Raw genomic sequence first — 59,664 nt, 5'->3', positions numbered from 1 at the left:
TGAGCAAGGCTTTCTTATCTCTCCTTGCTGTTCTTTGGAACTCTGCATTCAGATGCTTATATCTTTCCTTTTCTTCTTTGCTTTTCGCTTCTCTTCTTTCCACAGCTGTTTGTAAGGCCTCCCCAGACAGCCAAGGAGAGATAAGAAAGCCTTCCTCAGCGATCAATGCAAAGAAATAGAGGAAAACAACAGAATGGGAATGACTAGAGATCTCTTCAAGAAAATTAGAGATACCAAGGAAACATTTCATGCAAAGATGGGCTCGATAAAGGACAGAAATGGTATGACCTAAGAGAAGCAGTAGGTATTAAGAAGAGGTGGCAAGAATACACAGAAGAACTGTACAAAAAAGATCTTCATGACCCAGATAATCACAATGGTGTGATTGCTCACCTAGAGCCAGACATCCTGGAATGTGAAGTCAAGTGGGCCTTAGAAAGCATCACTACGAACAAAGTTAGTGGAGGTGATGGAATTCCAGTTGAGCTATTTCAAATCCTGAAAGATGATGCTGTGAAAGTGCTGCACTCAATATGCCAGCACATTTGGAAAACTCAGCAGTGGCCACAGGACTGAAAAAGGTCAGTTTTCGTTCCAGTCCCAAAGAAAGGCAATGCCAAAGAATGCTCAAACTACCGCACAATTGCACTCATCTCACATGCTAGTAAAGTGATGCTCAAAATTCTCCAAGCCAGGCTTCAGCAATACATGAACCATGAACTTCCAGATGTTCAAGCTGGTTTTAGAAAACGCAGAGGAACCAGAGATCAAATTGCCAATATCTGCTGGATCATCAAAAAAGGAAGAGAGTTCCAGAAAAACATCTATTTCTGCTTTATTGACTATGCCAAAGCCTTTGACTGTGTGGATCACAAGAAACTGTGGAAAATTCTGAAAGAGATGGGAATACCAGACCACCTGACCTGCCTCTTGAGAAACCTATATGCAGGTCAGGAAGCAACAGTTAGAACTGGACAACAGACTGGTTCCAAATAGGAAAAGGAGTACGTCAAGTCTGTATATTGTCACCCTGCTTATTTAACTTATATGCAGAGTACATCTTGAGAAATGCTGGGCTAGAAGAAGCACAAGTTGGAATCAAGACTGCCGGGAGAAATATCAATAACCTCAGATATGCAGACGACACCACCCTTATAGCAGAAAGTGAAGAGGAACTAAAAAGCCTCTTCAAGAAAGTGAAAGAGGATAGTGAAAAAGTTGGCTTAAAGCTCAACATTCAGAAAACGAAGATCATAGCCTCTGGTCCCATCACTTCATGGAAATAGATGGGGAAACAGTGGAAACAGTGTCAGACTTTGTTTTGGGGGGCTCCAAAACCACTACAGATGGTGATTGCAGCCATGAAATTAAAGACGCTTCCTCCTTGGAAGGAAAGTTATGACCAACCTATATAGCATATTCAAAATCAGAGACATTGCTTTGCCAACAAAGGTCCGTCTAATCAAGGCTATGGTTTTTCCAGTGGTCATGTATGGATGTGAGAGTTGGACTGTGAAGACAGCTGAGCACCAAAGAATTAATGTTTTTGAACTGTGGTGTTGGAGAAGACTCTTGAGAGTCCCCTGGACTGCAAGGAGATCCAACCAGTCCATTCTGAAGGAGATCAGCCCTGGGATTTCTTTGGAAGGAATGATGCTAAAGCTGAAACTCCAGTACTTTGGCCACCTCATGCGATGAGTTAACTTATTGGAAAAGACTCTGATGCTGGGAGGGATTGGGGCAGGAGGAGAAGGGGACGACAGGGGATGAGATGGCTGGATGGCATCACCAACTCGATGGACATGGGTTTGGGTGAACTCTGAGAGCTGGTGATAGACAGGGAGGCCTGGCCTGCTGCAATGGGGTTACAAAGAGTCAGACACGACTGAGAGACTGAACTGAACTGACTGAAGTGGTTTCTGATGGGAAGGGAGTTAGGGGGAGAATGGATACATGTATGTGTATGGCTGAGTCCCTTCACTGTTCACCTGAAACTATCACAGCACTGTTAATCAACTAATCCTCAATACAAATAGAAAGTTCATAGTGTGAAAAAAGTGCCTTCCACTACAGGATAGCTAAGGACCCCGAGTGAGGATCAAGCTGGGTGAGGTAGGTGTCCCGGGACTCACCTCCTGGCCAGGTAGCCCCAGCAGCAGGCCTGGAAGCCGATGATGACATCCGTGATCTTCAGGTCCCGCTCCTCCTCCAGGTGGGCCATCACACCGGCCCGGAAGAAGACCTTGCTCTGACCCATTCGGTACAGGTTGCTCTCGAGCTCCAGGGCTTCGATCCAGAGGAGGAAAGCCGGCTGCTGACCACGGGGCACCCCATCCACCACAGAGACCTGGAGCAAGGTCAAGGCCAGGGAAGGGGACTGGAGCCTGGGTTGGCCCTGCTGCTCTGTGGGCAGCCTCCTCCTGGTGCAGGGAGAGTGGGGCTGAGGGGTCGCAGGAGGGGGAGGTAGGGGTTAGAACGGGACAGGTAACGAGTAAAACTACAGAGAAATACAGAACCTCGGCCCTGTAGGGACCTTACCTTCTGGAGTCTCTGCCCACATGCATTTCTAACAAAGATGGCAATAGATACTGGGACTTAGGAGGCATTACCTTAGGTAACTAGGGAAACAGTGTCCTTGTTTGTTTACTTGACTGCCCTGAGTCCTCACTGCTGTGGGGGCAGGGGCTGCTTTCTCTAGCTGCAGCGAGTGTGCTACTCTTCGTCGAGTACATGGGCTTCTCATTGCAGTGGCTTCTCTTTTTGCAGAGCATGGGCTCTAGGGAGCGGGCTCAGTGGTTGCGGTGCACGGGCTTAGTTGCTCCCAGCATGTCGGATCTTCCCGGACCAGGGATCAAAGCCTTGTCCCCTGCATTGGCAGGCGGCTTCTTTACCACTGGACCACCAGGGAAGTCCCAAAAGGTTTCTTTTGAAAAAGGTACTTTAAAGTCAAGACTGGCTTCAACATCCTTCAGAAGCACAGGGGCTAAGCAGGGGTGGCTGAGCAGTGTGGGGCCATATGCAGGGTGACGGGCAACACCACAGGTGGCTTGAGAGCCTCACTGGGACAGTGTAAGATGCTCCTCACCAATTGTCCTTCTCGCAGAGGCTGGATCCAGACTAGCTTCACAGGCATCTGAGTGTAACCAGTTGTTAGATATTCTGTGTCAGCAGCACAACTTCCTGAGAAAACCCGTGGATTCTAAGTACAGACCTCTGCAGACTCAAGACAACACTGTTCTCTTAGGTCTAAGCTCCGGGAACAAGGCAGCTGGAGGCTGTGTGCCGGTTGGTATGAAGGCAGCTCTGTGAAATTCAAGGCCTTTGTGAGAACTAGGAGCTGCAGCTTAAAACCAGCAAACTTGGGGCCAAGCGAGGAGCTAGAAGCCTCCAAAACAGGCCCTGCCAGAAGGGACTCAGGTCCTGGGTGGCGGGACAGACCTGTGCCCACCTCTCCCCACATTGAGAAGCACAGCAAGTGGCGACAGATAGCCCCGTGGTCTGGGCTCCAAGGAGGTGGGTCCAACACCCTGGGCCCAGGATGAGCTGTGTTACAGAAACACCACATGCTTGCTTCACTTCCTCCTGAAACAGGACACCCTGTATCCTCCTGGCCAATCAGCTCAACATGGATCCAGGGAAGAGGCTCCAGCTCCCGGAGGCCCCACCCAGGATGGCCCTTCCAGGTGGGGGCTGTGGCCACACTCCTGGACCCTGGGCCCAGCTTCCTCCTGTTCTCCATTGGGGTGACAAGCACGTGCTCTCAGAGAGTCAGTGAGGTCTTGATTAGGACCCAGGTGACAGTGCTGACACAGCAATGGCCCACTCCAGGCTCCACAGGGGTGAATTTCCCCTCAGGAAAGAGGGACTGGAAGTGGGATCGCAGTGAAGACTGGTATCAGGGGAGCAGTGCTCCTGAGGTCCTGGGGTTACTGCACCTCCCTGTTGCTGCACATGTTTAACATACATGAAGAGTACTGGGAAAGGAGCCCACAGAGCAGGAGAAGCACTGGCGTCGCGCTGGGGCCCTTCACCCCTGACATCCCTGCAACACGCAGCAGGGAGAGGAGGTTTGTGTTTGTCTCCAGCTGGGGAAGTGGCTGGTGCACTTACTGTTGTGTGTGGTATGTTGGACCCAGAACAGCGTGAGGAGAGTCGTTTCCATTGGTCTGAGAAGAGGGCACGTGTGCATCCAGGAAGCACTCAATCTGGAGTCTCTCTTCCTGAGCCTGTCCCCCCAGGGTTCCGGTCCCTGTTAACCATTCATCTTCCTCATCCTTCTGCCTGACCTATTGGTCCAAGAATATAGTCCTCAGACCCAAGCTCCTCTGTCTCCTGGGAACCTGACACTGAGATTCCAGGGCCTTGGACCTAAGCTTCCTGCTGGAAGGGGCCTCTGGGGACAGACTGTGAGCTCCTGCAGGGGGACCTGTCCTACTTTCTGTCTTTCCTGAACTGTGCAGCTTTGGGGGCTTCTTTCCATTCTCCGACCTGGCCTGCATCCCTCCAGTGCACGCTCTCTGTGCTCACTTAGCCAAACTCAGTTTCTGTATTCAGAACCACAGGGATCTCACCTGACACAGGGGTCACTGTAGAATTGCATCATCTGCACATTGAGCTGAATGGGGTCCAGCTCTAAGGGTTTGGGGGTCATGGCAATGGACACTGAATGGTTCTGTATCCAGTGCCTGGAACCCTGCCCAAGAGAAGTCTGTGTAGGATTTGAATTCCCCAGGAACTTACAAAGAATTAAAGAAGGAATGAAACTCATGATTCGGGGATCAGACAGATGCTGGCCATGACTGCTGACATCTTCAGGAAGGAATGGAAGGGCCGACTGAGGCCTCAGAAAAACACGGGCTGAGAGGGAGTCAGAGGCACTGAGGAAAGTCTTCCGAGGGAGATTTGGACAAAAATGTGGAGAAGGCTCTGCAGCACGTGGGGAGGGATTTAGGAGACGTCCTGGAATCATTTCCAGGTTCCAGGTCTCTGGCTTCATGCCCTGGGCTCCAGGTTTGGGAGACTGTTAGGTGCTCACATGCTCCACACATGGAAACACAGAGAGTTGGTGCCCCGTGGAGCAGGCCCGTGGTGGTAATAGCAACACCCAGATGCTCCCCTTTCCTCCCTGGAGATGAGGAGCATGAGGCATCCCATGATGGCTCCTCAGAAGGTCCAGGCAGGTGCAATCCCAAATGGGTGACCAGATCAGAACATGGCCTTGGATGGACTTTCCCTTCCTTCCTGCCCACTTTCCAAAGCCCTCAGTCCTGCCCCTCGTGATGGAGTCAGCCTGGTGACCATCTCTGCCCTTGGGGGACCACAGGCTACATCAGGCTGGGCTGCAGGGAGGCTTTGAGGGTCTGTGCTCAGAGTCATGGGCATCCGTGGAGGAGGTGAAGCAGGTAGGGCTAAGATAATATTCTTAAGAGTCATTCTAGCCCTGGTGGGGAATAGACAGGTGAGGCGGGGCACTGCCCCAAGGCAAACACAAGAACACGGTTCTGGAAGCTCCTGCAGGAGTCCTGGTGAAATGTGAAGGCAGCCTGGGAGAGGCATGTGCTGTCTCTCCCTGGCCCTCTGTTTATGGCTGATGCCCCCTCACACCTGCACACAAGCCCTCTGCTCTCAGTCACCCTCAGGTGCCCTGGTCCATCCTGGTCCCCGGGGCTGGAGGAGAAACATCCCCGTGCTCAGCCCAAGTCAGACGACACGGGCTCCCCCGGGCGTCCCATGGGGCCTGGGGGCTCCAGGGTCTGAGGGAAATGACTGGCTGCGAGCCCAGCGTGCAGGCAGGAGGAGCCATGGAGGACATGCTCCCTGAGACCCTGGGAGACAGGCTCACAGGGAAGGAGCTCAGGCATCTGGACCCAGGTGAGCCCATCAGTCAACACAAGGAAGCCTCAGTGAATCAGTGCTATTTATTGAAATAAAGTGTAGAGAACACAAGGTGAGGAGATCCGGTGTTAGTCGTCAGTCGTGTCAGGCTCTCATTGACTTTATGGACTGTAGCCTGCCAGACTCCTTTCTCCATTGACTATTTCCAGGCAAAAATATTGGAGTGGATTGCCATTTCCTTCTCCAGGGATCTTCCCAACCCAGGAATCGAACACACGTCTCTTGTATTGGCAGAAGGATTCTTTACCACTGAGTCACCTGGGAAGCCCGTGGAAAAGCATGGAGTTTCCTTAAAAAACTAAATAGAGAGTTAGTGTATGAGTCAGCACTTCTGGAAACGACAAAAGCTCTAATTCAAAAAGTAACACGCACTCCAATGTTCATAGCAGCACTATGTATAATAGCATGGAAGCAACCTAAGTGTCCATCAATAGAGAAAAAAGATGCGAAATAACTGGAATAGTATCCAGCCATAAAAGAATAAAACAATGTTGTTTTCAGCTGTTTGGATTGACATACAGATTATTATAAATGAAGTAAATCAGTCAGAGAAAGACAAATATTGTGTGATCTCAATTATGTGTGGAATCTAAAAAGTAGCACAAATGAACTTATTTACAAAACAGAAACAAACTCACAGACAAAGAAAACAAACTTTTGGTACAAAATAGGAAAGGGGAGGAAGGGTAAATAGGAATGTGTCATTAACAGATGCACATCACCCTACATAAAATAGATGAACAATAGGGATTTACTGTATAGCACACAAAACCGCATGTATAATCAATACATTTGGCTGTACACCAGAAACCCACACAATACTGTAAGTCAACTACACTTCGATAAAAACAAACAAACAAAAGAAGTCCCTGCTTAATTAATAAAAACCTGCTGGAATCGAAGGTGAGTTGATGCTGGAGACATAGGGCTAGAGAACACCACCAGGGGAGACTCTACTCGCTGGGAATTCACACCCTGAGGAGGGCAATAGAGGAGCCCTGGCTACTTCTCCTGGATCCCAACACTCCTCACTCTGACTTTCTCTCATTTTCAACCCTTTTGTATTCCTGGCCTTCCACAGCTAGTTCCACCTGCCTTTGCCTTTATTCTACCCTCAGTGTGTTCTTTAGTCCAAAATAAGTGGTTTCTCCCCTCCCCTCACTCTTTAGCCCCCCTTCTCCCTTAGTCCAGGCTCCAGGCTCTTTCTTTGCCCTCATCTGCCACCTGCATCCATCCCTCCCTTGCTGTGCTCAGCTTCAGAAATGCCAAATTCCTAACACCCAGGACCATCAATGCTGTCTCCCTCCTTTAATCCTCTAACAAGCTGCCTCTGAGATACCCAGCAAATGTTCCAGGTCCCTGCACTCCTCTTGGGGTGGGGGAACTGAGCCCTCCTCGAGATTCTCATGGATCTCAGTGAGTAAATCTAATATGTTTTCCAACTCCTGGGCCCGCTGCCTCAGCTTTTCACGTAACTCTGCCTTTGCTCCATCATGTAAATGTATTGACTCTTTGACCAGGAAGACCACATCTATTACGAGGCCGATACATGACATGACTATGCCAGTGATACGGGCTCCTTTTGCCTCTGTGAAAGCCATGCGGCCAAAAGTTTTCGACACCTGACCGCTGACATGGGTGAAGGTTTTCCCACTGGTCATGAAGAACTTGACTTTGGTTGCTGAGGCAGGGCTGACTTCTATCACCTTGATAAATTGGAAATTCTTCTCAGTGGTTCGTAGGCCACTGATGAATGACCTCGTTGCAGAAGTAATTTGAAGTTTCCTTTTAAGGAGTAAATCCTTGATTACCTTCCATCTCTTCCTGTCACAGGGCAGCAGTTGACTGGTTTTGGTTTCTGCTGATGACGTGTTTACTTGTTCCACGATGCTGGTGGACACGTTGGTCATAGCAGCCGCTATGCCCAGCCCTAACCCAGTGGCCAAGAGAGGCAGAGTGACCCCCATTGTCAGAGGTGCCAGAGCCAGGCCAACGATGCTGAGGACGCCAGACACAGCACCAGTGGAGTGGGCCACCACCTTGGAAATCATGCAGTCCTTTTGTACCTTGTCAACTTTGTCTGCAAAAGCATGGAGCTTTTCTGTGTTTTTCTTCAGGTCTTGTTTCATCACAGCAATCTCCTCCAAAAGCCTCTTTCTGTCCAGCTGGTCTTGTTGGACTGTGTTTGGGTCCTTTGCACTCAATTTTGTTTTCAGCCTGTTCAGATACTCATATAGTGCCTTTGCCTCCTCCCTGTAATAATGAAGGTCAAGGAATTAAGACAATTTGTTTGTCTGTAAAATAGGCTGGAGAGGATCTATTCTGCATAAATTACAGAAATTGTTTAATTAAGTGTTTATAAGTGTTTCTTTTTACATCAAGCACATATTTGGGTATTGTAGATGCTCTATAGACTTATTCAATGGTGGAAAACATAAGCAAAAGTCATATTAGGATATAATTAAGGTAGGCATTTGGTAAAGACACTCAGGGGCAGGTCAAAACCATCACTCGCCATGAGTTGGTGGGGTGGGAACTCCACAGAGAAACAAAGAGAAGTTTTATTGGAGCAGAAAACCCTTCACTCGTGGACCTTAATGTGCAGTGAGAAGCCAATCTGCTCTTAGCCCTTGATCCTGGGAAGCGGTCTCTAAGCCCCTAGAATATTCTGGCTGATAGGAGTGTCCTCATCTCCTCGGGTCTTTGGCCACTGGACAAACAGAAAAGGTGACTTTCGTGCAGGGGCCTCTGGATCACATGGTATCAGTTCTGACCTCTGGAGGAGCTGGACTCCAGGGCATTAGTCTGACCGCCGGGAGGAGCTGGAGACCACAAGTTAGGATAGTTTGTTTTTAAGTGGGTGAGATTCCCTGGCAGACAGAGCCCTGTGTGTCCTGCCACACACTGAATCCAAGGCTGGAAAGCATCCTGGGGACACGGAAGCTTTGTGTGTGGAACCCACCAGACTTTCCCCGTGGCTGAAACTGCATCCCTTCCCGTAATAAACCATAACCGGGATGACAACATCTTCAGTGAGCTCTGAGAATCCTTCTAGGGAATTCTCAAACCTGAGGGTGATTATGGGAACCTCCAAACATGCTAATGGTGTTAAATGTAAAGACAGTCTCTGCATGCTTAGAAAAAAAAAAAAAAAAAAAACACCAAAAGCAGAGGTAGAAGGCACCTTAAAGATCATTTTGCCTGGCATCTGCTCTCTTCCAAGGCTTGTGCCCTTGATCTTTCCATTGAATAGTCACTGGGTCCATCCACTTCCCCACCTGACAGGGAAGCAGGAGATGTGCTGTGAGTCCTGGTTCCCTTGGACTCTCCAGCTCACTTCACTGACTCCTGACCCATCACCCAGCATCCTTGGCCTCTCAGATGTTACATGTCAGCTGGTAAACGTGCCTGTACCCCAAGGCCATGTGCAACTTTATAGACCCTCTCCAAGACTCAAGAGACTTGAGGAATCACGCATCTGAATTGTTAGTCCTGAAGAGACTGGCATTTGCACAGCTAGTGGTGGAACTGTTCTCCTCCTCAGTGGGGATGCATGAGCCTCCTCAGAATCCCTCAAATGACACGCAATCGCAGCCACTCACTGTGACCCTGGAGGGCTCACTGAGCCACACTGCTTTCCCACTGTCAGGGCTGCTCCACATAGACTAGAAGAGGGTCCCAGATGGAGAGAGAACCCAGGTCCCAGGCAGGGTGTGGAGGACATGATCACCCAGGGCCCTCTAGCCCAGCATGAGGGGATCTCATCAAGGAAGAAAGAAATGTCCCTCCTCCCACTCCCGAAACCTCTGCTAGGGTCACAGCCCCTTCAGTTCTGTGTCCTCGGGGCCCACTCTCCTCACTCTAGTTCTGGTCCTGTTGCCCAAGCCTGCCTACTCATCCTCCAATCTGGACCCTCTGCTCTACCCTGACCCCTAGGTCCCACCCTGGTCCAGGCCTTCCTGGGCCCTTGGACTAGATGATTGCATTTGCTTCCCCACCTCTGACCTGCAGTTCACTCTGAGGCCATCACCATAGTCTATCAGATTGAATTGCTATTCCCACTGGACACAGGACAGATCTGGGGCTCCAAGACATAAGCCCAGAGCCCCACAGCTGGGCAGGACTAGAGCCAGGGCCCCACCAGCTCCACCCAGTTCCTCTCTAGCCTCTCTGCCATATGGACCAGCTGGATCTTGCAGGGTTGGTACAGTTCCTAAGTCGGGGAAGGAAAGGACTCTAGTCAGAATCCCCAGGAACACAAAAGGATGTTGGAAGGATTTACTGACTTGTTCAAAACTGAGCCCTGCTTTGTCCTCCTCTCTAGGAAAAAGATCTTTGGCCCCTGTCTCTTCCCAAGAAGTTTTTTTCAAAGTTAATATTAATTGAGCACCTACTTTGTGTCAGCCATCATGCAAAGCACTTTGCATGCATGATCTCAGTGTCTGCACAATAAAACTGAACAGATGAAGAAACTAAGGCAGAGAGTAGTTCAGTCACATGTCCAAGGTCACATAACCTGCCCCTGTAGCAGGTTTCATATCTTCACCACACAAGGCCATTCACTGCCACCAAATGCCATAAAGGAAACACTGCTATTGGGATCTTGAGAAGGAACATCCCTGACTCCAACTACAGGATGCTGCCTGGAGGAGGTGTACCTGCCAGGAGGAACCTAGCCTGGGGCAGAGGGATCTGAGTCACATTCTTGGTAAACCCATGCATGTTACCTGGGTATATTGGCCTTAACCACAAATATCTTCCAGTTTCGGAGTAAGACCGTCAGTTTCTTTTCTGTGACCTGGGAATGTTCAACAACAACTTGAAAAACAGTTTCACTCTCTAGATGGAAAAAGAAAAGAATAAAATTAGAAGAAAGTGTGGTGGAATATAAATGGCATTGAGTAGCTTGCTCCTTGGAAGAAAAGTTATGACCAACAGAGACAGCATATTCAAAAGCAGAGATATTACTTTGCCACCAAAGGTCTGTGTAGTCAAAGCCATGGTTTTCCAGTAGTCATGTATGGATGTGAGAGTTGGACTATAAAGAAAGCTGAGTGCCAAAGAATTGATGCTTTTGAACTATAGTATTGGAGAAGACTCTTGAGAGTCCCTTGGACAGCAAGGAGATCCGACCAGTCCATCCTAAAGGAAATCAGTCCTGATTATTCACTGGAAGGTCTGATGCTGAGGCTGAAACTCCAATACTTTGGCCACCTGATGCAAAGAACTGACTCATTTGAAAAGACCCTAATGGTGGGAAAGATTGAAGGTGGGAGGAGAAGGGGAAAACAGAGGATGAGATGGTTGGATGGCATCACTAACTCAATGGACATGAGTTTGAGTAAACTCTGTGAGTTGGTGATGGACAGTGAGGCCTGACATGCTACAGTCAATGGGTTGCAAAGAGTTGGACACAACTGAGCGCCTGAACTGAACTGAACTGAAAATGTGTTTAAGGTCCATCTTCCTGACCAAAGGTCCCTGGTATTATGGGCGGAACATATATGTCCCCTCTGCCCCAGTTCATATGTTAAAGCTCTGACCACCCCTCCCTGAGGACTGAGGAGGCACAGTCCTGACCTGAGTTCAATTCAGGGTCCCCTAACCATTGTGGAGTGGCTGAGGTGGAGGGGTGGCAGGGCGAGAACTGGAGGAAACAGCCTCTGTGGTGACACCCCAGGGTCTGGGAGCACAAGGAGGCTTGGAGCAAGGGAGAGGGCAGGAGAAGCTCCAGGGATGTTGGGTGACCTCCCCTCCCTCTCCCGCCTGACCTTGGGGATCCCCATCAGCTGTTCCCCTCACTGCGGGCTGTCTTGGCCTCACTTCTGAGTCCCTTGCTGGATGGCAGTGGAGGAGGAAGTAGACATCGTGCTCTGGTGCCCTGAGGAGAGGGTTGGGATTGAGGCTGTATGGATAGAACCCTGAATGCAGGGGGCTCCCCTGGCCTCTCTGGAGGACTCCAGAATGCTTAGCCACCCCCTTCTTGGTTTTTGATTCCTTTGTGGGTTGTCTCAGCCTGGAGGCACCACCCTCAATTCTGGATCACAAGTGGAAACCAGCCAGACAAGAGACAGCTGACTACCTGAGCAGTAAAAGAGGTCTATCGAGCTCATGATGGCAGCAGCAGGGTCTCGGAGATGTCCCTTCAGCTCACCCGTCCAAGTCAGGCTGAAAGAAGGTGTGGCTTCACCCTTGGGGAAGAGAAAACAGACTGTGGGCTAGATCACCAGTGAGCAGTGGCTGCAGGGAGCAGCGAGGAGGAGCCCTCTGGTGGGTTCCCCTGGGACGGCCACCAGTGCCACCAGGGACTTAAGCCTCTGCGTTTCCCTGTCCCCTGGGCTCTGCTGACTGTTAGTTAAGAAAAGTCACTCACCTACAGCTCCTTCCAAGCTGAGTCAGAGTCCTGCTCTCCTGTTGGGGCACAGGGAGAAGGTAGTCAGACAGGAGACAGCCATCTGTGAAGTTATAGGAGCAGTAAAACCAGAGACAGAAGAACACATAGAAAGGAGCATAGAAAGAAATACTCTGGGAACTATGTGATGTCAGGACACCTGTGTCATAATTGGTAATAACTACTATTGATTCAGTGTCTATGATGTGCAGGCTCCTGAAACTCACCTAAACATGGGTCAGCCCAAGACTTCATGCTGGTGCCAGAGTCTGGACTTGAACCCAAGTCTTTCTGATTCAAATAGCAGGTTAATGATAACTATGCTCTACTCTCAACAATATACAAAAATACTTACCTGGGGATATATGTTAATTGGTAAATGACTCTTTTTATTCCAAAATGATGCCTTGCTCCCTGTGCCTGAATCTCTGCCTTGATAAAGTTTCTGGTGCTGCAGCTCCCACAGCCCACACTCTCCTTCCTTCTGCAGGAGCCTTTCTCTCACAACCCCCTCCCTGCAGCCCTGCCCTGGGCAGCTGAGGACCTGGATGGCGCCCAATCCTCTCTGCGGTCCTCCTCTGACTGTTGCACTTTGGGGTGTTTCTAATTGTTTGTGTAAATAATAGTGTAAAGAACACTCTTCTTGTATGAAACTTTGCCTGTACTTGAGACCGTGTCCTTAAGCTGTTTCTGGAAGTAAATGATTTGGTCAGAGCTCTAAACATTTTAAATGTTTTCATACCTAGAGTCGCTCTGTTGTGCCAAAAAATTGCACCAATTTATTACAGTTATATTCATATATGAGGGTGTCAGTTCTTTTAATCTTGCCAATTCTCAGAAGTCTCTACTTTAAAACAGATCTTTATTGAGAGAGAATTTTTTAATTCTGTTTGAGATTACATTGCCTTGGTAGATGATGAAAGGAAGCAAATGTTGATTACATTCAGCAGTATTTAAGAAGACAAAAGTGCATTTATCAGCTCCTCCTCCTGAGACCTGACTGAAATGATAGGAAACATGCTTAAAGTGTAATAATGGCTACTGATAGGAGGCGTCTCTGTGCTTGTTGTCTTTGTTCTGTACTGATAGTTGATCTAAGACTTTACCGAATATAATTTGGATCATTCCAGTAACACTTGAGATATGTACCCCAACTCCTCTCCTTTTTTCATAGATGTTATGTGACTTGCCCAAGGTCAGAAATCTTGTCCATGACAGACGAGGTTTCAACCCACTTACTGGGCTCAAGAGCCCATACCTTGCCTCTCGGTGCTCTGCTGCTAATATAAAGCCAGGAATGTGGGCAACAGGAGCCCAGAGTCTTCAGCAATAGTTTGAAGACTGAGTGGATGAAGAAGTGACTGCTGAATAAAGAGGAGTGGAGGAAAGAAACTGAGAGAAGGTGTACAGGCGACAGGAATGCTTGCTTAGAGCAAAATGAGAGTGACACAGAGGAGAAAGCAGGGGATAGTCCCAGCATCCCACATCCCATCACATATTCACGCAAATCCACACCGGACAGAGGAAAAATCTTAATTCAGAGACTCCAGAAAAAATATTTCTGTATTCTGGAATTTAGGGGTCCTCAGGCAAGCACTCTCGGAGAAGGCAATGGCAACCCACACCAGTACTCTTGCCTGGAGAATCCCAGGGACGGGGGAGCCTGGTGGGCTGCCGTCTACGGGGAGGCACAGAGTCAGACACGACTGAAGTGACTTAGCACCAGCAGCAGCAGCAGGCAAGCACTCTACAGGGCAGCTTACCAGTCAACTTTACTCCCTCTTAAATATGAATGGGTCGTCCAGGATTATATACATGGAAACGATGACAATGTGGAAAAGGGTGACTAAGACAAACAGATGAGAAATGACACCAGAAGAGATGGATGGACAATTCTGAAGGAAGAAAATAATTTTTAAAACTTGAACCCAGGTCATTAAGTCATTAGAAAGGATTTTTATTCATAAAATGAGATACAATGAGAAGTGGGAAAAAATGAAACAGACAAAAAAAATCTTGGGAATTAATAAGTGTTTACCAAATAAGTCTAAAGAAAGATTGGAAAAGAAGGTCAAAAAAAGCTTCCAGAAGTTTTCTTTAAATGACAGAAGAAATGGAGCTAAGTGGAGAATAGAAACGTTGCTATTCACAGTCGTTCCTTAGCAAGTTACTTGAGAGTGAGGTGCAGAGGGAAAGAAAAGGTGTGTGTGTGTGATGATGCAAAGGATAACCAAGAGAAAGAAAGATTCCTGAATGTGATCCAGGAATCAGCAACATCAACCCAGAGAGAAGGGAATCCAAGGATCACAGCTGGGCACACAGCAGATGTAGAGAGAAACCAGTTCAGAATGGGGTAAAAAGTCCAGAGTCTGTGGGGACAGGGGACTTGGTATCATATGAGGCACAGGTGCAAAGAAATGGAGGAAATTTGAAGACAGACAGTGCACGGGGTGAAAACAAAGGCAATTCCAAACATCAGGAAAAACTGAAGCTGTGCCAAAATGTATGTGCAAATAGATAGTGTTAATACAAGTTACTCAAGAGAAACATTTAAACATCACAAAACTGTAAATTCTCTTCTTTGACTTTTAACTTCTAGAACAAAGCATTTAAATATGAGAACTAAATTTATTTGCTGTCAATCAATATGAATATTAAATCACACTTCTAGAAGTTGGAAGCTGAAGCACTGAAGGGAGAAAGAGAATTAGTCTCATTTTACAAAGTGGGGAATCAAGAAACACCAGTTGAACCTGAGGGCCTAAGAAACAATGGCACAAATAAAGTGCATATAACCACAAAGTTTTCTAATAGAAGATATAACATTAGTGATATAATGATATTAGGAGAAGATAGTGAGAGATATAAGAAAAAGTATAAGAATAACTGAAATCATTATCTTCCCTGGTAAGAAGTAAGTTAATAGTATCAAACTTTTTAAATTAGGAAAAGAAAAATATGATACTTAATGTTTATTAGCTATTGTGGTTGACGACTTCCCACTCTGCACCAGGCAGCATTCTAAGTGCTTCTCAAGCATTCATTTATTTTTACTTCTCTCAATGACCCTGTAAGTAAGGATGTTATCTAAGGATGTTGCTTAATTACCTAAAGAAAAAGCAAACAACTGAAAGTGCTTTTTACTACGAAGGGGTGTACAGAACCATCTGTATAAACTGGTTTGTTTTAAACATATGCATTTAGCATTTTGGATTTTTTTAATTTTATAAAAGCAGAAGTCACTTCATAGTAGTTAGTAACCCATAAGAATGGGTTGATTTCTGGCACCACCACATAAAGCTGGTGGAAGCAATTGGATTAAGAGACAATAAGAAGTAAGCTGACACCCGATGTGACAACTGTCAGTGTAGGAGACATGTTTGTGATGATGAAGCCAAGCTCTCTAGGAAAAAGAGGGATGATAATACACATAAACCAGGACAATCACAGTGACCTGTGGCCTTAAACAGAGCCATCATCTGGCAGCACCTTGCCCACAAACATGTGCACCCATGGGCTTCTGTCCACTCAAAGGAAGCAAGAGTCCTTGAAGGGGAGGTCAGTTCCACAGGTCGGCGTCTATATCCACAGGTTGGCAACTATACACCCCCAAAGGCAAAGATTCTCTTGGAAACGTTCAGAGCAGCATTTAGAAGGGGCACCCACATGAAATGAGCTTCCCTGGTGGCTCAGATGGTAAAGAATCTGCTTACAATGTGAGAGACCTGGGTTCGAGCCCTAGGAAGATCCCCTGGAGAAGGAATGGCTACCCACTCCAGTATTCCGGTCTAGAGAATTCCACGGACAGAGGAGCCAGGCTCCTCTGACAGGCCACGGATCACAAAGAGTCGGACCCGACTGAGCAACTTTAATGTAACTCACATATAATAATGTTGCTGACGATGGAAAGTGAATACTATGATCATGTTTCACTGGGCCAAGTTGAGTCTGAGAAAGGCCATGAGTTCATAACAATTCAATGACAAGAGTTTATATCAAGTGTGGCTAAGAAGGCAGACATAAAGCTTACAAAAGGTAGCTATGCTGCAAAGAGGAGTAAGTGTAGTGGGAAATATTTCACTGTTAATTGAATTTAATAATAAGAGGAGTCTTAAAATCGATGGACATATTCCCTTCTGTCTATTTATGAGACCATTATAAAGGACTGAGAAGGAAAGAATACCCCTGACATCCCAAGGCTGGCCTGGTATCACAATAGGGTGATGCTCTTCTCCCGTTGGATGTAAAGGCTCTCACAGAATTCCAGCCTCACACAGGGTCACCCTGAGAGCAGGAGCAAAGGAGACAGCAAACACTCATCACTGTGCCCCCATCAACACGACACCCTCTCCCTTGGCTGAAAAGCATGAGTGCTCCTTCTTTACCAGTCACACCTTTATGCTCACTCTGGTCTCCCCTCTCCATAGATGAGTTACCGAGACCCCCACTGATAGAAGTGCCCCTCATTTTCTGTGTCACCTAATCTAGAGTGGACCCATTTCCTTAGTGAGTGAGAGAAAGTCTCTCAGTCATGTCCAACTCTTTGCAACTCCATGGACTATAGAGTCCATGGCATTCTCTAGGCCAGAGTACTGCAGTGGGTAGCCTTTCCCTTCTCCAGGGGATCTTTCCGACCCAGGAATCAAACTGGGGTCTCCTGCATTGCAGGCAGATTCTTTACCAACTGAGCTATCAGGGAAGCCCCAATTTCCTTAGAGCCTCCCCCAAATCCCCTCACCTGAGCTCCCATCCTAGAATCTTTCTATCCCCTTCTTTCTGTGACGCCTGGGGTTGTCCCTCAGGAAGAGTAACTTGTTCACTAGGGAGTGTGTCTTGTGGTGGAGGCTGGAGGCACTGATTGTGTGATGGGAGAGAATTTGCACAGGCAGGTCTACCTTGAAGCAGGTGGGAGAAGAGCGCTGGCTGGTCCCGCGCCACCCTCTCTGCCTGGAAGCTGCATGACCCAGGAGCCAGGGCAGCCAAATGATATCATGAAACATGAGGACCAAGAGCCAAGGCAGAGAGAAGAGGAGGGCTTGGGCAGAAAGGGCTGGATCCTGGGTGATGCCAAAACTTTGCAAACACATCTGAACCCTCGACCTCATCCTTCCATCCTTTCGTCCCATTCTTGGCCTGGTCCTGATCCTTGTCTGGGGCCTCAGATGCATGTGGATCCTGATAGTGCTTCCTCTGCTGGATTCCTATCCAGGCTTCCTCCTCTGTTAGCCTCTGATTGGTCCCTTTCTGGAAAGGCTGTTGGTGGGAGAGGGGAGGACCCTGGAGAAGCCTGGTCCTGCCCAGCTGCATGGCCAGTCATGCATCCCTCCCCTCCTCGTGGGCAGACAGATTCTCCCCATCTCCCTCATGTGCCTGCAGGCACCCTCCCTGGGAAGGGAAAGGGGCGTTAAGAAAGTCCCTGGCCGAGCACCCGGACTCTCCCGACTGCCCCAGCTCCTGTCTTCCTCACACTCTCTGTCTCCACAGGGCCAGTTGCATGAGACTGACACCTCACTTGGCACAGGCAGCCCCCTGCCATGACATGCGCTTCCCCACTGGCCTCACCACGTGACGGGTTACTTGTGCCTGGAGGCCCAGCTCCAAGCCTCCCTCTGCCACCTTCCCCCAGTTGCTCTCCAGCTCCTCTTGAAGGTGGCACTTTCCTGGTCGTGCTCCCTTTTTTCTCTGTTTCTCCAGGTCTGAGAACCCTTCCCACATCATCAGGGGCCCTGTCTCTTCTCTGCTGCTCCTCCTGTCCAGGGCTTCTGGGCACCCTCTGCCCTTCTGGGCACAGCCGGTTCAAAATATGAGGGGTGGGACCCCTTATGGGGACATGAAACAAGCAGCCTCTCAGTGACACAGCACAACCCCAGTTTCCCCTGTTAAAATTAGAAAGGGAGGGAGGGCAGAAGGAGAGACAGAGGAAGAGAATGGAGAAGAAACTAAAGATCCTAATCAATCAATCACTCAAAGGATCCAACATAACCAGAGAGAAAAAACTGAAGGGACTGAAGGAAGCATTAAAAATAACATTGATTTGAGAAAGCCTTTCTAAATACACACATTCCACAAGATATAATGGTAATTCTGACCTACTGAACTCTTGGAAATTAAAATTGCCAAGGATCCCATAAACCAGGCCAGAAAAAAACATCTGCACCCACAGAGAAAATGGAAATCAGCTTTTAAAAACTTAGTAAGAGAATAGAACAAACAATTCCCCAGGAGGTAGCTTGCCCAGGGTCACACAGTTCTCTGTGGGCAGAGAGGAGGCCAGACCAGGACTTTGGGCACGGTGCAAGGGCTGGGTGGAAATGTGGTTTTAATAACCCAACATTTCTGGGGTTGTCTCTGCCAGTAAAAAACATAGATCTAAGCTCATGCCCCTCCTGTTATACTGATGTCTGTAGAGTTCGGCTTTTTATCTTAACATTGCAACACCGGGATGTATGTGGACCTTGTGCAGTGAGCCCTTCTCACTTCTTCCAGCAGGGCCACCTTCCCCACACAGGACCTCCCATCACCCACAGAGCAGAGGGCTTGGCAAGCACAGGAAGCCAACGCCCTTCGACTCCCCACTTGGTTTCCTGTCTATATCCAGGCCTCAGTGTCCCCAAGGGCCTGGCACTGAGCCTGGCTCTCAGAGGTAGGGTTTTTCAACAAACCTTGATTCCTTGTAACCGAAAAAAATCCCCTTTCCCCCATCAGCCCCAGCCTAGCACCCTGGGGACAGCATTAAGGTGGCCAGGCTATAGGAGGGGAGGCTCTGACTCCCCTGTCCTCCTCTACCCTGTCTGCTTCCTCCAATTTCCCAAAGTACTAAGCACACCCAACACCCACCTTCCTTCTGGGGTCGCCACTCATGTCTCAGGAGACCACATCCTGAGCTGAGCCCACCTGAGCAGCTGTGGCCCTCCCTCTGCTCTGTTTAGGGGCCCTCGGCTGGGAGGAAGCTCTCAGACACACCTGCCTCCACATCCAGGCTCTGCCCCTGCTTAACCTGCTGCCTTGGCCATGACCTCACCTCTCTGCGCTTCCACTTCCAATCTTCTGTCAACTAGTGACATCATCCTTTCTCAGACATTCATCCTGAGGATGGGGAGATGGGCAGGGTCCCTCCCCTCTGCTTACCCAGGGTTTTCCTCTGGCTGAGTGTGAACAAGATCCAGACGTTCTCAGCTGTGCAGAGGCAGCCGCCAGCTGTGCATCTCTGCAATGACCACACACACCCTCTGTGCCTAGATATACTCTGGGAAGCAAAAGTGAAAGCAAAACCCTCACTTCTGAGTGGTTCAAGTCAAACAAGCACCCTGCCCACCAGGCCCCACCCTGGGACTATTTCCACCTCCAGCTGACCTGCTTAGAGAAAGAAGCCCAGTCCTGACATTCCACATCCTTCTTGACACAGTCCACTCCGTCTCAGGCTCCATGAAGGAAGACCGGCCAGCAACACACCATGAGTCCCTTGGCAAATCACTCCCCACCACCCCCCCTCCATTCCATCTTCTCACCCCTCCAACCCCATACTCACCAGCCTGCCTGCCTCGTTCACCTTCGTGCCACCAGCATGAGGTACAGTCCTAGAACAGACCAGCTGCTCAGTGCATACTGGTCACACTCTACTGCTGAGGGCCACGTCCAGGTAGCTTCTAGGATTCACTCACACTTCTAGGTTCTTCTGCCAGGGACACCTGCTGCATCCAACTGGAAGAAATGCTTTCTGCAAAGCCCAAATCTGGCATCACCTCCTCTGAGAAGCCCTCCGTGACCTCGCCTTAGAGTCCACTGTTTCCTGTTCTTCTCCCATGGTACCTAGAAGAGGGGCCTAAGGCCACCCCTCAGCCACTCTGTCCATGTGCTTCCCCCCATCCCTTTTGATCAGATCCCTCTAGATTTAGCCCTGCTGGCAGGGACGGAACTAGTGCATTTAGTCCACATGAGCAAGGCTGGCCCTGGTGGTCACTGCCAGAAGGTGGATGCAGCAGTTCGTGGGAAGGGCTAAGAGCAAGTTGCCTTTTTCTATCTCGGCTTATCTCCACCTGACAACAGATTTTTTTCTCTCCAAAAGGAGAACTTTTATCAGAAAGCCAGTGTCCTGGCGACTCAGAGAAGTCGGCAACGGAGACCTGGCCCTGTTTCCGTTTGGTTCCTGAGCAAAGAGCCTCTGTGGACGGGGGCTGAGCATGTGGCAGGCGCTGTGCTCACACCGTCCACGCCTTTCCTGTTGAATCTCACATCAGCTCTAGGAGTGCTGGCTCCGTTTCACAGATGAAGAAATGGAGGTCGAGTTCCCACAGTCTGAGAGTCCTACAGCTGGACTGTTGGTGAACTTCTTGGTTTGCCTCAAGCAGAAGTGACTGCAGTGGACCTGGATGCCCCATGGAGGCCCGCCTGCCCTTCCCTCAGGGCTGCTTCACCCCTGGAAATGTCCCAGGGCCATTATGGTCCCCTCACCCCAGGTTTTGAGGGAGGGACAGGAGATTATTCCATGAGGATAGCCAACCATAGTTTGTTTGTAACAGCCAACTGTTATGTATCTGACGTGTTTTGCAGATAAGGGAGCTGAGAGGAGGGGAGAGGTGGGCACTTTGTTCCAGCAACTCAGGCACTTGTGTTTGGTGGGAGAATGTCAGCAGTTCACATCCTGCAAACATTCATTTGACACCCTGTTCCCAGAGCTCAGGGCTCAGGACAGGACACAAGCCCCAGAGCCCAGACACAGAGGAGTCAAGAGGCAAACAGGCAGCTGCCCTGCCCCCTGACCTGCGCAAGTCTGCCTCTGACCTTACAGGAGCTGCTGGAGTTCAAGGATGCCTCTTCCCCAGAGATCGGGGTCCTCTGGGGACAGCCAGATCTGGGTGTCACACCTACAGAAGGGACACAGGGAGGAAGAGAGGGAGGCAGGGGTTTTTCTGCAGGAAAATCGGAGCACAGTCACCACTCCCACCTGCTCACTTTAAACCTCAGGCAGAAATCCAGGAAGCAGGGGGCGGGAAAGCCATGTGGGCCTCCCCGGGGGACACCTGCCTGGGTGAGGGCGGCCAGGCCCTGCTTCCTCAGTGCCTCCACACAGGACAGCTGGGGGCCCTGAGCTGCTGGTGGGCGTCCCGGGACTCACTTCCCTGCCAGGTAGCCCCTGCATCAGGCCTGGAAGCCCATGATGACGTCGGTGATCTTCAGGTCCCACTCCTCCGCCAGGTGGGCCAGCACAGTAGCCCAAAGAAAACCTGTACCGCTCTGGCCCATGCGGTACAGGTTGCTCTCGATCTCCAGGACCCTGATGTAGAAGAGGAGAGCTGGCCGCTGACCACATGCCACCCCAGCCACCACGGAGTCCTAGAGAAAGACCAAGGCCCTGGATCGGTCTTAATGCTCTGAGCACAGACTTCTCCTGGTGCAGGGAAAGTGGGGTGGAAGGACACCAGGAGGGGGGCATGTGGGGGCCAGCACAGGACAGGTAAGGAGTCAGACTTGCAGAGAAACACAGAACCTGGGCCCTGAAGGGATTTTACCTGCTGGCATCTCTGTCCCCGTGCATTTCTAACCAAGGTGGCGGTGGATATCGGGGCTCTGGTACATTACCCTAGGTAATTAGAGAAAGAGTGTTTCTTTAAACAGGTAGTTTAAAGTCTAGAGGGGCTTCGACATACTTAGGAACCTAAGGAGCGAAGCAGGGGAAGCCAAGAAAGTGGGGCCAGGTGCAGGATGGCGTTCAAGGGCCACAAGTGGCTTGGGAGCAGCGCTGTGACAGGGCAAGTCTCTCATCAACAACTGTCATTGACGAGGAGGCTGGGCCCAGACTGGGTGTAATCCAGCATCCGAGTGAAACCAATTGTTAGCTTCTCTGTGCAAGCAACACAGTTTCTGAGAAGAACCAGCTTTCGTGTAAGCCAGGACCTCCACAGACTGAGGACACCCCTGTTCAATTAGGTCCACGCCCTGGGATCCAGCCACTGGAGGCTGTGCACCAGGTGGTGTGAACATGCCCTCATAGGTGGCCTTGGCCACACCTCGATGGCGAAGTCAGCCTGCAGGGACACCCGGGGAGGGGGCAGCAGGGGGGGATGGGTCAGACACATGGAGCCTTTAAAGCGCTCATTCCCTTTACCCCAACAATGTCATCTGCAGGGCCCACCCCCAGAAAAACAGCTTCAAAGATGAGGGGGAAACTTAATACACAAATATGTTCACTGCAGTGTTATTTAAATGGAAGGAAGTTGCAAGAGCCTAAATTCCAACAATATGGGCAGAGCCAACTTAGAAGTTTGCCAAGTGTTAGTCATTCAGTTGTGTTCAAGTGTTTGTGAAGCCATGGACTGTAGCTCGGCAGACTCCTCTGTCCATGAAATTCTCCAGGCAAGATTCCTGTAGTGGGTTGCCATTCTCTTCTCCAGGAAGTCTTCCCAACCCACGGATATGAACTCGGGTCTCCCGCATTGCGGGCAAATTCTTTAGGGTCTGGCCACCAGGCAAGTGAAGTGAAGTCGCCCAGTGGAGTCGGACTCTTTGGGACCCCTTGGACTGTAGCCTACCAGGCTCCTCCATCCATGAGATTCTCCAGGCAAGAATACTGGAGTGGGTTGCCATCTCCTTCTCCAGGGGATCTTCCCAACCCGGGGATCGAACCCCGGTCTCCCGAGTTGGAGGCAGACGCTTTAACATCTGAGCCACGAGAAAAGTTACCAGGCAAAGACCTTTTTAAAATATAGGGATGAACTGAAGTATGTACAGAAGAAATGACAAGATTTTTGAAGTTTGCTTCTAAAAACACAGCTGCACTGTAGGGAGATAGCCAATAATCTTACTGGGGGAATTATTTTACTTCTCTAGGTTTTACCCCATTTTCTGAATCTGAACCGTTAGTTGTAGTGTTTTCATAAGGAAATATACAGCTTTTTAATTATCAGGTTAAAGAATGGTTGGGCATAACACATCTGCTTTCTTTCAAAAACAATGTCCCTATCTTTGGAGGGAGGGCTCTGCCCAGACTCAGCAGTCATCACCGGTATGAGGTCCAGGACAGCACCCTTTGAAAAAGAACAACTTACTGTGAACTTCCAGGCATTTTTGAGAGATGGGAGCAGGATCTTAAAGATGCCCAGCACCAAGGCATGAGAGAAACATGAAATTGTCAGCAGAGGCTCTGCCCGGAGGCACACAGGCCCTGGGTGGCGGACACATGTGTGCAGCACACATCCCTGCCCACCTCTCCCCACAGAGGACAGGACAGCAGGTGGGGACAGACAGCTGCATGGTCTGGGCTCCCAGGGGGGTGGGTACTCTGCACTGGACCCAGGATGAGCTGTGTTACAGAAACATCACATGCTTGCTTCACTTCCTCCTGGAACGGAACACCCTGCGTTCTCCCGACCAATCAGCTCAACATGGATCAGGGAGGAGGCTCAAGGCACCCAGAGGGCCCACCCAGGATGGCCCTCCCCAGGCAGGGGCCTCAGCCACTCTCCTGGTCCCTGGGCCCAGCTTCCTCCTGCTCTTCAATGGGGTAACAAGCACCTGCTCTCAGAGGTGCAGTGAGGTCCTGATTAGGACCCAGGTGACAGTGCTGACACAGCGATGGCCCAGCCCAGGCTGCACAGGGGTGAATTTCCCCGCAGGAAAGAAGAACAGGAAGTGGGATCCCAGTGAAGACTGGAATCAGGAAAGCAATGTTCCTGGGGGTCGGGGTCTCACTGCACCTCCCTGTTGCCTGCACATATATAATATGCATGCAGAAGACTGAGAAAGGAGCCCGATGGACTAGGAGAAGCACTGGCATCGCGCTGGGGCCCTTCACCCTTGACATCACTGCAAGATGCAGCAGGGGGAGGGGATTCGTGTTTGTCTCCAGCTGGGGAAGTGGGCGGTGCACTTACTGTCGTGTGTGGGGTGCTTGGACCCAGAACAGCATGAGGAGAGTCATGTCTGTTGGTCTGGGCAGAGGGCATGTGTGCATCCAGGAAGCACTCAATCTGGAGCCTCTCTACCTGAGACTTTCCCCCAGGGATCAGGTCCTTGTTACTCATTCATCTTCCTCATCTTTCAGCCTGAAATATCAATCTAAGGATTCTGTCTCCAGGCCCAGTCTGTCTCTTGGGAACTTGACACTGAGATTCCAGGTGTTTGGACCTAAGCCTCCTGCTGACAGGACCTCAGGGGACAGACTGTGGGATCCTGGAGGGGGACATGTCCTGCTTCCTGTCCTCCCTGAACTGTACATGTTTGGGACTTCTTTCTATCCTCTGACCTGGACTTCTTCCCTCTCAGTGCACCCTCTTAGTGCTCACTTAGCCAGATGCAGTTTCTGTTGCTCAGAACTACAAGGATCTCACCTGACACGGGTCACCGTGGAGTTGCATCAGCCACACATTGAGCTCAATGGAGTCCAGCTCTAAGGGTTGGGGGGGAGATGGGGGTGGACACAGAATGGTTCTGTACCCAGTGCCTGAAACCCTGCCCAGAGAAGTCTGTGCAGGATGGGAATTCTCCAGGAACTGATGAAGAACCGATGAAGGAATGAACTCACATTTCTGAAGGTCAGGCAGGCGATGGCCAATGACTGCTGACATCTTCAAGAAGGAATGAGAGGACCGGTTGAAGCCTCAGGAAAACACGGGCTGAGAGGGAGTCCGAGGCAGTGAGGAAAGTCTTCTGAGGGAGGTTTGGACAAAAGTGTGGAGAAAGCTCTGCAGCACGTGGGGAGGGACTTAGGTGACATCCTGGGATCATTTCCAGGTCCCAGGTCTCTGGCTTCCTGCCCTGGGCTCCAGGTGTGGGAAACTGTTAGGTGCTCACATGCCCCACACGTGGAAACACAGAGAGTTGGTGCCCATGTGGAGCAGGCCCTTGGAGGTGAGAGCCACACCCAGATGCTCCCCTCTCCTCCCTGGAGAGGAGGAGCCTGAGGCGTCGCATGAAAGGCTCCTCAGAAGGTCCAGGCAGGTGCAATCCCAGATGGGTGGCCAGGTCAGAACATGGCCTTGGATGGATTTTCCCTCCTTCCTGCCCACTTTCCCAAGCCACTCAGTCCTGCTCCTGGGGATGGAGTGAGCCTGGCATCCAGCTCTGCCCTAGGGGGGACCACAGGCTCCAGCAGGCTAGGCTGCAGCGAGGCTTTGAGCGTCTGTGCTCAGAGTCATAGGCAGCTGTGGAGGAGGGGAAGCAGGTAGGGCTAAGATCAATATTCTTAAGAGTCATTCCAGCCCTATGTGGGGAATAGACAGGTGAGGCAGGGCAGTGCCCCAAGGTAAACACAGGAAGACCGTTCTGGAAGTTCCTACAGGAGTCCTGGTGAAACGTGAAGGCAGCCCGGGTGAGGCGTGTGCTCTCTCTCTGCCCCTCTGTTTACGGCTGACCCCCCTCCTCACACCTGCACACAAGCCCTCTGCTCTCAATTACCCTCGGGTGACCCGTGTCCTTCCTTGTCCCCGGGGCTGGAGGAGGGGCATCCCCGTGTTCAGCCCAAGTCAGATGACATGGGCTCCTCCTGGTGTCCCATGGGGCCTGCGGGGCTCCAGGGTCTGAGGGAAACAACTTTATGGGAGCCCAGCGGGCAGGCAGAGGAGCCATGGAGGACGTGCTTCCTGAGACCCTGGGAGACAGTCTCATGGGGAAGGAGGTCAGGCAGCTGAGCTCATCAATCAATGCAAGGAGCCTCAGTCAATCAATTCATATTTATTGGACTAAAGTCTGTAGAACACAATGTGGAGAGAGGCAGATGGTCCTAAATACCTTGTTCTGTTCATCCCCAACTGAGGAGGAAATTGAGGGTCAGAGAGGCCTTGTCTGTTGACCCCAGGCTGGTTGATCTCCTTGACACACCGCATAGTTCCTTGGCCTGATGATGTCTTCTGCTTCATCTTTCTTTCTCTTTTTCCCAAATCAATCTCTGTTCCTACACAACACTGGGAATTTCATGGGAACTTCACTGGTCTCTCGGTGCACCTGAACTCAAAGGGCACCTGGATACTTGTCAGATGCTCCATCCACTGAGTTGTCACCACTGCTGCCGCCACCATCATCACCACCACTGTCACCAAGAAGCCACTGCCTGAAGTTCTACATAGACCATCCTTCAAAGAAGATATACAGGTGGCTAGCCAGCATATGCAAAGAGGCTGAACACTGCTAATTATTCAGTTCAGTTCAGTTCAGGCGCTCAGTCGTGTCCGACTCTTCAAGACCCCATGGACCACAGCACGCCAGGCCTCCCTGTCCATCACCAACTCCCGGAGTCCACTCAAACTCATCTCCATTGAGTCAGTGATGCCATCCAACCATCTCATCCTCTGTGTATGCTAATCTAAACTACAATAAGAGATCACCCCCTACCAATCAGAAGGGCCATCAAGTAAAAGTCTACAGACAATCAATATTGGAGATGATGTGGAGAAAAGGCAAGCCTCCTACACTGTTGCTGGGAATATAATTTGGTGTAGCCGTTATGGAAAACAGTAAAGAAGTTCCTTAAAAACTAAAAATCAAGCTCTCAGGTGATCCAGCAACCCCACTTCAGGGCATACATTTGTAAAAGAAAAAGTTCCAATTCGAAAAGATACATGCACCCCATGTTCATAGCAGCACTATTTACAATAGACGAGACATGGAAGCAACCTAAATGTCCGTCAACAGATGAAGGGATAAAGACAATGTGGCACATACAAACAATGGAATATGACTCAGCCATAAAAAGAATGAAACAATGCCTTTTGTAGTAACATGTATGGATCTAGAGGTGATCATACTAAGTGAAGTTAAGTCTGGCAGAAAAGACAGATACATAATATCACTTATATGGAGAATCTAAGAAATAGTCTAGGTGGTTCCCTGGTGCTCTAGTGGTTAGCATTTGGTGGTTTTGCTGCTATGGCCACGTTTATCCCACATTGGGCATCTGAGATCCCACAAACTGCTTGGCATGGCCAAAAAAAAAAAAGAGTCCAAATGAACTTATGAACAAACCACTCATAGTCATAGAAAACATAACTTGTTGTTACTAAAGAGAGAGAGGGGTAAACTAGGAGTGTGGGATTAACAGATGCACACTACCATACATAAAATAGATTAAAAAACAAGGACTTCATGTATACCACAGGGAATAATAGTATCTTATAATAATCTGTAATGAAAAAATTAAAAAGAATATAGATATATACATAGATTATGTATAACTGAATCACTTCGATGTTCACCTGAACTAACAGAATATTGTGAATCAACTCTACTTCAATTAAAGAAGCAAGCAAACAAAAGAAGTCATAGCCTAATTAAGATAAAATGCTGGGATCAAAGATGAGTTGTTGGAGAAGTCGGGCTAGAGGCCACCACCAGGGGGAGACTCTACTTGCTGGGGCATCAGACCTCGGCAAGGGCGATAGAGCAGCTCCTGCTACTTCCCCTGGATCCCAATGATGCTGCCTCTCTGACTATCCCCCATTTTCAGCCCTTTTGTCTTTCTGTGTCTCGTTGCTAGTTCCCCTGCCTCTCCCTGTATTCTGCACCCAGTGTCGTCTTTAGTTCCAAGTAAGTGGTTTCTGAAGGGAAGGGAGTTAGGGGGAGAATGGATACATGTATGTGTATGGCTGAGTCCCTTCACTGTTCACCTGAAACTATCACAGCACTGTTAATCGACTATTCCTCAATACAAATAGAAAGTTCACAGTGTGAAAAAAATAAGAGGTTTCTCCCTCGGCCCCCGCCCATTCTCTAGTCCCCCTTCCTCCCTTAATCCAGGCTCCTTCTCTCTCCCCATCTATCACCTGCATTCACCCCTCCCCTCCTGTGCTCAGCTGCAGAAACACCAGTTTCCTAAATCTCAGCTCCAACAAGTTTGTCTCACTCTCCTTTTTTCCCTGACAATGTGCCTCTGCACCTTGGCCCTGAATGTGTCCCTGGACCCTCACTGCTCTGGGGGTGGTGGAGTTGGGTCCTCTTGCAGACGCTTGTAGATCTGGGTGAGCTCCTCCAGCTTCCTCTCCAGCTCCCTGGCCCGCTGCCGCAGGTTTTCAGCTGATACTGCCTTTGCACCGTCATGCAGGTGCATTGACTCCTTCACCAGGAAGCCCACATCCACCAGGAGGAAGAGCCCTGCAGTGGCTGCCCCCGCGATTCGGGCTCCTTTGGTAACTGCCACAGCCGTGCCTTTGAAACCTGCCTCTACCTGCTGGATGGCTGGGGCTGCGATTCTCCCAGGGCTCAGGTAGACGTTTGCATTGACTGCAGAGTCAGGGTTGGCTTCACCTGTCTCCATGGCATGTATATTTATTTCAAGGTGTTTCTCGGCTTTTGCCAATTTCTCTGTTGTGTCAACAATTTGGGGGTTGCTCTTGAGTACCTCTAGGAGCACCTTCCATTTCTTGATGCCAATTGACATCAATTGACTGGCTTTGTTTTCTGCTGATGACCTACTTACATGTTCCACAATGCTGGTGGACACAGCGGTCACAGCAGCCGCTGCTCCCAGCCCTATCCCAGTGGCTGAGAGTGCCACACTGGCCCCCGCTGTCACGGGTGCCAGAACCAGGCCAAGGATGGTCAGGGCACCAGATAAAGTGCCAGTGCTGTGGGTCACCACATTGGAGATGGTACAGTCCCTGTGGACTTTGTCAACATTGTCTGCAAGCTCCTGGAGCTTGTTTTTGAGCTCCACCAGCTGCTGTGTCACCCGAGGAAACTTCTTCAGAAACCTCTTCCTATCCAGCTGCTCTTTTGGGAGCGTTTCTTGCTCCTTCCCAGCCAAGTCTCTTTTCAGTTCATTCAGATATTCATGTAGTGCATTCATGTCTTCCCTGTAACAATGAAGGTCAAGTGGTTAGAAAGGCAGTTCGCTTGTCTGTAAAATAGGTTCAAAAATGTCTATTCTGCATAAATACAGAGATAGTACTATAAATCAATTAGAAAAGAAATTTACAAAAGTAAAATTTCCTCTTTCAACATTAAACACAGGTTTTATACCTTGTAGATGCTCCATATACTTCTTCAATCCTCTAACAGATAAAAAAAAAAGTCACCTTAGGATACTCATAACTTAAGAGAGATATTTGATGGAATTCCCTGGTGGTCCAGAGGTTATGACTCTGCACTCCCACTGCCTCGGGCATGACTCAGTCCCTGGTCAGGGACCAAGGATCCCACAAGCCATGTAGCTCAGCCAAAAAAAAAAAAAAACAACCACTTTTGGTAGAGATGTCTCAGAGATAGGGCAACACCAGCACTTTAAAAGAGTTGGTGAGTGGGAACTCCACAGAGAAACAAAGAGAAGTGGGATTAGAGCAGAAAGCCGGCATTCAAGGGCCTCAGTGTGTAGTGAGGGGTCAACCTGATCTTTGCCCTTGGCTACTGGGAAGTGGTCCCTAAGCCCCTAGAATATTCTGGCTGATATAAGTGTCCTTGTCTGCCTGGGCCTTTTGGCCACTGTTCAGTCTGACAACGAGACGTGTGATGGGGCCTCTGGAGGAGCTGGACTCTAAGACATTAGTCTGATCTCAGGGAGGGGCTGGAGACCACAAGTCAGGATAATTTTTTTTTAAATGGGTGAGTGTCCCTGGCAGGCAGTGTTCCGTGTGCCCTGCCACACACCAAGTTCCAGAACAGTAACGCATCATGGGGACAATCAAAGCTTCAGGTGTGAAATTCACCCAGACTCTGCCCTGTGACTGATGGAAACCCACAGGCTTCCTGTAATACACTGGGATCAGGATGGGTCTCAGTGAGTCCTGTCTGCTCTATAGGGAATTCTCAAACCTGAGGGTGGTTTGGGGGATCCCCTAAATTTGCCATTTGTTCAAATGAAAGCATAGTCCTGAGCACTGTGCCCTCATCCTTTGCAGATTGGCTGTCTCTGTGACTTAGAATTTGTAGAAAAAAAAAAAAAAAAACCCCAAAGTCAGAACTAAAGGCACCTTAACAGTCCTTTAGTCTGCCATCTGCTGTCTTCTAAGGCTTGTGTCCTTGGCTTTCCCAGAAGCAGGTCCCTGAGTCCATCCACTGCCCCAGCTGCCTGGAGATCAGGAGATGTGTTGCTGGTTCCTCTTGGACTCTCCAGCCCACCTCACTGACTCCTGACCCAGCACTCAGCACCACTGACCTCTTAGGTGTTACATGTTAATTTGTGACAGCTTCATGATCCTGCTCCCCAAGGTCATGTGGAACTTTGTGGATCCTCTAAAGGTTCAAGAGACTTGAGGAAACACCCATCTGAATGGCTGAGCCGGAAGAGACCAGCACTTGCACAGCTGGTGGAGGAAGTGTTTTCCTCTTTGGTGGGGATGAGTGAGGCTCCTCAGAATTCCCCAAATGACACACAATTGCAGCCACTCACTGTGACCCTGGAGGGCTCACTGAGCCACAAGGCCTTCCACTGTCAGGGTGGCTCCATGTAAATTAGAAGAGGGTCCCAGATGCAGTGAGAACCCAGGTCCCAGGCAGGGTGTACAGACAGGGTCACCCAGGGCCCTCTAGCCCAGCATGAGGAGATCCCATCAGGGAGGGAAGAAATGTCCCCCCTCCCACTCACGGGACCTCTGCCAGGGTCACAGCCCCTTCAGTTCTGTGTCCTCAGGGCCCACTCTCCTCACTCTAGTCCTGGTTCTGCTGCCCAAGCCTGCCTACTAGTCCTCCAACCTGGACCTTCTGCTCCACCCTGACCTGGGGTCTGACCCTGATCCAGGCCTCCCTGGGCTTTCGGATGAGATGATTGCACTTGGTTCCCCACCTCTGACCCTGCAGATCACTCTGAGGCCATCACCATAGTCCATCAGATTGAATTACTATTCCCATTGGACACATGCAAATCTGAAACTCTAACACATAAGCCCAGAACCCAGGAGCTGGGCAGGGCTAGATCCAGGATCCCATCAGCTCCACCGAGTTCCTCCCCAGCTTCTCTGCTTTATGGGCCAGCAGGATCCTGCAGGGTTGGTACAGTTCCTAAGATGGGGACTAGAAAGGCTTTATCTAGGTAGAAGCCCGAGTAATACAAATGAAGGCGTCAGGATTTTCTGACTTGCCCCAAAGGAAATTCTGCTTGGTTCTCATCACCAGAAAGAAAATTCTTTCCAGCAAGCTTTTTAAATGTTAATATTGATTGAGTACCTACTCTGTATCAGTCATTACGGGAAGATCGTTGCATGCATGATCTCAGTATCCTCACAATAAAACTGAACAGATGATGACGCTAAGGCAGAGAATAGCTCAGTAATTTGTCCAAGGTCACATAACCTGACCCTTCCTTGCAGGTTTCATCTTTTCTCAACCTGAGGTTGTTCAATGGCAGCAAATGACATGGAGGAAACATTCCTCATGAGATATTGAGAAGGAACATCCTCAACCCCCACCATAGGGTCCTGCTTGGAGGAGGTGTGCCTGCTAGCAAAAATCTAGTCTGGTGCTGTGGGATGTAGGTGACCTTCCTGACACACCAATACACCTGTACAAGTTACCTGGACAAACCAGCATTAGCCTCAATTTTCTTCAGGAATTCAGTCAGCAGGAGAAGCAGTTCCTCTCTGCTCAGTATGTCCCAGAGACACTCAGCAACATCCTCAAAAAAGATCTCAATATCTAGATGAAAGGAAAGAGAATGAGGTTAGAAGAATTTGTGAAGAGAAAAAGGGAAAGTGTTAGTCGCTCAGTCCTATTTGACTCTTTGTGACCCCGTGGGCCGTAGCCCACCAGGCTCCTCTGTCCATGGGGTTCTTCAAGCAAGAATACCGGAGTGAGTAGCCATTACCTCCTCCAGGGGATCTTCCCAACCTAGGGATAAAATCCAGATCTCCCACATTGCTGGCAGATTCTTTACTGTCTGAGTCACTGGGAAAGCGCAGAAGATTTTGTGGTGGATCGTAAATGGTATTGGGTAGCTTTTTTTTTTTTTTTTAACCCTGTGTAACCTGGGGGAGGGCTCACAGATTTTGACAATCCACTCTAGAACAGGTATCTAGATCACCATGGCGACAGAAGTTGAAGAGAGCTATTTGAGTTTTTTAATTTGGTGGACCCGAAGTGTGGAAACTCCAGTTGGATGTTGCTGTACCAATTCTGAAAGACCACCATGTTCCAACAAAGTCCAAGCACGTGGTGTAAACCCAGTGGACACATACATCCGCTCTGGCATTCACAGTATAAAACCACTTCTACCTTATACTCCTAGCTGAGATGTGGCTGGGGTAGTAGAAGCTGCTGGAGAGAATGTATCTTTCAAGAAAGGTGATATTCACTACCAGGACGGTCTCTGGGAGCTACACCGAGTTCGATTTGGAAGCCCATCACATTGTTTACACACTTCCCCCCAAAACTGGACTTTAAACAAGAAGCTGCCATCAGCATCTCATGTTTTACTGCTATCGAGTCTGCTCCCCAGTGTCCATGTGAAAGCTGGAGAAAGTGTTCTGGGGCAGGTGGAGGAGCTGGAAGAGCAGCATGCCAAATGGTTAGAGCTTATGGCTTAAAGATTTTGGGCACAGCTACTACTGAGGAAGGACAAAAGATTGTTTTGCAAAATGGAGCCCACTAAGTGTTTAATCACAAAGAAGCTAATAATATTGATAAAACTAAGAAATCTGTTGGTGAAAAAAGAGCTGATATGATTATTGAAATGTTTGCTAATGTCAAACTTAGTGAAGATTTAAATTTTTTGTCACATGAAGGACGAGCAATAGTTGTTGGCCACAGAGGTCCTATTGAAATAAACCCACAGGATCCGTGACAAAGGAATATAGCATAAGAGGAGTAGCTCTCCCTTCATCCTCCAAGGAGGAATTACAGCAGTTTGCAGCAGCTCTCCAAGCCAGAATGAATCAGTTAGTTGAGACCAGTAATAGGTCCCCGGTATTCACTACAGAAGGTGGCCCAGGCTCATGAAGATATCATTCACAGCAGTGGGGCCACAGGAAAAATGATCCTTCTCTTAAATCACTAATCCTTCCATTGATTTCCTGTGTAATTAAAAGGTTTCCTACCTTAGTTTTATGTACACTGCATTTGCTCTGCTTAGCAATCGTTTGATTCAGTGAGTTTCTTCTATTTAAAAAAATATTTATCTTAGGATTCATAGGCGTTGGAGTGCAGTTTATTTTACAGCTGAGAATATTCTTTATGCCTTCTACCTCTCATCAAGGAATAGTAGGAAATAGGATGTTAGTGGTCACTTGGCATTGGAGGACATTACAGAAATTCCTAACCAATGCTTATCATTAATTCCATACCTTTGACTAAAACATGCTAATTCAAAATAGGACTGCTTGATTCCCAAGCCTAGTTCTCTTTACAAAGGTTCTTTAGTTTCTGATTAGCCCAGAACTATACTGGACTCTGACGATTCTCTGAACTTAATGAGACCCCTTTTCTAAACTAATCTCGTCTAGATCTACAGGTCTCTCAGAAGGGCAAGATAAACCATGTCCAGAGAAATCTGTTAGTTTCCCAATATTCCCCAGTGTTTTATGCTCTTCGCCGGGTTAATCATTGACTACCAATGATCCATGTGCTCTCTGAGGACATCAGCCTTATCTCTGGGATAATATGATACCAGGTGCATAGTTGGGCTTCCCAGGAGGTGCTGGTGGTACAGAATCTGCCTGCCAGTGCAGGAGATGTAGGAGATGTGGGTTTGATCCCTGGGTCAGGAAGATCCCCTGGAGAAGGGCATGGCAACCCACTGCAGTATTCACGCCTGGAGAATCCCATGGACAGAGGGGCCTGGCGGGCTACCTACAGTACACAGGGCTGCAAAGAGTCACACATGATTAAGTGACTTAGCACATCAGGTGCTTGGTTTCCAAATATATATGCATTGATTGGTTCAACTTGTTTCTAGCCACATGAAGACTTTTGATTTACAAATGGCAAGTGCCACAGCCTTCTCCAACTATTACTTGGGGCCTCCTGGATCAAAGATCGTCCATATGAGGGTAAGCAGAACATGCTGCCTCAACAATTTAGGGTCTGTGTCCCTTGCCAGCTTGAAGCAGTCTGAACAGAATTGCCAGCCCTTTTCCCTAGTTGCCATATTCTCCTAAATGAAAAGGGGAGAAATAAAGGATTACAGTCAGGAAGGAGGACAGGGGTCCCCAAGTGGCAGGAGGAAATAAACTGCTAGTGGCAGACGTTTTTTCCCCCTTATCTATAAGGCTCCTTATAATCCTGTGTTGCCATGACGACACCTGGTGCCCCCTGAACTTAACTTTTTCTCAAACCTTGAGCTAACCAATGTGTATTTCTCATGGAAATGTTCTTCTTAAGCTGTGTTAATGAAACTATTCATTTGCTTGGAAATCTGCCTTTCTTCAAGGTTCATGTCAATTGTTTCATGGCCAGAGGTGAGTCCCCTTGTGCCATTCTATCTCAAAATGCATGTTGTGGGAGAGGAGCCTGGTACAACACTCTCTGTCTGAGGCATTTCTGTTATCCGATTAGCAGCTTGCTATCAGGTATATAATGCCTTGCTAAAAACTAGCAAGGGGGCACTCTTTCTGTCCCCTTCTGAAGTCTATGTTAGAAGCTTTCTCTACCCCATTTACACTTTAATAAAACTCTGCTACAAAAAAGCTCTGAGTGATCCAGCCTTGTCTCTGGCTCCAGATTGAAGTCTTCTCCTTTGAGGCCAAGGATACCAGATTTGCTCACAGCTCATGGAAGTAACCTGTCAGAATTGTATCTATGTGTGACAGGGATCATATATTTTTATTTAAATTAACAAACAAAGTTTATGCCTTAAGAATGATCTGCTTTTGCTATCATACTATGATAACTGCAACAAATTCTAGAGCAAAATTTTTTTTAAATGTTATTTAGTATAAATTGTTAAAATTCATCTTCCTGAGTAGTGATCACCTGGGCACTGTTGGTAGAGTCACCGGGGGTTATGGACGGAACTGCTTTTCCCACCCTCACCCTCCAATTCATATGTTGAAGGTTAAACCCCAGTGACTATATTTGAAGATTGGGCCTTTAAAGAGGCAATTGAGGTAAAATGAAGTCATGTGAGGCCCTAATCCAATAAGATTGTGTCTTTATTAGAAAAGAAGACACCAGATTCTCTCTCTTCCTGCCCCCTCCTCCTGAGGAATGGCCATATGAAGACACAGTTAGAGGGCAGTTAGGATGCAAGCAGGCGGAGAGGCCTCACCAGAAACCACCTCTACCTTGATGATCTTGGACTTCCAACCCTCCAGAGTCATTATCTAATCCTGGGATTTAGATGTCTTCAGGAATCTGCAATTTTAATTTTTAGAAAGAGAACGAGGGCTCCTGAGGTGGTACAGTGGTAAAGAATTTGCCTGCCAATGCTGGCGACACCGGAGTTGTGGGTTCGATCCCTGGGTTGGGAAGATCACCTGGAATAGGAGATGGCAACCCACTCCCAGTATCCTTGCCTGGAAAATCTCAAGAACAGAGGAGGCTGGTGGGCTACAGTCCATGAGGTCGCAAAGAATTGAACACGACTGAACAAATGAGCACATCACTCACACAGAGAGAAAGAGTACAAGGCACGTGTGTTTTGTGAGTTACTACTTCCAGCAGAGACTGGAGCACCCGGTAAATGAACGCTTCCATGTTTTAGCAGTGAAACAAAAGAATATTCACACTAAATGGGACAGAGAATATAATGAAAATAATTAACCTCGGATCAGTACAGGGCAAGATCACTGCTCAAATGAGTGACCAAGATCCCTGTATGATTTCAGGGATCTAGAGGTTACGGAACTGCAGGTAAGACATAGGCAACTAGGATATATACGTATGGGAGGGGCTGGACACGATGTAAGATGTGTTTCCTGGTACATGAACACACGGAGGCATTATTATTTCACAGAAGAAGAAAGTGAGATTCAGGCAGGAGAAGGGACAACCCAAGGCCAGTGAGCAGAAAGTTCAGAGGTGGAACCCAAGGTCAAGTGTCAGACACTTCTTGGACATGACTTTGAATCCTCCTTAATTTAAATTCCTGTGATTCTTCATTCTACGACATAGGGATTTTTCCAACTAAATTTTGGTGGTGAGTGCGCTGCAGCTGGAGGAGAGCATGGCAACCCACTCAAGTATTCTTCCCAGGAGAATCCCATGGACAGAGGGGCCTGGTGGGCCACAGTCCATGGGGGTCGCAGAGTCGACAACGATTGAGCAACTAAGCACAGACTACAGCAGCGCACTGCAGCATGTACAGAAGTAGAAGTACAGTGTTGTTCACATGGAACTTATATGTTACCTAATTTTCAAAAAGGGTTTAGGACCATCTACCATTGAGTAACTACTATGTGAGAGGATCCTAATCGGAGACCCTCAGAATGGGCAGGGGAGGGGATCAACCAGCTCGAGGAGGGGTGGAGCCAGGTGTGACCCTGTGAACAACCCCGTCACCCCTCCCCTCCAGGTGGGAGGTGGCAAAGGGAGACTGGGGTCCAGTTCACTGTCTGCTGACTCTTGCAGAGCGGCTGGGTAAGTGGCAGGGTGAGAGCTGAAGGAATGGTGTTTGTGGTGATGCCCCAGGGTCTGGGAGCAGGAGGAGGCTCAGGCCAAGGGAGAGGGCAGGAGGAGCTCCAGGGATGCTGGGGGACCTCCTCTTGCTGCCCCATTTGGCTTTGGGGACTCTCTCTGCTGTCTCCCTCCCCATGGACTGTCCTGGCCTCACTTCTGAGTCACTTGCTAGAGGGCAGTGGGGGAGGAAGTGAGCACCTAGCAAATGGCTCCCCAAGGAGAGGACTGGGAAAGAGGCTCTGTGGACACACTCCCGTTGGGGTACTCCACATGGCCCCCCTGAGGGGCTCCAGGATGCTTATCCATCCTCTCTTGGTTCTTAATTCCTCTGTAGGTTAACTCTGCCTGGAGGAACCACCCTCAATTCTGGGTCACATGTAGGAACTGGCCAGAAAAGAGGCAGCTGCCTACCTGAGCGGTCTCCAAGGTTTTCTGAGCTCATGGTGGCAGCAGCAGGGTCTCAGATATCTCCCTTCAGCTCCTTGTTCCTGTCAGGCTGGAAGGAGGTGTGACCTCACCCTTGGGGAGAGAAAACAGAACGTGGGTTTGATCACGAGTAAGCAGTGGCTGAGGGAGCAGCGAGGGTTGAGGTCTCGGGTGGGTTCCCCTGGGACAGCCACCAGTGCCACCGGGGACTTAACCCAGCGTGGTTCTCCGTCTCCTGGGCTCTGCAGGTCACTAGTTAAGGAAAGTTCCGCACCACCCTCCAACTTCCTCCAAGTCATAGTCCTGTTGGGGTACAAGGAGAAGATAATAACAGAGGAAACAGCCATCTGTGAAGTTATAGGAGTAATAAATCCAGAGACGGACAAATAGATAGGAAGGAATACTCTGGAAATTACATGAGGTTGGAGCAACTCTGTTACTAACTGGTAATAAGTGATGTTGATCCAGTGTCTATGACATGCAGGCTCCTGAAACTAATCTAACTTTAGGTCAGCCCAGTTTTTCACACTGGTGCCAGAGCCTGGACTTTCTGATCCAGATCCCAGGTTTGTGATGACTATGCTCTACTCCATTTAATATATGAAAAGAATTACTTGTGGATATATGTTTATTGGTAAATGACTCTTCTCATTCTAAAATGATGTCTTGCCCCCCAGGCTCAAGTCAGCCTTGACAAAGATCTTGGTGGTGCAACTCTGACAGCCCATGTCTTCCTTGCTTCTGCAAAAGCCTTTATCTCACAAGGGCCTAGAGTCCCACCAGCCCCACCGTACTTCCTGTGTCCCTGCCCTGCATGGCTGAGGACCCCGAACTGTGCCTGGTCCTCTCTGCTGTCCTCCCCTGACTACTGGACTTTAGGTTGGTTCTAATACCGTATGTAAATAATAAAGAACATTCTCCTTGTATTAAACTTCACTCACATTTGAGACTGTTTCCTTAAGCTATTTCTAGAAGTAGAATTACTAAATCACAAGGCATCAATACCTAAAAAATTTTCATACCTAGATCCACACTGTTATCCAAACAGACTGTCATAATTTATGTTCACCCTCATAATATATGAGGGTGTCCATCCTTTCAGACTTTCCCATTCTCAGTGGTCTTTAAAAAAAAAAAAAAAGCTTCAGGTCTTTATATATAAAAAATTTACTTTGATTCTGCATGTGATTATCTTGCCATGGGAGAAGAGGAAGGAAAGCAGATGTTGATGACATTTAGCTACTGTTTTAAGAAAGCAAAAGAGCCTTTGTCAACTCCTCCTCCTGAGACCTGACTGAAATGACAGTAAAGGTACTTACAGGTATAATAACAGCTACTGATAAGAGTGACTTGTGTTTGTGGTCATCGCTCTGCATTGGTATTGGCTCTGAAACTTTACATATGATAACTTGTATGCTATTCCATTAACATTTGATATGTGTACATTGTATCCCCATCTGCAGATACAGAAGCTGAAGTACAGAAGTTTTATGATTTGGCCAAGGTCAGAAGTCTTGCCCCTGGTAGACTGGATTCCACCCCACTCACTGGGCTCACCCCACTCACCATAGCCTTCCTCTCCTCCCTCTGCTGCTAATAAAAACAAGCATGGGGGCAACAGGAGACCAGAGTGTTCATAAATGTCTGAAGACTCACTGGACGGTGAAGTGATAGATGAATAAGAGGAGTGCAGTAGAGGGAGAGAAACAGGGAGCGTGTTCACAGGAGAGAAGAACGGTCTGCTGGGCAGAGCCCCAGAGGGAGCAAGATGAGAGGGAGGCCGAGGGGAGAGCAGGGGACAAGCCCACCACCCCCACATCCCATCCCATATTTACAGCAGCCTTCACCCTTCACCAGACCTTTAGAAAGTTACTTGAGAATGAGATGCAGGAAAAAAATTAGATTATGTGTTTGTTTAATTATGGAAGAGATAAAGGATACCCATGAGAGAGATAGATGTGGGATCCAGGAATCAGGAACATCAACCCCATGGGAAGGGAATCCAAGGATCCCAGCTGGGCGCGCAGCAGACCTAGAGAGAAACCAGTCCAGAATGGGATAAGAACTCCAGAGTCTGTGGGGACAGGGGACTCGGTATCACATGAGGCACAGTTGGAAAGAAATGGAGGAAATGCTGAAGATAAACAGTGCATGGGGTGAAAAGGAAGCCAATTAGAAACATCAGGAAAAACTAAAGTTCTGCCCAGAAGCAAGTGCAGCTATTTGGTACAAGTTAGCTCTAAAAAAAAGTATTAAAATATCACAAATATGTAAACTGTCTTGTTTTATTTTTTAAAAAATCTAAGGTAAATTAATGTATGTCCAAGTCCTGGTTTTCCCATTTTGATTATTTTAGATGCTGTTTAAAACTGAAGTATTGTTGATATATGTGATATTTAACAATTCAGTTAATCAATATAAAAATTAAAATACATTTCTAGAACTTAGGAGCTGAAGCTCTGAAGGGAAGAGTTGTTTACAAAGCTAGGAGTAAAGAAATAGTAGTTCCAGTTGAGAGTATAACAAATAAATACATAAATAAAATGTTTACAAATGCAAAGATTCCTAATAGAGGATATAAAACTAGAGCAATAATTGTATAAGCAGAAGATGGGGAAGGGTATAAGAAAAGTATAAAAATAAATGAAATCCTTATTTTTCCTAGTAAGAAATAAATAATGTACAAATTTTTAAATCAAGAAAATGAAAAAATGCAATACCTAATACTGATTAGCTATTGTGGTTGATGACACCCCACTTTGCACCTTCCCAACTGCTTGGTATGAATTCACTTCCTTTTAGTTCTCACAATGATCCTATAAGGAAGGAAACTGAAGCTCAGAGATGTGAAGCAACGTACTCAAAGCACACAGCTAGTGCTAGAGCCAGACTCCAAGTCCAGGTTCCTGTCTCCTGAGCACATTCTCACACTACAGTACAGCTCCCAATGTAGTAATATCATTTCTGTTTGTGTCAGTCACTCTCTGTGTCTGACTCTTTGTGACCCCTTGGACTGTAGCCCGCCTGGTTCCTCTGTCTATGGAATTCTCCAGGCAAGAATACTGGAGTGTGTTGCCATTTCCTTCTCCAAATATAATTTAAAGTCATTGATTAACTACCTAAAAAATAGCTGGATTTAGAAAAGGCAGAGGAACCAGAGATCAAATTGCCAACATCCATTGGATCATTGAAAAAGCAAGAGAGTTCCAGAAAAGCATCTACTTCTGCTTTATTCACTATGTCAAAGCCTTTGACTGTGTGGGTCACAACAAACTGGAAAATTCTTAAAAGATGGGAATACCAGACCACCTGACCTACCTCCTGAGAAATTTATATGCAAGTCAGGAAGCAACAGTTAGAACTGGACATGGAACAACAGACTGGTTCCAAATCAGAAAAAGAGTGTGTCAAGGATATATATTGTCACCCTACTTATTTAACATATGTGCTGAGTACATCAGGAGAAAGGCTAGGCTGGATGAAGCATAAGCAGGAATCAAGATTGCGGGGAGAAATATCAATAACCTCAGGTATGCAGATGACACCACCCTTAGGGCAGAAAGCAAAGAAGAACTCAAGAGTCTCTTGATGAAAGTGAAAGAGGAGAGTGAAAAAGCTGGCTTAAAATTCAACATTCAGAAAACTAAGATCATGGCATCTGGTCTCATCACTTCATGGCAAATAGATGGGCAAGCAATGGAAACAGTGACAGACTTTATTTTGGGGGGCTCCAAAATCACTGTAGATGGTGACTGCAGCCATGAAATTAAAAGAAACTTGCTCCTTGGAAGAAAGGTTAGGACCAACCTAGACAGCATATTTAAAAGCAGAGACATTGCTAACAAAGGTCCGTCTAGGCAAAGCTATTATTTTTCCAGTTGTCGTGTATGGATGTGAGAGTTGGACTATAAAGAAAGCTGAGCACTGAAGAATTGATGCTTTTGAACTGTGGTGTTGGAGAAGACTCTTGAGAGTCCCTTGGACTGCAAGGAGATCCAATCTGTCCATCCTAAAGGAAGTCAACCCTGAATATTCATTGGAAGGACTGATGTTGAAGCTGAAACTCCAGTACTTCGAACACCTGATGTGAAGAGCTGACTCATTTGAAAAGACCCTGATGCTGGGAAAGATTGAAGGCAGGAGGAGAAGGGGACGACAGAGGAGGAGATGGCTGGATGGCATCACCAACTCAATGGATGTGAGTTTGAGTAAACTCTGGGAGTTGGTGATGGACAGTGAGGCCTGGAGTGCTGCAGTCCATGGGGTCGCAAAGAGTTGGACATGACTGAGCAACCAAACTGAACTGAAAGAAATAGCTTTTCCTTGGGAAGGAATGAGTAGAACCCTCTGTAGAAATTGATTTTTTTTAACCATATGCACTTAGGATTTTTGACTGTTTTAACTCTAAGACAGCTACTGGTGAAGTTGCTCAGTTGTGTCCGACTCTCTGGGATCCCATGGACTGTAACCTACCAGGTTCCTCCATCCATGGAATTTTTCAGGCAAGAGTACTGGAGTGCGTTGCCATTTCCTTCTCCAGGGGATCTTCCCGACCCAGGGATCAAACCCAGGTCTCCCACATTACAGGCAGACGCTTTCCTGTCTGAGCTACCAGGGAAGCCCTAAGACAACAAAAGTCACTTTATAGTATTCAGTAACCCACAAGAATGGGGTGGTTTCTAGCACCACCACCTTAAAGATGACAGAAGCAGTTGAATTAAGTGCCAACCAGAAATAAGTGTGACTTGCTGTGACAGCTGTCAGTGTAGGAGGCATGTTCGTGTTGATGAAACCAAGTTCTCTAGAAAAGTAGGCATGAAAACAGGGTTAAACCAGAATAATGAGAGTGAACTGTGACCTTAAACAGATATTGTCCAGTAGCATCTGGATACCCAATGTACCCAGTAGCCCACCCACATGTATACCCATGGGCTTCTGTCCACTCAAAGGATGCAAGATAACTTGCAGGGGAGGCATCCACAGGCCAGCATCTCTGCTCCTGCAAAGGCAAGGATGCTCTTGAAGATGATCAGAGAAGTGGTCAGAAGGGGGCACCCACATATAACAGTAAAAAAATAATAATAATAAAAGGTAATGTTACTATAAATATACTTCATTGGGCCTTGTTGAGTCTGTGAAAGGCCATGAGTTCATAATAATAATCAAATGAGAGGACTTTAGATAAAGTGTGGCCTAAAAGGGAGACATAAAGTTTAAAAACTGCACTAGTGGTAACACAGGAGATGAAAAATGCAAGAGATGTAGGTTCAGTCCCTGAGTCAGGAGGATCCCCTGGAGAAGGAAATGGCAACCCACTCAAGTATTGTTGCCTAGGAAATCCCATGGAGAAGAGCCTGGTGGGCTACAGTTCATGGGGCTACAAAGAGTTGGACAGGACTGAGCTGGTTTCTTTCTTTTCTTTTCATGGTGTAAAGAAGGGTAAGTATAATAGGAAATATTTTGTTATGAAATAAATTTAATAAGAAGAGCAGTCTTGAAGTCTGTGGGGATATTCCCTTCTGTTTATTTACACGAATGTTTATAAAGGATTGAGAAAGAAAGAAGCCCTGACATCCCAAAGCTGGCCTGGTATCACAACAGGGTGATGTTCTTTTCCTCTTGGATGTAAAGGCTCTCACAGAACTCCAGCTTCACACAGGGTCACCCTGAGAGCAGGAGCGAAGGAGACAGCAAACACACATCACTGTGTCCCCGCCAAGAAAACACCCCCTCCCTTGGTTGAAAAGCAAGACTGCTCCTTCTTACCAATTGCACCTTTATCCTCACTCTGGTCCCCAACTCCACAGATGGAGTTACTGAGACTCACACTGGTAGAACTGACCCCAGTTCTCGGCAGCACCCAACCTAGAGTTGCCCCATATCATTAGAGCCTCCCCCAAATCCCCTCCCCTAAGCTCCATCCTAAATCTTTCTATCACTTCCTCTCTGTGATGCCTGGGGTTGTCCCTCAGGAAGAGTAACCATCAGCTTGTCCACTAACGAGTGTGCCTGGTGCCAGAGGCTAGAGGCACTGACCTTGTGGATGGGAGAGTATTCATACAGGCAGACCTGCCTCCAAGCAGGTGGGACAGGAGAGCGGGCTGCTCCCCAGCCTCCTTCTCTGCCTCGAAGCTGCAGAACCCAAGGAGCCAGGGCAGCCAATTGAAATCATGAAACATGAGAAGGAAAATTCAAGCCAGAAAGAAGAGGGCTCCAGCAGAAGGGCCAGCTCTTGGATGATGCCAAAGAATTGTAAATGCATCATGACCCTTGACTTATCCTTCTGTCCTTCCCTCCCATTCTTGTCCTGGTCCTGACCCTTGTCTTGGGCCTCAGCTGGGTGTGAATGTTGGATGGTGCTCCCTTCTGCTGGATTTCTATTGCAAGTGTCTTCCTCTGTTAGCCTCCAGGTCACTTCCTGGAAAGGCTGTTTCTGAGAAAAGGGAGGACTGTGGGGAAGCCTGTCCCCGCCCAACTGCATGGCCAGACACAGACCCCACCTGCCTCACCAGGTGAAATGTTACCTGTAATTAGAGTTCCCACTCCAAAGCCTCCTGCCCGTGCTGTCTCCCCCAGTTCCTCTCCAGGCCCCCCTGGAATCTTGCACTTTCGTGGCTGTAGGTCTATTTGTGTAGAGTTTCTGCAGCTCCCAGCACTAGGCAGGTGCCCTGTCTCTTCTCTGCTGCTCCCACTGTTCCAGGGCCTCCAGGGCTCCCTCCACCCTCCCAGGCACAGCCTGAATAGAATACGAGGTGTGGGACCCGTTACTGGGACATGAAGCAACCAGCTTCGTGAAGACACAGCACCACACTTCTTTTACCTGCGTGGAGGGCTTCCATTTGTTTTCCTTGTCTGTCTTGCTCAAAGTTCTTCCTGATAGACAGTGTCATCACATTTCTGAGCATTTCCATTTATGGGCATCCTGCACTTTCCAGAAGATTACCCTCTGCCAGTAAACTGTGATGTGAGACCTACATCGTCTATTCTCTACACCATCTTGTTTTAGGAAAGCTTTTGCTGAACACAGACACATCTGCCTCCACATCCAGGCCCCTGCCTAACCTGTGCCTTGAGCCATGGCCTCACCTCCCTGAGCTTCCATTTCCCTTCTTCTGTAAAGTAGTGTCAGTCATCCTTTTCTCAGACAGTCATCCTTAGAATGGGGAGATGGGCAGGGCTCCTACCCCAACTGCTTACCCAGGAATCTTCCTCTGGCCAAGTGTGAACAAGATCCAGTTATTCTCAGCTCTGCAAATGCAGCCGCCTTCTGTGCATCTATGCAGTGACCACACACTTTCAGGGCCCAGATATACCCAGAGAATCAAAAGGGAAAGTGAAAACTTCTTTTCTGGATTGCTCAAGTTAACAACACCCTGCCCACCCTGGCCCCACCCTGGACTATTCTCACCCTTCTGCTGACCCCTTAGAAAAACAACCCCAGCCCTGACATTTCATGACCATCTTGACACAGTCCTCCCTGAGTCGGCTCCTTGAAGGAGAACTGACAACACCACATTGTGAGTCCCTTGGCGACCCACTCCCCAACCCCATGGCCATCTTCCCACCCGCTCATTCCTCTCCATCCCCACACAGTTGTTAGCCTGCCTGCCTTATTCACCTTTGTTCCACCAGCACATGGTCATACTGTTGCTGCAGAGGGCTATGCCCATGTGGCTACTAGAATTTGCTCATGCAGATCCAACTGCCAGGGACACCTGCTGCAACCAATCTGGAGAAATCATACTCACCCTGTAGAGCCAAAATCTCCCATCACCTCCTCTGAGAAGCCCTCCAGGGCCTCCCCTGAGAGTCCACTGTCCCCTGCTATGCTCCCATGGTACCTGGGAAAGGGGCCTAAGGCTACCCCTCAGCCACTCTGTCCATACCCACCCTCACCCTTTGATCAAGTCCCTCTGGACTTGGCCCTGCTGACAGGGACAGAACTAGTGCCTTCAGATCCCAGCAACTCACCTGAGGAGGCCCAGCCTTGGTGGTTAAGGCCATTTGGATGGATGTCAAGTTTGTGGGAAGGGCTGAGAGCATGCTGCTCTTTACTCCCTTGGATTATTTCTACTTGACACAGTTCTCTTTTCTTCAAATGGAGCACTTTTATAGGAAGGCTAGTGACCTGGCAACTCAGAAAACCAGTCTGAATTTCTGTTTGTTTCCTGAGCAAAGAGCCTCGGTGTGTCAAGGACTGGGCATGCGCAGACTCTGTGCAGGCACCATCTGCACCGTTCCTGTCCAGACTCTCACACCAGCTCTAGGAAGCGTCAGCTCCATTTTTCAGATTAAGAAACAGAAGAACAGGACCCGCATCCTGAGAGTCATGAAGCTGGGCTGCTGGTAGACTTCTCTTTTTTGCCCCGAGCAGTAGGGGCAGCTATGCGCTTGGACCCCTCATAGAGACCCACCTGCCCATCAGGGCTGCTTCATCCCAGAAAATGGTCCTGCTCATTATGGTCACTTCCTCTCAGCTTTTGAGGGAGGGCCAGAGGAGTGATGGGTGGTATCCCATGAGGACCACACACTAGAGTTTGGTCTTACAATCACCCTGGAAATTAGGTCAGGAATCTGATCTGATTTTGCTGATAAGGCAACCAAAGGGAGGGGCGAGGTAGGGGCTTTCTTTCCACAACTCACAGTAGGTGCCACAACTCAAAACAAGGTTGTCATTTGCCTACTGTAAACTCTACTCCTTGTTTACAGTTACTTTTTTTTTTCAATTATTTTTTTCCCAGAAAACTCCCTCCTACTGATTCTTCTCTCTTCAATTAGCATGAGCTTATCTGCACATTCAAGCAAAACCACCATGAGATGCAGAACTCAGCTAATCCATATGTGTGGAAACCATGGTTTATTGCTTTTGCTTGCTCTTTCCCCCTCCCTTAAATTAGATATTCTGACTGACACGGCAGCATTAGTTAGATGCTCTTCTGCACACAGAACAAACCCCCTTATCTTCAAAGTCCTTTCTTTATGACTCTAATGTGATTACCTCTGGACCTCCAGGAGGAGGCTTCCTTAATCCTAGAATTCTGGTCTCTTCCTTGCCTTACTATTCTTAGTTAAAAATTACAAGGTATGTTATCAATAAATATGCACTTAGCATTATCTCAGAGAGTGTCTTGTAAACTCTCATAATCCCATGTGTTAGTGAGAATTATTCAGTGTGCCATCGCCACAATTGGCACCCGAACACAGACCACCTGATGATTTGCTTCCAACCTGTTCCTCAAGCCCAAGCAAGGGAAAAGGACATCTGCTGATCCAGGCAGCGGCTACGGCCTCTAAGGCTAGCAATGGAACGAAGTCTTCCTGATGTGCAGTACTTTTGCTTTTGCTTTCTGCTATGAGTAATTCTCTTTCTTTTCAAAAGCTTGCACATAAATGTCAGCTTTCCTTTCTGCTTGCTGCCGCTGGTTGTAAGATTTCTGTTTTAGACTTAATGAAACTTCTTACGTTGTTCCTATGTTTTCTAACGAAACTTCTTCTCGGTGTCCTTTGTATCCACAAGAAGGTTCTTTGAAAGTGTCTGATTGGGAACTAGCAGGTCATTGGTTGAGAAATGGTGTAGGTGTTGCAAATATACAGCATCGAAATATTTGGAATTTTGTCATATTGGGTTTCTGCTATAGAACAGTGAGAAATTCCTTGGGCTGATATTATTCCTCTGCCGGAAGCACCTCCACCATCTCCTTTTATTATGTATAAAACCAGCTGTATAGAATCAACAAAGACTACTTTATCAGCTCACGAATCCACTCAAGGACTTGCTCAATCACTTCCTAATGTTTCTCAGGGTCCTATGGTAGAAAATATGGTCAGAGAAGGTTTAGAGAAGGAAGGAACTGTAGATGCCTTCCCTGTCTTTTCACAGCAGGACAATGGCATCTGTAGTTCATTTACTAAAGGGACTGTAGAGAGTATAGGTGGTGGATAACAAATGACACCCTGGGATTGGAAGACACTTGTAAAAATGGTTTACCTACTGCTCAATACTCCTTATGGTTTCAAGAATATAGAGATTATTGTACTATGCTTGCTTTAAACAACCTTCAAAATGGCATCTCTGTTAATATAAATATGCTTATGGGAGAAGGACAATACATAACTGTGGCTGCTCAAACCACAATGGACGCTCAGGCTTTTACACAAGCCTCCAAAGCTGCTCATAAAGCTGGTCTTTGTTTACCCTATCTTACAGTCCCACAGGAATCCTTTTCTACTATAAGACAAGGAGCAAATGAACCTTACATGAGCTTTGTAGACAAATTACAAAATGCTCAGTCAGTTCAGTGCAGTCGCTTTCATGTCTGACTCTGTGACCCCATAAACTACAGCACACCAGTCTTCCCTGTTCATCACCAACTCCTGGAGCTTGCCCAAACTCATGTCCATCGAGCTGGTGATGCCATTCAACCGTCTCATCCTCTGTCGTCCCTGTCTCCTCCTGCCTTCAATCTTTCCCTGCATGAGGATCTTTTCTGAGGAGTCAGGTGTTTGCATCAAAATGCTATTGATCGACAAATTAAAAATTGGAGGCTTGGGAGATATTAACACTGCAATTAACCCATTTGAATGCAGAGTTCCAAAGAATAACAAGGAGAAATAAGAAAACCTTCCTCAGTGATCAATGAAAAGAAATAGAGGAAAACAATAGAATGAAAAGACTAGAGATCTATTGAAGAAAATTAGAGATACCAAGGGAATAGTACATGCAAAGATGGGCTCAATAAGGGACAGAAATGGTATGGACCTAACAGAAGTAGAAGATATTAAGAAGAGGTGGCAAGAATAACAGAAGAACTAAACAAAAAATATCTTCATGACCCAGATAATCACGATGGTGTGATCATTCACCTAGAGCCAGACATCCTGGAATGTGAAGTCAAGAGGGCCTTAGGAAACATCACTATGAACAAAGCTAGTAGAGGTGACGGAATTCCAGTTAAGCTATTTCAAACTCTAAAAGATGATGCTGTGAAAGTGCTGCACTCAATATGTCAGCAAATTTGGAAAACTCAGCAGTGGCCACAGGACTGAGAAAGGTCAGTTTTCATTCCAATCTCAAAGAAAGGCAATGCCAAAGAATGCTCAAACTACCGCACAATTGCACTCATCTCACATGCTAGTAAAGTAATGCTCAAAATTCTCCAAGCCAGGCTTCAACAGTACGTGAAACATGAACTTTCAGATGTTCAAGCTGGTGTTAGAAGAGGCAGAGGAACCAGAGATCAAATTGCCAACATCTGTTGGATTATTGAAAAAACAAGAGAGTTCCAGAAAAATATCTATTTCTGCATTATTGATTATGCCAAAGCCTTTGACTGTGGATCACCACAAACTGTGGAAAATTCTGAAAGAGATGGGAATACCAGGTCACCTGACCTGCCTCTTGAGAAATTTGTATGTAGGTTAGGAAGCAACAATTGGAACTGGACATGGAACAACAGACTGGTTCCAAATAGGGAAAGGAGTGTGTCAAGGCTGTATATTGTCACCCTGCTTATTTAACTTATATGCAGAGTACATCAGGAGAAACTCTGGGCTGGATGAAGCACAAGCTGGAATCAAGATTGCCAGAAGAAACATCAATAACCTCAGGTTTGCAGATGACACCACCCTTATGGCAGAAAGTGAAGAGGAACTAAAGAGCCTCTTGATGAAAGTGAAAGAGGAGAGTGGAAAAGCTGGGTTAAAACTCAACATTCAGAAAACTAAGATCATGGCATCCAGTCCCATTACTTCACGGGAAATAAACGGGGAAACGTGGAAACAGTGACAGACTTTATTTTGGGGGGCTCCAAAATCACTGCAGATGGTGACTGCAGCCATGAAATTAAAAGAAACTTGCTCCTTGGAAGAAAAGTTATCACCAATCTAGACAGCATATTCAAAAGCAGAGACATTACTTTGCCAACAAAGTTCCATCTAGTCAAGGCTATGGTTTTTCCAGTGGTCCTGTAGGGATGTGAGAGTTGGAGTATAAAGAAAGCTGAGTGTTGAAGAATTGATGCTTTTGAACTGTGATGTTGGAGAAGACTCTTGAGAGTCCCTTGGACTGCAAGAAGATCCTACCAGTCCATCCTAAAGGAGATCAGTCTGAATATTCATTGGAAGGACTGATGTTGAAGCTGAAACTCCAATACTTTGGCCACCTGATTCAAAAAACTGACTCATTGGAAAAGACCCTCATACTGGGAAAGATTGAAGGTGGGAGGAGAAGGGGATAACAGAGGATGAGATGGTTGGATGGCATCACTGACTCAACAGACGAGTTTCAGTAAACTCCAGGAGTTGGTGATGGACAGGGAGGCCTGGTGTGCTGCAGTCCATGGGGTCACAAAAAGTCTGACACATCTGAGAGACTGAACTGATCTGAACTGAACTGAATGGGATATTAAACATCACAAGTATTCCTCACAACCCTACTGGACAAGCCATTATAGAACGTGCAAATGGGCTACTGAAATAATTTTTAAATAAACAGAAAAGGAAATAATTAACCCCTCCCAGGGAATGATTGCATATTGCCCTATTCACTCTTTTTTTTTTTTTTTCCTATTCACTCTTAATCACTAGTCAACTTCCCAAAAATTCTTCACAATCAGCTGCTGCTAGACATTTTTCTCCTCCACATTCTCAAGAATACCCTCTGGTACTTTTTAAATAACTGCCCTCTCCTATTTGGCAAGGACCTGAACATGGGGAAGGGGATATGCTGCCATTCTGTCTTCCTCAGGTCCACTTTGAATCCTTGCCTGTTATGTGAAACCTTATCATGAAGCACCAAGGATTTCAAGATCCATTACCAGAATTTCATCTGTTGACCACCCAAAAGACTCCTCCTAGCACGTCTCCTCCGAAAAGATAGAGAAATAACCATCCACGAGCCACTGACATTACATGAAGAGCTGAAATAGCTCGTTAATACTGGCACACCTGTTACTCCTGAAAATCCATAACTATTACCACAGCAGCTGTTACTGCAGCAACTGCTGCCACTGCCCTTTCTATATCTTTAAAAGCTGCCAACCAAGTACAGACTTTTATGACTAATATAACTTCTGACTTTACTGAACAAGTAGAAACTGATCTAATGATTTTACCTCAACTTGCAGCTTTGGACACCACAGTTTTATGGCTCGGTAAACATCAGCGTGCTCTTTGGACTCAATCACAATTAGACTGTGACAGTATGTTTTCTCATGTGTGTGTAACACCTTATTTTCTCATAATTATTCTGAAATCTGGAATGATTTGCATCAACAACTAGACCCAAAATCAGACGATATACTCAATGACTCTGTCCTACACTTACAACACATCCTTTGTCAGCAGATTCAATCCCTTCAACAATACTGTTAGGATGTTACTATTTAAACCCTCCTAGATAAAGCCACATGGCTCAACACAAAGAACTGGTTCTCATCCCTAAATCTAAAATCTTGGGGTTTTTTTCTTTCATCTTATTCACAATATTGCTTTGTGTTTTATTTCTAGTCAGAACATCAATTGTTTCGTTTTCTTGACTCACCTGCACTGAGGTGATGCTAACATTATTCCTCCCACAAGATCAAAGAAACATTCATTAAAGAAAATAAGAAGAGGGGAATTGTGGGAACCATGTTTTACTGCTTTCTCAGAAATGTCTCCTGAAATTTAATCTTACTCATTCTCTCTTCTTTGCTTGCTCTTTTCCCCTCCCTTAAGTTAGACATTCTGACTGACATGTCAGTCATGATGTTAGATGCTGTTCTGCACACAGAACAAACCCCCTTATCTTCAAAGTGATTAGAGTCATAAAGATGACTCTAATGTGATTAGAGTCATAAAGAAACCAGAGATCAAATTGCCAACATCTGTTGGGTCATCAAAAAAGCAAGAGAGTTCCAGAAAAACTTCTGCTTTATTGACTATGCCAAAGCCTTGACTGTGTGGATCACAACAAACTGTGTAAAATTCTTCAAGAGATGGGAATACCAGACCACTTGACTTGCCTCCTGAGAAATCTATATGCAGGTCAAGAAGCAACAGTTCGAAGCAGATATGAAACAATTTACTGGTTCCAAATTGGGAAAGGAGTGTCAGTGTATATTGTCACCCTGCTAACTTAACATATATGCAGAGTACATCATGCAAAATGCCGGGCTGGATGAAGCACAAGCTGGAATTAAGATTGCTGGGAGAAATATCACTAACCTCAGATATGCAGATGACACCACCCTTATGGCAGAAAGTGAAGAGGAACTAAAAAGCCTCTTGATGAAAGTGAAAGAGGACAGTGCAAAAGTTGGCTTAAAACTCAACATTCAGAAAACTAAGATCATGGCATCCGGTCCCATCACTTGATTGCAAATAGATGGGTAAACAATGGAAACAGTGACAGACTGTTGGAGAAGGCTCTTGAGAGTCCCTTGGACTGCAAGGAGATCCAGTTAGTGAATCCTAAAGGAAATCAGTCCTGAATTTGGCCACCTGATGTGAAGATCTGACTCATTTGAAAAGACCCTGATGCTGGGAAAGATTGAAGGTGGGAGAATAAGGGGACAACAGAGGATGAGATGGTTAGATGGCGTCACTGACTTGATGGAGATGAGTTTCAGCAAGCTCCGGGAGTTGGTGATGGACAGGGAAGCCTGGCATGCTCCAGTCCATGGGGTCACAAAGAATCAGACACGACTGAGCGACTGAACTGAACTGAATGTGATTACCTCTGGACCTCCAGGAGAAGGCTTCCTTAGTCCTAGAATTCTGGTCTCTGCCTTGCCTTACTGCTCTTAGTTAAAGACTGCAAGATAAGTTATCAATAAATATGCACTCAACATTTTCTCAGAGAGTGTCTCTTCTGCGAGCTCTCCCTTTGCTGTCTCTGATAATTCTATGTGTTTGTGAGAATTATTCAGTGTGAAATCACTACATGTATCAGCAATCATGCCAAGTACTTTGCAAGCATGATCTCAGTTTCCTCAGAATAAAAGTGAACAGATGAGGAAACTAAGGCAGAGAGTAGCTCAATAACTTGTCCAAGGTTACATGACCTGCCCCTTCCTTGTAGGTTTCATCTTTTCTCAATTAGAGGACATTCTCTGCCAGCAAATGACATAGAAGAAACACTCCTCGTGGAATCTTCAGGAGGAACATTTGAGATCAGTTGAGCTAGTGCCTGCCTGAGGCAGTCACATTTGGTAAGTAAGTGCTTTTATATGAGAGTGCTGGGCAGGTGCCCTAACATAGCACAGGGAAGCGGGGATTCCAGTGGAGGGGAGAGGTTTCTGCCTAAACTAACACATTCCAGGTAGAGGGGACAGCACCACAATAGGTAGGACCTACTGTGTGTCAGGCACTGGCCCAGGCCATGGACACACATGATATTTGATCCTCATAAAAATATAGGGAAATATTCTTCTCATTTTACAGGTGAGGGCAGGTAAGGTGCTCCAGGTCACATAGATGAGAGATGGCAAAGGCCAGATTGGGGTTCAGTTCAAGGTCCGCTGACCCTCACAGAGTGGCTGGGCTGGAGGCAAGGCAAGAGCTGAAGGAAACAGCTTCTGTGGTGACACTCCAGGGTCTGGGAGCAGGAGGAGATTTGGACCAAAGGGAGAGGGCAGGAGAAGCCCTATCTGGCCTTGAGGACTCCCTCTGCTGTCCTCTCTCCCTGTGAGCTGTCCTGGCCTCACTTATGAGTCACCTGTTGGGTGGTGGGAGGAAGTGAGCACCTTGGACTTGTCCCCCTGAGTAAATAGCCCAGAAGGAGGCCTTGGAGAGAGACCCCTGGTTGCGGGACTTCCCCGACCCCTGCGGGCAGCTGGAGGTTGCTTATTCATCCCCTTCTTGGTTCTTGATTCTTCTCTGGGTTAATTCAGCCAGTTCGCACCACTTCAACTCCAGGTCACAAGTAGGAACCAGCCAGAGAAGAGACGGCTGATTACCTGAGCAGCCCCCCAGGTCTTCTGAGCCCATGGTGGCAGCAGTCTCAGAGATCTCCTTTCAGTTCCTTGTTTGCATAGGGCTATCCTATCTTTGTGCCTTTTCATACTGTTCATGGGGTTCTCAAGGCAAGAATACTGAAGTGTTTTGCCATTTCCTTCTCCAGTGGACCACATTTTGTCAGAACTCTCCAGCCTCTTCCATAAGCCTCTTATCCTCCTCCATCAGAGGGCAGACAAACTGAAAACCACAATTACAGAAAACTAACCAATCTGATCACATGGACGACAGCCTTGTCTAACTCAATGAAACTATGAGCCATGCCGTGTAGGGCCACCCAAGACAGAGGGGCAAGCCACCTAGTGATGGATTTACTGGAAAAAGTTTCAGCACTCAGCTGGTTTGTGTCCTAGCTGGACTGCACCCCATACCCTTCCTAGAATGTTGAGACCAGCAGCAGAGATGCCATCTCTGCAGCAGTCAAACCCCTCAGGCTTTTATTCCACTCCTGCTCTTTCTCAGATTTCCTGGCTTCCTAAGTCAGCTCTTGCTTTTCCGCCAAAATTTTCATTTGGAAAAATGAACCCAGGATCACACATTGTGTTTAGTTGTTGCATTCCTCTTAAGCCAGCTTTTGATACCTGAATTGATCCTTTTGCTTTGGCTTTCCCACCCAGACCCCTATGTCTTGGATTATGGAGTCTCCGCTGCAATTGTCTGAGGTAATCCTGCTTGGATAGGAAAACCAGGAACCATTGCATAAGGAAGTCTAATCATAGGAGTAGAGTAAGGCTAGGACAGGGGTGAAGTGAGTGGCACCATCAGTCTTTTGGGAGGGGTGGTGCTGAAGAGGGTTTGTCTCCAAAGAAGCACTACCCACCTTCCAAACCCAGGAGGCCTTCAAGCTGAACCACCTGAGAACTTGGCACAGGGTGGGGGAGAGAGTAAGGCTGATAGACAGCTTTATCTTTCATTTTATATATTTTTGAATTTTGTAACATGGACTTTTATGACTTGGTCAAAAACAGATATTGAAATAGACCTAACCAGGGCCACTCAGTCAGATTAGATCAGTCGCTCAGTCGTGTCCAACTCTTTGCGACCCCATGAATTGCAGCAGGCCAGGCCTCCCTGTCCATCACCAACTCCCAGAGTACACTGAGACTCATGTCCATCGAGTCAGTGATGCCATCCAACCATCTCATTCTCTGTCATTCCCTTCTTCTCCTGCCCCCAATCCCTCCCAGCATCAGGGTCTTTTCCAATGAGTCAACTCTTCTCATGAGGTGGCCAAAGTACTGGAGTTTCAGCTTTAGCATCATTCTTTCCAAAGAAATCCCAGAGCTGATCTCCTTCAGAATGGACTGGTTGGATCTCCTTGCAGTCCAAGGAACTCTCACGAGTCTTTGAACCACAGTTCAAAAGCATCAATTCTTTGGCGCTCAGCCTTCTTCACAGTCCAACTCTCACATCCATACATGACCACTGGAAAAACCATAGCCTTGACTAGATGAACCTTTGTTGGCAAAGTAATGTCTCTGCTTTTGAATATGCTATCTAAGTTGGTCATACCTTTCCTTCCAAGGAGGAAGCGTCTTTTAATTTCATGGCTGCAGTCACCATCTGCAGTGATTTGGGAGCCCAAAAAAATCAAGTCTGACACTGTTTCCACTGTTTCCCCATCTATTTCCCATGAAGTAATGGGACCAGATGCCATGATCTTCATTTTCTGAATGTTGAGCTTTAAGCCAACTTTTTCACTCTCCACTTTCACTTTCATCAAGAGGCTTTTTAGTTCCTCTTCACTTTCTGCCATAAGGGTGGTGTCATCTGCATATCTGAGGTTAGTGATATTTCTCCCAGCAATCTTGATTCCAGCTTGTGTTTCTTCCAGTCCAGCGTTTCTCATGAAGTACTCTGCATATAAGTTAAATAAACAGGGTGACAATATACAGCCTTGACGTACTCCTTTTCCTATTTGGAACCAGTCTGTTGTTCCATGTCCAGTTCTAACTGTTGCTTCCTGACCTGCATACAGATTTCTCAAGAGGCAGGTCAGGTGATCTAGTATTCCCATCTCTTTCAGAATTTTCCACAGTTTCTTGTGATCCACACAGTCAAAGGTTTTGGCATAGTCAATAAAGCAGAAATAGCAATAGTTCCAGAAAAACATGATGATCCAGCGGATGTTGGCAATTTGATCTCTGGTTCCTCTGCCTTTTCTAAAACCAGCTTGAACATAAGGAAGTTCACGGTTCACGTATTGCTGAAGCCTGGCTTGGAGAATTTTGAGCATTACTTTACTAGCGTGTGAGATGAGTGCAATTGTGCGGTAGTTTGAGCATTCTTTGGCATTGCCTTTCTTTGGGATTGGAATGAAAACTGACCTTTTCCAGTCCTGTGGCCACTGCTGAGTTTTCCAAATGTGCTGGCATATTGAGTGCAGCACTTTCACAGCATCATCTTTCAGGATTTGGAATAGCGCAACTGGAATTCTATCACCTCCACTAGCTTTGTTCGTAGTGATGCTTTCTAAGGCCCACTTGACTTCACATTCCAGGATGTCTGGCTCTAGGTCAGTGATCACACCATCATGATTATCTGGGTCATGAAGATCTTTTTTGTACAGTTCTTCTGTGTGTTCTTGCCATCTCTTCTTAATATCTTCTGCTTCTGTTAGGTCCATACCATTTCTGTCCTTTATCGAGCCCATCTTTGCATGAAATGTACCTTTGGTATCTCTGATTTTCTTGAAGAGATCCCTAGTCTTTCCCATTCTGCTGTTTTCCTCTATTTCTTTGCATTGATCGCTGAAGAAGGCTTTCTTATCTCTTCTTGCTATTCTTTGGAACTCTGCATTCAGATGCTTATATCTTTCCTTTTCTCCTTTGCTTTTCACTTCTCTTCTTTTCACAGCTATTTGTAAGGCCTCCCCAGACAGCCATTTTGCTTTTTTGCATTTCTTTTCCATGGGGATGGTCTTGATCCCTGTCTCCTATACAATGTCACGAATCTCATTTCGTAGTTCATCAGGCACTCTATCTATCAGATCTAGGCCCTTAAATCTATTTCCCACTTCCGCTGTATAATCATAAGGGATTTGATTTAGGTCATACCTGAATGGTCTAGTGGTTTTCCCTACTTTCTTCAATTTCAGTCTGAATTTGACAATAAGGAGTTCATGGTCTGAGCCACAGTCAGCTCCTGGTCTTGTTTTTGCTGACTGTATAGAGCTTCTCCATCTTTGGCTGCAAAGAATATAATCAATCTGATTTCAGTGTTGACCATCTGGTGATGTCCATGTAATCAATCTAATCACACTAGGACCACAGCCTTGTCTAACTCAATGAAACTAAGCCATGCCCATGGGGCAACCCAAGATGGGCAGGTCATGGTGGAGAGATCTGACAGAATGTGGTCCACTGGAGAAGGGAATGGCAAACCACTTCAGTATTCTTGCCTTGAGAACCCCATGAACAGTATGAAAAGGCAAAATGATAGGATACTGAAAGAGAAACTCCCCAGGTCAGTGGGTGCCCAATATGCTACTGGAGATCAGTGGAGAAATAACTCCAGAAAGAATGAAGGTATGAAGCCAAAGCAAAAAGAATACCCAGCTGTGGATGTGACGGGTGATAGAAGCAAGGTCCGATGCTGTAAAGAGCAATATTGCAGAGGAACCTGGAATGTCAGGTCCATGAGTCAAGGCAAATTGGAAGTGGTCAAACAAGAGATGGCAAGAGTGAACGTCGACATTCTAGGAATCAGCGAACTGAAATGGACTGGAATGGGTGAATTTAACTCAGATGATCATTATATCTACTACTGCGGGCAGGAATCCCTCAGAAGAAATGGAGTGGCCATCATGGTCAACAAAAGAGTCCGAAATGCAGTGCTTGGATGCAATCTCAAAAACGACAGAATGATCTCTGTTCGTTTCCAAGGCAAACCATTCAATATCACAGTAACCCAAGTCTATGCCCCAACCAGTAACGCTGAAGAAGCTGAAGTTGAACAGTTCTATGAAGACGTACAAGACCTTTTAGAACTAACACCCAGAAAAGATGCCCTTTTCATTATAGGGGACTGGAATGCAAAAGTAGGAAGTCAAGAAACACCTGGAGTAACAGGCAAATTTGGCCTTGGAATACGGAATGAAGCAGGGCAAAGACTAGTAGAGTTTTGCCAAGAGAATGCACTGGCCACTCAGTAGCAAGAGCCAAAGACAGGACTCAAACCCAGATCTGCAGCCATGAGCCTGATCTCCTTTGCCAGCATCACAAGAGGGTACGTAAATCTGAGGTTTTAACCTGAATCGATCCCGGGGGTGCTGCTGGGACACAGAAGAAAGCCAGGGGAAGGCACAGACACCCGCACCTGCAGCCCAGAAGGGATGTCCTCAGGGGCCTGCTGGGGTTTCAGCTGCTGTCAAAAGGCAGAAAAGTCTGTAAGGTTGGAGCATGGTGACCCTTCTCCTTAGAGAGGCTCCCAGAGCTAGTGGGTGGGCAGGGTCCTTGAGGCAAAATAGCCTGGGTCCCCATAAACTACAGTCATGACCTCAGCAAGGTCAGCCAGCCTGAGAGGTCTCAATTTCTTCATCAGGAAAATAGAGAAGATAATATACACTATCCTAAGTGTCGGTGCTCTTATAAGTCTAGCACACTCCCCAGAGAGACATGTCAGGTTCCAGGGAGCACTTGGGACCTCCAGTCAGCTTGCTAATGAGATCTGTTCTCGGTGGGGACCCTCAAGGGTGGAGGAGAGCCTGACCTCATGTGGTCCTTTCTCTCTTCCTCACCTGTAAGATGAGTGGGCTGATCAGAAGCTCTCCCAACCCTGGCGTTCCAGGATTCAGGGTGCCTGTTATGTACCTTAGCGTTGCCCTCACCAGCGGCATGGGAGAAAGGAGAGATGGTGGCCACAGAACAGGGCCCCGGGGATGGCTCCGGAGCTGGGAAGGCGTGTCTGGCACAGCCATCTCCTCCTCGCTTCCCTGGTCTCCTCCTCCACTCCCTCTGGAGACTGTGCAACCCTTGTCCTGCCCTCTCTGGATCTGTCTCAGGAATGCCGGTAACTGGAGGTTCTGAACCCATCTCCAAAAGCATTCCCCACCCCACGCCACCCCAGCAGAAAAATTCCAGGCCAAAGCAATTTCCCAACCTGGCAGGAAGCAACTTGCCTGGGCAGAGGTGGGAAGGCATTGTGGACCCAGAGATGGGTCCACAGTTGGCAACACACGAGGGCCCCTGACCCTGATCCCCTGCCCTCCGGGCCCAACACACCTCCCCTCCTTTCCAAACCTTTTCTTGGCTCCCAGCCACTAAGAGGAGGGGCGCTTTCGTTGGCTTAACCCTTCTCTTCCCAGGCTCCCAGTCCCCCTTTCTGCTCTGGGTAGTGAGTAGCCCCCCAACCCCCATCCTTACGGTGCTGCTGCTTCTTTCAACCACCTGCAGGATGAGTATTATTACGTTTTCTATTTCAGAGCAGGGGCAGCCCAGACTGAGGAAGTCAGATGCTTTTCTCTGGGTCACATCACTAGGAAGCTGGCTCGCCAGAATTCCAGACCCAAAGACAGCAGAAGTCTGTCCTGTGGGGTAGCCCAGCCTCATATCCTTGTGCCCCACAGGCCCCTGTGAGCCACTGCTTCAAGCATGAGCCCAAATAAGAACCATGAGATGCACACGTGCCTCCCTGGTCAATGGCAAGGTCGGCAAGGATGAAGACCAGGTGTTACATATCTCCACCTCCCCAGGGCCAAGCAAGCACAGACACTCACAAAATGCCTTCCCGTGTGGTCAGAAGGGACATGGGACCAGGGCTGCTTAGCCCGGGCAGCCTGGCTCAGGCAGCACTGGGGCCTGGCCTCCCAGCCTTCATCCTTTACAGGACCCTGTCCCATGGCCAAGAGGAAACAAAGGGCCAAGGTAAGCTCTGGGTGCAGGCTTTCAGGCTTCAGGGGGAGTGCAGGTCATGACTTTTTTTTCTAGCAGCTTCTCTGTGCAAACACAAGCCTCCCGTAGTATGTTTAAATGTCAAGGTAGGCCCTTGCCTCAGTCTCACCACGTCGGCTCCCTCCTCCCTTCCCACCAACCCAGGAATCAAACCAGGGTCTCTTGCATTGCAGGTGGACTCTTTACCAACCGAGCTATCAGGGAAGCCCCCACCTACCCAAACCTCCAAGTAAATGGAAAAAGATATGGAGCATCTTAAAACTATCTGATGAGATGGGAGTGGAAGTTACTCCTGCATCATGGAAATAGTTCTCCAAAGACTGTCTCCTGGTTTCTGGCTCCCTTTTCTTCTCTGCCTTCTGTCCAATATCTGTTCCAAACTCAGATTATTTGGAGAGGGGTGGGCAGCCACCTAGGTAGGAGCGATTCAGCTTGAACGGGCAGAGACGGAAATCCTTGCTCTGTGGAACCCTAACCAAAAATACTATTTCCCCCCGCCCAAAGAAGACAAACAGTAGGTGTATTAATGGAAGCAGCACGTTTTGTAACTGCAGAGAATCAGTTAAATATTGCAAGAGCCCTTACTGGCATTCTATA

At 47.6% G+C, this 59,664-nt stretch overlaps 2 protein-coding genes and 1 pseudogene across 2 annotated transcripts; 1 reads left to right on the top strand and 2 right to left on the bottom strand.

Moving 5' to 3' along the window:
* Positions 1–5,899: 5,899 nt before the first annotated feature.
* LOC147372422 (apolipoprotein L3-like) lies at positions 5,900–22,362 on the bottom strand. The gene is made up of 8 exons (XM_086404336.1): positions 22,294–22,362; positions 21,431–21,619; positions 21,231–21,346; positions 21,073–21,150; positions 19,415–19,532; positions 11,978–12,086; positions 10,623–10,734; positions 5,900–8,148 (listed from the first exon to the last, which is right to left on the bottom strand). The coding sequence occupies exons 1-8, from the start codon at positions 22,360–22,362 to the stop codon at positions 7,212–7,214; spliced, it is 1,728 nt and encodes a 575-aa protein (XP_086260462.1). The 3' UTR covers positions 5,900–7,211.
* Positions 22,363–25,934: 3,572 nt separating this feature from the next.
* On the bottom strand, positions 25,935–44,450 carry LOC147372420 (apolipoprotein L3-like). The gene is made up of 4 exons (XM_086401296.1): positions 44,378–44,450; positions 37,166–37,273; positions 31,720–31,840; positions 25,935–29,067 (listed from the first exon to the last, which is right to left on the bottom strand). The coding sequence occupies exons 2-4, from the start codon at positions 37,194–37,196 to the stop codon at positions 28,179–28,181; spliced, it is 1,041 nt and encodes a 346-aa protein (XP_086257422.1). The 5' UTR covers positions 37,197–37,273; positions 44,378–44,450; the 3' UTR covers positions 25,935–28,178.
* On the top strand, positions 32,227–33,197 carry LOC147372421 (zeta-crystallin-like; annotated as a pseudogene).
* Positions 44,451–59,664: the final 15,214 nt, after the last annotated feature.

This window comes from Bos grunniens, chromosome 5, assembly GCF_055505025.1.
Source record: "Bos grunniens cultivar Pamir isolate PY7600 chromosome 5, Bosgru_T2T1.0, whole genome shotgun sequence".
Lineage (NCBI taxonomy): Eukaryota > Metazoa > Chordata > Mammalia > Artiodactyla > Bovidae > Bos > Bos grunniens.
The sequence above is the reverse complement of the archived record's forward strand: the minus strand, read 5'-3'. Positions and strand labels throughout refer to the sequence as shown.

Excerpts from the sequence above, each read along its gene's own strand:
- LOC147372422 (XM_086404336.1), bottom strand. The coding sequence starts at position 22,362 with ATGTGTCTGACCCATCCCCCCCTGCTGCCCCCTCCCCGGGTGTCCCTG. Across the intron at positions 21,620-22,293 it reads AGGCTGACTTCGCCATCGAG|GACTCCGTGGTGGCTGGGGT; the intron begins GTGTGGCCAAGG and ends GTCTTTCTCTAG. Across the intron at positions 12,087-19,414 it reads CAGCCAGAGGAAAACCCTGG|GGTGAAGCCACACCTTCTTT; the intron begins GTAAGCAGAGGG and ends CTCTTCCCCAAG.
- LOC147372420 (XM_086401296.1), bottom strand. The coding sequence starts at position 37,196 with ATGAGCTCAGAAAACCTTGGAGACCGCTCAG. Across the intron at positions 31,841-37,165 it reads AAACCTTGGAGACCGCTCAG|ATATTGAGATCTTTTTTGAG; the intron begins GTAGGCAGCTGC and ends CCTTTCATCTAG. Across the intron at positions 29,068-31,719 it reads GCTAATGCTGGTTTGTCCAG|GGAAGACATGAATGCACTAC; the intron begins GTAACTTGTACA and ends TCATTGTTACAG.